The sequence below is a fragment of the Ctenopharyngodon idella genome, chromosome 24, assembly GCF_019924925.1.
Source record: "Ctenopharyngodon idella isolate HZGC_01 chromosome 24, HZGC01, whole genome shotgun sequence".
Taxonomy (NCBI): domain Eukaryota; kingdom Metazoa; phylum Chordata; class Actinopteri; order Cypriniformes; family Xenocyprididae; genus Ctenopharyngodon; species Ctenopharyngodon idella.
Genome location: NC_067243.1, coordinates 25,124,948 through 25,197,036, shown reverse-complemented (window position 1 = coordinate 25,197,036; position 72,089 = coordinate 25,124,948). Strand labels below are relative to the sequence as shown.

The window sequence follows — 72,089 nt, the reverse complement described above, 5'->3', positions numbered from 1 at the left end:
ACATCAGGACCAGCTGCTACGCACTCCCTTCCTCCGTCAGCCAGAGTCCATCAGCCCTCCACAACCAGTACCCAAACCCATGCAATTAGAAAATAATCGTCTGACTCCCACTGAACGGCAGAGGAGGCTGACCCGAGGGTTATGTTTGTACTGTGGTGTATCTGGACATGTGAAATCTACATGTCCCACTCGTCCTCCTCGTCCCATGGTGAGTGCTGTTATACCATCCATTAAGAAGATGAAACCGCTCACCACTGTTGTAACACTTACTGCTGTCAATGTTTCCATTCCAGTCTATGCACTCCTTGACTCCGTGTCAGCCGGCAACTTTATCTCTGGTGCCCTCTGCCGTCCGCTCAAACTCAAGACAATCCCCGCGCCGGCAGTCTACCAGATCCATTCGGTAACTGGCAAGCCACTTTGCCGCAAACCAGTCAACATGTGTGCCGGTCCTGTCAAACTCCAAGTTGGAATCCTTTACATGGAAGATCTTCATCTACTGGTTCTGGAGGATTCCAACGCTGATGTGATCCTAGGGCGCCCATGGTTGGAGCAGCACGACCCCATCTCATGGACCACCGGGGAAATCCTGAAGTGGGGCGACACCTGTTTTCCTGACTGCTTCCCACAACGACTTCAACCACCTGTTTCTCCTCCAGAGTGCCTTCCTGTGTTCTCCACCTCCATCGAAAGCCCTATAGAGAAGCAGTCAGTGGACATTGAGTCAGTGGACCCTTCAGTGATGTATTCTGCCCGAAGAGAGCCTCCAAGCTGCCCCCACACTGGCCATGGGACTGTGCCATCGATCTGCTTCCGGGTGAGTCAGTGCCCCGTGGGAAGATATATCCACTATCCATCCCCTGAGCAGAAGGCCATGGAGGAGTACATTTGAGGAGGCTTTGAACCAAGGCTACATCCGTCCATCCACTTCCCCTGCTGCTTCAAGCTTCTTCGTGGCCAAGAAGGACGGAGGCTTGTGACCTTGTATCGATTACCGGGCTCTCAATAAGATCACTGTTAAGTTCAGATATCCTCTTCCCCTCGTCCCAGCGGCTCTGGAACATCTCTGTATAATGAGTGACTCTGGAAGTCCCTTATTATACTAACTTGTTGTCTCCCGCTCCTCTGTCCGTAACACCGTATGAGTGGTGGGCGCACTGCCTGTGGTAGGGAAAACATTGGCTTAAGTGACAAACTTTTTATTCAATGCTTTACTCAAGTGTCTGTCAGGGAGTCAACACAGTCACCACTGTCACCCCTCACCACTGTCACCAGATCCCAATCACCAGAATACTAATGCCATTCACCTGTCAGCAATCAGCAGCCAGCTCCATATGTACTGCACTCCACCCGTTCACCCACTGTCTGGTCTCAACCTTACCTTGTTGTGTTCCTGGATCGACTTACCAGCGCTACACTTACCTGTTGTTCCTGCTGGCTGTCCTAGTTCTCCTCAGCTCCTGCTCTCCGTCGTTTCCATGCTCCTCAGTCCCACTGGATCTCCTGAGAAAGAAACACAAGATTGCATTACCCACAGATAAGCTACACCAAGACATTCTCTCTCCCAGCTGCTTACCTGGACTGCTATCACTGCTGTGTTTTCATCTCTGTTCAATAAACCTGCTGTTGATTATCACTTACCTCTGTGTTCCTCATCTATCCGCTGACAATGTCACAATCTTGTAATGTTATTGAATAGAAATTTGTATTTTGAGGCTTTTCCAAGCATAGATAAATGTGGTTTGTTTGTGGTTAACTTTATTAGTTAAAAAAAAAAAAAAAAGTGCATCCCTATTAAGTACAGATTTTAACAATTATTGGCTGATTCCTACATTTGTCACTTGTTCTCTTATTTGAAGATTTTTGTCATTAAAATAGACAGTGTTTTGATCCTTTTTTTTTTTTTTTATATTAGCAAAGTTCAAAAACACATTCATTAAGTTATACTAGCTAGTTTATTGCTGCTGCATCATAATTACACCATAATTTTAATGAACATGGTGTCATGATCCCAACCTGTGTGCCCCTGTCTTGAGTGTGGACTCTTGTTTTACTTCCTGTCCTAGTGCCATGTTTGTTGGTCATTGTAGTTTTTTTTTTTTTTTCATGTTGAATAGTTCTCTGATTGCTCCCCAGGTGTCTCTTTTTCCTCGTTACCTTGTTTAGCTTGTTTGTCCCTGTGTGTGTATATATAGCCCTTGTTTCTCCTGTTCTCTGTCAGTTGTTGTAATCCTTGTTCTCGGTTTTCATTTGTTCTTAGCTTTCTATGTTGGGGGTTGATACCAAGTTTAGCGGATCCATCTCGGAGAACAGTCAGAAAAGTGCTTTCAATGATGGCAGTGGCGCTATTGTGTGTTTGGTCAACATTTGTTGAAACTGCTTTGAATAAAATTGCTGCACATAATTCAGAGCATACTCCTGAGCCTAAGTCTGTTCCTGAGTCTGCTCCAGAGTCCACTCCAGAGCCCGCTTCAGCCCATGAGTCCACTCCAGAGCCCCCTCCTGCCCCATATTTTCCTATCTGCCCTGATGCCACCACAAAGGTTGTCCAAGTTTTCGGTATGCCCTAATATGACCACCGAGGTTGTTCCTGAACTGTGGGGGTATATAGTCCCATCTGATCTGCAGTGGTGGTCATCCATTCCACCGTGGGGATGTTCAGCCCGGTTTGCCCAGCTGTGGTGGTCATCTGCTCCGCCCTGGCCACTTGCCCAACCTGCGCTGCCCTGGCCACTTGCCCTTGCCCCGCCCTGGCCACTTGCCCTTGCCCCTGCCCCTGCCCCGCTGCCCCTGCCCCGCTGCCCCTGCCCCTGCCCCTGCCCCGCTGCCCCTGCCCCTGCCCCTGCCCCGCTGCCCCTGCCCCTGCCCCGCTGCCCCTGCCCCTGCCCCTGCCCCGCTGCCCCTGCCCCTGCCCCGCTGCCCCTGCCCCGCTGCCCCTGCCCCTGCCCCTGCCCCGCCCCGCCCCGCCCCGCCCTGGCCACTTGCCCAAGCCTGCTCTGCCCTGGCCCGCCTGTACAGCCTTCGCCGCCCTGGCCGCTTACCAAGCCTGCTCCGCCCTGGCCGTCTATAAAGCCTGCACTGACCCGACCACCTGCTCAGTCTGCTCCGCCCTGGCTTCCCTATCTGCCTCAGTCTTCAGTCGTTCTCCCATCACATGGACCTGGCCTGGCAAGCAGTGATGAAAGGGCCCTCACACTCGTGCCACCGCCACCTGGTGGCTTTGAAACAGAGCACGGTGGGCAATATGCAATTAAGTATATAAATATAGGAGGACTACGTCAGTCATTTGTATTTGCCACACTTTGTGCTACCAGCTGGTGGCGCTATGGATATAACAAAATTTTGGCATGTAGATGTCTCCAAGGGGGACTTTTTTGTATTGGTATTGGGCTGTTACATGTGTCTCCAGAATTTTATACTTGTACATGAAACGTAGCGCAAAGGGCGCTTAATTGAAATTTTGTACGTGGCCCTGTCAAGCCATTTTGCAACACCTAATTCTGAAACCCATATCAAACGTAAATTTTCACCACTTCTAACGTGTGTGCAAAGTTTCATGAGTTTTTGAGCATGTTTAGGCCCTCAAAAATGTGATTCATTTCAGAAAAAAAGAATAATTCACTGAGCAATTACAATAGGGTCCTCACACATTATCGGTGCTCGGGCCCTAATAATCAGTCCTTTTTAGGTAGGTTTAACAGTAGTTTTCATGTACAGGAATAAAGTAAACAAATTTAAAATAACACCATATTTTTCACTGTATAAATTAAATACATATTAATCCTTATTAAAATGAAAAAAGTTATTTTGTCAAAAGTAGTGAGCAATTTTTTTTTTTTTTTTTGTCTTTTGTTGTTTGATTAACATTAAAATGCAGACAGCAGCACAGCAGCAATATTAGGCTGCCGTTGTCACATCATCAGTCACCAGTTCAGTCACTTTACCATCACAGATCACCTTGGCACTACATTTCCCATGATCCCTCCTGGCTCACACCTGCACCCAATTCATGATCATCCACACCTGTTTAAGAAAAAATGATGCGGACGTTGAAGATCTTGATGAAGAAGTTTATTGCAGCATAGCAGTGACAAAGTACATGAAGCACCTTGGGTTCACTGGCGTTGGAATGAACCCAGAACATCCAAATCTCAAGCCTTTTGTCCTGTTTACAGTTTACCACTCGTCATGTAAATGTAGTTTCTCATGTTTTACCAGCTGTGGTCTGTATGTTAAAAAGTTGTGAGACCTCATTGTCTGAGATGGTTCCCACTGTCCCACACCCATTACAATTCTACAATTGATCACTATTTGTTCAGGATGTGATTATCCCAAATGATGCAGAAACAACATAACTGTTGACTTACTTCTTCTCTATGATAATTAAGCCATTTTTGGGGATGAACTCATTCTAAAATATACTTTGGAGTTGAATCTGGGTCGAGGCAGACTACAAATTCTTACAGTCCCCCCTTTGATGCTCTTGGCCCAAAAGAAGCATCATAACCACTCCATTTTCACAGATTACACCTCCCGTTCTCTATCGGGCAGGTGCCCAGTGGCGGTGAAGCCCTGCCTTAGGTTGTCCTCCGCTGGCCAAAGGAGAATCTTAACCGTCATTGGGTCGACACCTCATGCACACTGGTTACAGCTCCATCCAACTGGGCAGAATTATCAAAGAGACTTTATCTAAAATTTGGCAAAATGAAATACAAACATCTTGGGTTTGGGTGAGAAGACATTCAAGGACCATCACAGCCAGTGTGAGTGTCCTAAAGTAATCATTGAGTTATTTGCAATTTGACGTTTAAAACGTAGAACATCTAACACAATGCAATAGCAAATAATAAAAAAAGATACATACAGCCGTTTTATAGGTTACATACCCAAATTACACCAGATGGCCTTGTTGAGCCTTCACAATGTCTTTCCATTGCCTCAGTGATATTAGCATATTGTTTAGTTTTGATAACTCAAACAATCAACAATCAATAGACAATATAATGTGTGTGTGTGTGTGTGTGTGTGTGTGTGTGTGTCTGTGTGCATGCTTTTTCATTTTGTCATGTGTATCATGTCCATTTTCTCAGTGTGGACATCCTATATCCACATGTATGCATCCAATAGACAATAATATATCTAATGCAAATGAGTATGCATATATTTGTCTCTTCATGTGCAGTGAGTCTGTGTGCATTTCTTAGTGTGGGTATGTCCTTTTGCCCACTTGTTTTCTATCTAGGTGGAAAGACGTCTGTCCGTAGTATCTGAAATGGTTTGATCCCCTCTTGTTTCTTTTCTCATTGTCTATTCTTTTTCACCTGGACCATAAGTCCTTCTAGAAGAAGCAGTCACTGTTGTTGTTCGAGTCTGTGTCACTCCATCAGTTCCATCCATCCCATGGTGGGTCTCAGGGTTTCTAGATCTTTTAGGCCTAGAAATCTCTGGGTTTCTAGCTCATGGATCACTGTTCTTTTTCTTGAGAATGTCCCATGGATCCACTGGTTCAACTGGCCTTCTTGTTTCTCAAACGACCAGATCATCTTTCTCCAGGAGGTTACACATTTCAGACAAACATCTTGATGCTTATATCTGAAACAATAATCAGAAGAGGTTGCCCCCCTTTCCCCCACAAGAATCACATTTACACACTTACACATCAAAGAAGAATCACATTTACACATCAAAGTCACAGGCATTTCATCTCAAAACATCAAAAATCAGTAATGTCTTAAATTCATTTTAAAATTAATGCTATTAAAAATTTCTTATAAATACATTTACAAACCCGATTCCAAAAAAGTTGGGACCCTGTACAAATTGTGAATAAAAAAAGGAATGCAATAATTTACAAATCTCATAAACTTATATTTTATTCACAATAGAATATAGATAACATATATTCTATGTTGAAAGTGAGACACTTTGAAATGTCATGCCAAATATTGGCTCATTTTGGATTTCATGAGAGCTACACATTCCAAAAAAGTTGGGACAGGTAGCAATAAGAGGCCGAAAAAGTTAAATGTACATATAAGGAACAGCTGGAGGACCAATTTGCAACTAATTAGGTCAATTGGCAACATGATTGGGTATAAAAAGAGCCTCTCAGAGTGGCAGTGTCTCTCAGAAGTCAAGATGGGCAGAGGATCACCAATTCCCCCAATGCTGCGGTGAAAAATAGTGGAGCAATATCAGAAAGGAGTTTCTCTCAAGGCCAGAAAACCATACTGGATGCCCGTGATCTTCGTGCCCTTAGACGGCACTGCATCACATACAGGAATGCTACTGTAATGGAAATCACAACATGGGCTCAGGAATACTTCCAGAAAACATTGTCGGTGAACACAATCCACCGTGCCATTCGCCGTTGCCGGTTAAAACTCTATAGGTCAAAAAAGAAGCCATATCTAAACATGATCCAGAAGCAGACGAATCAAAATTTGAAGTTCTTTTTGGAAAACTGGGACGCCATGTCATCCGGACTAAAGAGGACAAGGACAACCCAAGTTGTTATCAGCGCTCAGTTCAGAAGCCTGCATCTCTGATGGTATGGGGTTGCATGAGTGCGTGTGGCATGGGCAGCTTACACATCTGGAAAGGCACCATCAATGCTGAAAGGTATATCCAAGTTCTAGAACAACATATGCTCCCGTCCAGACGTTGTCTCTTTCAGGGAAGACCTTGCATTTTCCAACATGACAATGCCAGACCACATACTGCATCAATTACAACATCATGGCTGCTTAGAAGGATTCGGGTACTGAAATGGCCAGCCTGCAGTCCAGATCTTTCACCCATAGAAAACATTTGGCGCATCATAAAGAGGAAGATGCGACAAAGAAGACCTAAGACAGTTGAGCAACTAGAAGCCTGTATTAGACAAGAATGGGACAACATTCCTATTCCTAAACTTGAGCAACTTGTCTCCTCAGTCCCCAGACGTTTGCAGACTGTTATAAAAAGAAGAGGGGATGCCACACAGTGGTAAACATGGCCTTGTCCCAACTTTTTTGAGATGTGTTGATGCCATGAAATTTAAAATCCAACTTATTTTTCCCTTAAAATGATACATTTTCTCAGTTTAAACATTTGATATGTCATCTATGTTGTATTCTGAATAAAATATTGAAATCTGAAACTTCCACATCATTGCATTCCTTTTTTATTCACAATTTGTACAGTGTCCCAACTGTTTTGGAATCGGGTTTGTACATATCAATGCCAATAAAACATTTTTCATAAATTATAAAGAATCACCCCCCTTTTGATAGTAAACATTCTTTTGAAAATGTGCTACTATCATAAAACAATTCTAATTAACATCAGCGTCTGCTTGTGACTGAGTTACAGTCATGTTGCTCGTGCAGTGATGTGTCTGGCAAAGTGTGAATGTCTTCTTCTTTGTTTCCTTTCAACAGTTCCAACTGGGTTTCTAAATTGCCTATTTTCTTAAGCAAATCGTGATAGCACACCTTTTTTTATGTGAAAAGTGACACTCTCTTGCCTTGTGTCCTGTCTTTCCACATGCAAAACAACTTCCTGATCTTTCCTTTTCTGCAAACAATGCCTTGCAATATGACCATCCCTTCCACATGCATGACAGACAAATCTTTGAAGAGATCTCTCATTGTCTTGACAATGTCTAGCGATGTGACCAGCTTTTCCACATGCAAAACAAACAACCTCCTGATCTTCCCTTCTTTTCTCCAAACAATGCCTTGCAACGTGACCATGCTTTCCACATGCATGACAGACAAAGCTTTGAAGAGGTCTCTCATTGTCTTGACAATGTCTAGCGATGTGACCAGCTTTTCCACATGCATAGCAAAGAATAACACCTTCTGAATTTACTCTTGCAAATCTCCTTGTTCTATGATGGAAATCATCAGATAATCCAGAGCATTTTCTTCTGCCAAAGGCAGCAACTGGATGTCTAGATTTGGCATCTTTCATTTGACTATTTGCATTAGCATTATTGTTGTAAAACTGTGTCATTTTAGCAATAATGTCATTATATTCAGAGAGAGGTGTCACAAACATTGACACAGCAGAATGAGTGAGTGAGACACATTTGTTAATCAAGGCAGACTTGAAACAGACATCATTCTTATGTCAGAATTGCCACTGAAAGTTTTAAACACCTCCAATAATCTTTCTGAAAACACTGCTGGGTGCTCCCCTTTCCTCATGTGCATCTCAGATATTTTATCCCAATTAACTGACATCACACCTAAAACTTCAAGTAGTGCCTGTTTCCTCTATGACTTATTTGCAGTTCTGTCTTTTACTTTCTGAGTTAAGGCTCCAGACAAAGTGTCAGGCAAGCACATTCTTAACAAAACACATGCATCACCATCTGAAAATTTGTAAATCTCAGCATATTCCTCCAAGTTTTTCAGAAAATCTAATGGATCTTGTTTAGGAGGATCAAATTTCCCAATATTCTTGATGACAGTGTCTAGTTCAGTTGGATTAAATCCTCTGACCATGGTAGTGGTCATTTGCTCTTCCCTTCCTTCAATGGCACGCACAGTTGATGAACTGGTGCCATGGGAAATCTAACTGTATTGTCAGAGTCTTGACTACTGAATGACCGAAAATCTCTTTCCCAACCTTTAGAGCTATTTTCCTGCAAATCTGGAATTTCTGGAACTGGGTTAGACAATGTAACACCTAACGATGTCTTACTGGTGATTTTCTCAGTTATGCCTTTCTTGATCATAAACTCACAAGCTGCCTTCGTTTCCTCCAAATTGTTGGCCAGTGTTTCCACAGATGATTTAAGCATGTCATTGTTAGTTCTAAGAAATGCAATCTCATTCTGCATTCTGATATTTTCTTCTTTCCATATCATTTCACTAGCCAGGTAATCTTTTTTCAGAAATTACCCCAACACTGAGTCGCTCATTTTCAGCTTATAATTCATCAGCTTTTTTTCTAGTTACTTTGTACGAAGCAAAAACAGCTTGAAGCGCATTAGCAACTTTTCCTTCTTTGTTCTTAGGCATTTTGGGGGAATTTTTGAATTGAGCCATAGCCCATTTGTAAGGGTCATCTGTCTTCTCTATCTCGTCAAACATTCCAGGTGAACCATGCTTAGCAATGTATTTAATGATAATTTCTTCCATTTTCAAAACCTTATTGAACTGTGATAATTCAACAACTATTCACACTGTCTTGTTTCAATAACTATACGTTATCTAGTTGCTTTAAGATAACCGTTAGTCTAATTCAGATGTAAATGAACTCCATCGGGCCTTAAATTTGACTACTCTGAACAGTTAAAATGTAACATTGTCACAGTACATTGGACAAAACCACATACCTAGCCACAGTAGTTCGGACTTAACAGTTTATCAAATTTAAAACAATGCCTCAGTACGTTGGGCAAAACCACACTGCTTTGGGTTATTGTTTTAAATTTCACAGAATCACTGTGCGTCAGACTCCCTACACTGCACTTCAGTTATTCTTTCAAATAACGGTTAGAAATGTGACCACACTGCATTGGGTCAATTCAGTTACTTTAGAATTTCATCAGGATTATAACAATTCTACACTCAGTTTCAGTTACGTTAGAAACTTATCACTTTGTTTCAACTACTTTAGAAACAACAATTCTAATACAACTCTGCCACCACACTGCGTTGAGTTGATTCAATTACTTTAGAATCTTAACAGAATTATAAAAGACCAACACCAAGTTTCACTTACTTTAAACTTAAGCACTTTGTTTCAGTTACTTTAAAAACAACAATTCCAATACAACTCTACCAAGACACTGCATTGGGCTGATTCAGTTCCGTTAGAATCTTAAACAAAATTGTACAGAATAGGCTTAAGAACTCCTACTGCTAATACTGAATAAACCAAATTCTCTTCTGTCCTTAAAATTTCCTTTCTAGATTTTTTTTAAACGAGGGGGTTCCCTGACAAATACCAGCATAAAAGAAAGAAAACAGCTTTTTCTTACCTTTCCCCACTTTTTTCGGAAATCCCTTGCTGGGTGGCTCGCCAATTTAAGAAAAAATGAAGATCTTGATGAAGAAGTTTATTGCAGCATAGCAGTGACAAAGTACATGAAGCACCTTGGGTTCACTGGCGTTGGAATGAACCCAGAACATCCAAATCTCAAGCCTTTTATCCTGTTTACAGTTTACCACTCGTCATGTAAATGTAGTTTTTCATGTTTTACCAGCTGTGGTCTGTATAAGTTGTGACACCTCATTGTCTGAGATGGTTCCCACTGTCCCACACCCATTACCATTCTACAATTGATCACCATTTGTTCAGGATGTGATTATCCCAAATGATGCAGAAACAACATAACTGTTGACTTTCTTCTTCTCTATGATAATTAAGCTATTTTGGGGATGAACTCATTTTAAAATATACTTTGGAGTGGAATCTGGGCAGACTACAAATTCTTACACCTGCCATCACTAACTTTCATCAGCTCCACTGCACTTAAGCAGTAACTCTTCCGTTCACCATTGTCTGGTCTTGTTGTTACATAATGATCATCTAACCTGGATACCTACCGGATCTGCTCACCTGTTGTGATTCTATTCTGTCTTCAGCCTTCATTATCTGTCATCTTCTCTTCAGATCCACCGACATCTCTTTAGCCTTGAGATCCTCAATACCTGCAAAGAGACAAAGACTATGACCATAGAAACTAAGTCTGCCTGACCTGCCGTTTGTTGAACACTCACCTGTTTCTCCTGCTTACTCTCTGCCACCTGCAAATAAACTACCAGTGCACTTGAGTTACCTGTGTTGTCTCCTTCTGTATGCTGACAGCTGTCACTTTAAGAGCTGCACGGATCCAAAATACTGTTACACAAGTTACACAAGTTTTATTTCTCAGCTGTTTAAATTCATTTAAGACATAACCAACTATGTTTACAAGGATACTCAACAAGACAGCCATTTTGATATAATTTTGTGTGAATTATAATAAGCGAAAGACAACTCCATTCATTTTAATTTTCAACCAAAATTTGACATCTGCGCAATGGAGTCCAACGTCTTTCTGACGTTACACTGACGTCATGTGTCTACTGGGTAGTTATTAGGCTATAGCACAATTCTTAAAGGATTAGTTCACTTTAAAATGAAAATTACCCCAAGATTTACTCAACCTCAAGCCATCCATGACTTTCTTCTTTCTGATGAACACAATCGAAGTTATATTAATAAATATTAATAAATATCCTGACGCGTCCAAGCTTTATAATGGCAGTGAACGGTACCAACAAGTAAGAAGCTGAAGAAAGTGCATCTATCCATAATAAACGTACTCCACACAGCCCGGGGGGTTAATAGAGGGGTTAATAAATGCCTTCTGAAGTGAATCAATTCATTTGCAGGGCTTGACAATAAGGACTGCCTGATGGCCTGAGGCCAGTGTGAACGACGCTCGGGACAGTTGATGGAACTGCCTAATCGGTCCAGTGCTGTAGGGTGTGCAATATATCAACTATGATATCGTAATTGTTGATTTAACGATCTGACATTATCGAGTATGTCCCTCACTTTACAGAAACCAAACAAAAACACATCAATTGAGTGCTCGCATACACTACGTGATGTAGTCTAGTAGGTTAGACTAGTGCACGGAGTGCACGATATCACTGCGTGATTTAGTCAATTAAAATACATTTAGAATGTCCCCAGAATTCAAGATAAGGGGCAAAAATGCCCCGGAATGTCTTTTATATAATTTAATATAGTTAACCAATATTACACGAAGAGCACCATTTTATCCAAATATAAGCGTGATTACAAATGTGATATTGATTTATACAAAGTACAGTTTAATAAACAAGCAGTTTATATTAAGTGACTTACATTTTAGACACCAAATTGCTTTTTTGCTCTATTTTGCCAATGAAAATAGTTCCAAACAAAGTCCGCAGAATTGTTTTGCATCTCTGAGCAACACTTCCTGAATGAATCAGCCGTTTGAATGAATCGGTTTAATCTCAATGACTCGCTCATTAACAGGGACTTGCTGCCACCTCATGGCGGGTTTAATTTCACATTTAAAGTATCTTTTCATTTTATAAATAATTTCAAATATCAGTATTTAACGTTTTATATTTTCAACATTTCAAAACATTATTTATGCATCTGTAACTGCTCTTAACTGATTAACTTTAATAAAGTTTAATCTATAGTTATATAGTTATACATTAGATTGCAATTTCTGTACCTGAAACAGGTTTAAGCCTACATAAAAACCTGAAAAGCACTGTTTATTTCATTTATGTTTATTCTGTTGTATTTGTGCTATTACTTGTAATTTGATTATTTGTTCCTATTTTATTACTAACTGTTTACTTGTCTAAAAAATATTTAAAATTTAAGTGAGATAATCTAATAGCTTTTGGTGTCACCTTATTTATTAAGGTTACATGGATAAAAAACAACGAAAACAATAACTAGGCTTATTTTATAGGCCCATTTTCTTTCTTTTTTTCTTTTACTTTATTATTTTTTTTTATTGTGGGCAGGTAAAAATTTGAACCACTGGCCCGACTGGGCCAGCAGAAAAAATCCTTAGCTTTAAGCCCTGATTTGTGTAAGAAAAATATCCATATTTAACAAGTTATGAAGTAAAATAGCTTCTGCCAGACCGCCTTCCGCATTCAACTTATGAAGAAAATATTGTAAAACTATGCCTATACAGTAGCATCTTTCATTCGCTGCCCCCAGCCTGATGACACTTCTTAGTCTTTCTGCATTTACATTTACATTAGGATAATTCATTTATCCAAATTGACTTGAGGAATACAAGCGATTTATCCTAAGGAGGCAATAACACAAGAAGTGCTAGCAATACAAAGTTTCAAACATCGTTCAGAATAGTACAAGTATTTATATTCCTGGCAAAATGAAGCTTTCTGAAACAAATTGCTCAAAACAAATTATAGTCAAATCTTTTCTGCCATCTGGTGGTTGAAGAGGATATGAAGCACGGTGTCTGGTTTCAGCAGCAGGTTTTGCATCTGATTCTTCAAGGTGTCTTTGACTGCATGGAAGCCATAACATTTATTAAAGCTAATATTTTAATATATTATTTTGGTGTTATTTATAAGCTTGTTTTTACGTTGTATTGTGTTTATGAACTGACAAATTGTTGTCCTGTTCAGAATTATTAAAGAAAATTGTTTAGGAAGAATAGTGTTTATCGAATTATTTTTCTTAATAATGGACATATGCTTTCTGTGGAAAATGCACAAGCTCAATGAATCATGTTGCAATTTAGTCATTAATAGTTTTTGTTGCATTCGGAAATATGTCAGAAGCTGCCTCTGTATGGGATTAAATTCCCGCCTAGAGTATTGTGGTCACAGATCAAAAAATAATAAGCATGAATCAAAAATTTAAAAACACATGTAAAAATATATTGCACAAACTGAAACAAATAATGCAAAATTATCAGAATAGCAAACAGCGTGGTCATGGATCAACATATAATATGCGTGAATAGAAAAATTAAAAGCGCATTTAAAAAAATAACAAGCATGATTAAAAATTATATTGCACAAATCTTAAACTTGTGTTTATGTGTTCTTAAAAGTTGTTTTCCTTGGTTTTATTACTCTGTACTTTGTGCTCTCTTACATTTTATGCTCATATTTTACTCTTTTGTATGCTTGTGCTGTTTTTCTCTTTGCTCTTCTTTCCACGTTCTGCTCTTGCTTTTCCAAATGTTGCTTAAGCGTCACCATTGGTCCACTACTTATAGATTGACAGCTCCTCCTCTAGCCAATCAATCGAAGAGAGGGAGATGACATCACTTCAATGTGACTCATGGCTGCTGATGTTCACACTCATACAGGGGAAGATAACCATCACAGCTGGCAATTTCCGAGCTGGGGTAAAAGCTTTCTGTGGCAGGACACCATTATACTTTATATGTGCCTGCAACTCGACCTGTCACCGGTATATATATGTCTACCTGGACAATCTTTTATTGTTAAATTCACCATCCTAATGACAACCTGTCACAGTTGTGCCTGTCTGACGATCCATCACTGTTATATTCACCTTTAATGCACCTACCACTGGACCTGGCACCGCGAAACGCAACCGCCACTATGCAGCGGCCTCACAACGTCACGTTTATGTGTGCCTGTCTCGTCTATACCTGTTATATTACTGTTACAGTATCTCACAGAAGTGAGTACACCCCTCACATATTTGTAAATATTTTATTATATCTTTTCATGTGACAACACTGAAGAAATGACACTTTGCTACAATGTAAATTAGTGAGTGTACAGCTTGTATAACAGTCTAAATTTGCTGTCCCTTCAAAATAACTCAACACACAGCCATTGATGTCTAAACCGCTCTCTACAAGAGTACACCCCTAAGTGAAAATGTCCAAATTGGGCCCAATTAGCCATTTTCTCTCCCTGGTGTCATGTGACTCATTAGTGTTACAAGGTCTCAGGTGTGAATGGGGAGCAGGTGTGTTAAATTTGGTGTTATCGCTCTCACTCTCTCATACTGGTCACTGGAAGTTCAACATGGCACCTCATGGCAAAGAACTCTGAGGATCTGAAAAAAAGAATTGTTGCTCTACATAAAGACGCCGTACGTTATAAGAAGATTGCCAAGACCCTGAAACTGAGCTGCAGCACGGTGGCCAAGACCATACAGCGGTTTAACAGGACAGGTTCCACTCAGAACAGGCCTCGCCATGGTCAACCAAAGAAGTTGAGTGCACATGCTCAGCGTCATATCCAGAGGTTGTGTTTGGGAAATAGACGTATGAGTGCTGCCAACATTGCTGCAGAGGTTGAAGGGGTGGGGGGTCAGCCTGTCAGTGCTCAGACCATACGCCGCACACTGCATCAGATTGGTCTGCATGGCTGTCGTCCCAGAAGGAAGCCTCTTCTAAAGATGATGCACAAGAAAGCCTGCAAACAGTTTGCTGAAGACAAGCAGACTAAGGACATGGAACCATGTCCTGTGGTCTGATGAGACCAAGATAAACTTATTTGGTTCAGATGGTGTCAAGCGTGTGTGGCGGCAACCAGGTGAGGAGTACAAAGACCAGTGTGTCTTGCCTACAGTCAAGCATGGTGGTGGGAGTGTCAGGGTCTGGGGCTTTTTTAGCCGAGTGCTGCCAGCACTGGGGAGCTACAGTTCATTGAGGGAACCATGAATGCCAACATGACATACTGTGACATACTGAAGCAGAGCATGATCCCCTCCCTTCGGAGACTGGGCCGCAGGGCAGTATTCCAACATGATAACGACCCCAAACACACCTCCAAGACGACCGCTGCCTTGCAAAAGAAGCTGAGGGTACCTAAACCCTATTGAGCATCTGTGGGGCATCCTCAAACGGAAGGTGGAGGAGCGCAAGGTCTCTAACATCCACCAGCTCCGTGATGTCGTCATGGAGGAGTGGAAGAGGGCTCCAGTGGCAACCTGTGAAGCTCTGGTGAACTCCATGCCCAAGAGGGTAAAGGCAGTGCTGGAAAATAATGGTGGCCACACAAAATATTGACACTTTGGGCCCAATTTGGACATTTTCACTTAGGGGTGTACTCACTTTTGTGGCCAGTGGTTTAGACATTAATGGCTGTGTGTTGAGTTTTTTTGAGGGGACAGCAAATTTACACTGTTATACAAGCTGTACACTGTGACACTGTCACATAAAATACATGTTTTACCGCTCTATTTATTACAATGATTTTATGTATAATAGAGTTTTAATTGGTTTACATGTTTTTTAGTCCATTTTATTCCTCTTACTTATTTTAATGTGTGTATGTCTTTAAATGTGTATGGGTCTGCCTGTCATGTGACTGATCACATGACAGGAACCAGGAAGTAAGCCAGCATAAAGGAGGAAGCATGGCAAACATTCATGCTGTGTTCAAAATCGCCCCCTATACCCTCATTCACTATTCCCTACATTAGTCCACTAATATAGTCCACTTGAAGGAGTGAATGAAACGAGTGAGTGAATTCGGACACTGAGTGCACCGGAAGGGCTGCCGATTTCACATAGTTTGTGCTGTTTAATAATCTTTTGAAATGTAACAAACTGGCAGCTCCAGTAGTAATGAATATTTATGTTGTACTAGCATGTTCAAACCTTTTAAACGATTTAATGATCAATTAAAAAGGAATTGATACCTGTATGATAATGCTGGACCAGCGCGGTTTGGAAAATGAATGGATGATTGATTCAGCTGCGGGCGCCATCTCCTGGCGAGACGCGGGAATTCATTCAGCGCATGACTCTCACAGTGCATTATGGGTATTCTCTGCACACTCAACGGCTAGAGAATACCCATAATGCACTGTGAGAGTCAAGTGCTGAATGAATTCCCGTGTCTCACCAGGAGATGGCGCCCGCAGCTGAATCAATCATCCATTCATTTTCCAGAATTATCATACAGCTATCAATTCCTTTTTAATTGATCATTAAATCAATTAAAAAGGAATTGACGGTTGTACACTCGTTATTGCAGTGCATTGTGGTATTGAATGAGTGCACTCAACATCGTCCACTATGGTTTCGGACACCACTACAAATGGCTGTCCCCTCAAATAGTGCCCTATTTAAGGGTATAGGGGGCGATTTTGGACACAGCCTCAGTCTCCCGCTAACAAAGACTGCTTACCTGGATTGTGGACTTACTCACCTGTGGACTTACCTTTCCAGAAAGTACTGCAAACTTGGGCATTTGTATATACACCGGTGGACATTTCTCACTTTCACATTGGGACTTTCAGCACGCTACTAGGACTCTTAAGGACTGTTTTAGGGTATGGTGCAAACGGACTCCACGCTTTTAACAGCCTAAGTTTTTCTAGTTTTATTGTGTTGTTTTAAGTTCCTTGTGAATATTGTAAATACACTTTATTTATTCATTTATGTTGTCTGTTTCATCTTTTTAAACACTCTTAACCTTTCACACAGTATAATCTGACCCCCATTTTAATTGATGTAAATTCATCCTTCTGGGCTGAACGTTACATATGGTGGCCCGTACGGGGAACATTTAAAGATGATGACAAACCAAGTTAATGCTGCTTCTTTTAATACATCTGCTGGTTTTAATGATGAACGGGTTTTACATCATTAAATGAATGTGTACAGCTTTGTGCTGAGGTGGCTGCTCTTAAAAACATTGTTTTAAAACTGGAGAAGGATTTTAATGACTCTGTTGAAAGTAATCTTAACCGTGAAGTGTATTTTAGAGAGGCTGTGGATTTTAAATTTGACAAAATGGAGGAATCAATAAAGGATGCCGTGCCGACACTGGAGAGAGAGGTCATCGACTGTTTTAAGAGGAGAGACAAGAAATGGGTGAAACAACTGGAGCCATTAAGGGATCCAGAAACCACCATCTCCCCTCCCACTGCGACGACCAGCCCAGTGCCTCCCACGTCGACCCCTGGCTTTCCTCCGGTCAATGATCCCACTGCCTCAACCACTTCACGAACAACCAACAGAGTGACCGATGGAAAATCCTGCGCCACCTCTACAACTGGGCCAGACTTCGACACCATCTTCTCCATCCTTCCCTTCTCCAGACAGCAACTCATCAGTGCACAGGGTGATGACGACACTCTCCAGAGACTTTCCATCTCTCCCTCCACTCCACCGACCAATGGGATTAAGTGCGGGACCACCAAGGCATGCTGTATCGGCGGATCCAGAAGGGGGACAACAATGTAAACGACTATGTGACACTGTCACATAAAATACATGTTTTACTGCTCTATTTATTACAATGATTTTATGTATAATAGAGTTTTAATTGGTTTACATGTTTTTTAGTCAATTTTATTCCTCTTACTTATTTTAAGTTTTTCTAGTTTTATTGTGGTGTTTTAAGTTCCTTGTGAATATTGTAAATACACAATATATTTATTCATTTATGCTGTCTCATCTTTTTAAACACTCTTAACCTCTCACACAGTATAATCTGACCCCCATTTTAACTGATGTAAATTCATCCTTCTGGGCTGAACATTACAACACTCACTACTTTACATTGTAGCAAAGTGTCATTTCTTCAGTGTTGTCGCATGAAAAGATATAATAAAATATTTACAAAAATGTGAGGGGTGTACTCACTTCTATGAGATACTGTAGATATTTTTAGTATTCATACAACAATAATAATATATGCTTTCTTGTTGTCTCTTCAATTCCTGTCTTTTGCACAAGAGAATATAACATATGAAGCCAACCTTAGCTATATTTGCTTGTGAATTACAGTTAAAGTAAGATATGCCATCGCAATTGTTTAGATCATTGTATATTGCTCGTAATTGTAAACTTTTATATAAATCAATATAGCAATAAGTTAATTTTGAGTGTGGTTTTGCACTATATTGATGAAAGGAGTATCAAACAAAGGCACAGCAGAACAGTGTCGCTCGTCTCTGAGCAACTCAGCATTGTTTCGTTAATGAATTCCCGATTTGAATGAGACGTTTGAATGAAAGACTCACTCATAAAGACAGTAACTGGCCATTTAAATTCATATATCTATAACATGGATGGGCAATGTCAGTCCTGGAGTGCAGAGTTTAGCTTCAACCCTAATCAAACACACCTTAACCAGCTAATCAGTGTCTTCAGGATCATTAATATTATAGATGGGTAAGTTTTTTTTATTTTTTATCAGGGTAGGAGCTAAACTCCAGGACAGCGGCACTCCAGAACTGATGTTGCCTATCCCTGATCTATAATTTTGTTTTTAAAGCTATATTTAAAACATTAATCTTATAGTATTATGCAATTATTTAGTTATGTAAATAAACACAATAAGTATGTGAATAAATCACTGCATATCAAATCCATCTGGTTTCTGTAACTATCTCCTCTGTAACACTATCGTAGTCAATGCAGAAATGATACATTCAGTCTTAGAATTAATTCACTAGGTTACCTATGATCGTTTAACAACAACAATTAAGAAGTATATTAGCTACAGTAGCCTTAGCATATTAGCATCATGAGCCAAGTAATATTTTAACACCAAATACCATATATTATGAACATAAAGATTAACAATCATAACAAGACTGCACATTAAAAAGAGTATCTCATGTATCTCAAAAAGAGGAATTATTTGTATATGTCCATAGTTCAGATAACTTTACAGCTTGAAAGTCCTTGTAAAGTTTCAAATTAAACTGTTATCTTCCCCTTTATTAGTGTGAGCATCAGTAGCCATGAGTCGCATTGGAGTGATGTCATCTCCCTCTCTTCGATTGATTGGCTAGAGGAGGAGCTGTCAATCTAGAACTAGTGGACCAATGGTGACGCTTAAGCTCGCTCTAATTTACATGAAACTCAAACTGCAAAGCACAAAGTACCAAGTAATAAAACCAAGGAAAACAACTTTTAAGAACACATAAACACAAGTTTAAGATTTGTGCAATATAATTTTTAATGTGTTTAAAGTTTTGTTTCATGATTGTTATTTTTTAAATGCGCTTTTAATTTTTCGATTCACGCTTATTATATGTTGATCCGTGACCATGTTAGTTTTCTATGCTGATCATTTTGCATTATTTGTTTCAGTTTGTGCAAAATATTTTTACATGTATTTTTACATTTTTGATTCACGCTTATTATTTTTTGATCTGTGACCACAATACTTTAGGCAGGAATTTAATCCCATACAGATGCAGCTTCTGACATATTTCCGAATGCAACAAAAACTATTAATGACTAAATTGCAACATGATTCATTGAGCTTGTGCATTTTCCACAGAAAGCATATGTCCATTATTGAGAAAAATAATTCGATAAACACTATTCTTCCTAAACAATTTGCTTTAATAATTCTGAACAGGACAACAATTTGTCAGTTCATAAACACAATACAACGTAAAAACAAGCTTATAAATAACACCAAAATAAAATATTAAAATAATAGCTTTAATAAATGTTATGGCTTCCATGCAGTCAAAGACACCTTGAAGAATCAGATGCAAAACCTGCTGCTGAAACAGGACACCGTGTTTCAAATCCTCTTTAACCACCAGATGGCAGAAAAGATTTGACTATAATTTGTTTCGAGCAATTTGTTTCAGAAAGCTTCATTTTGCCAGGAATATAAATACTTGTACTATTCTGAACAATGTTTGAAACTTTGTATTGCTAGCACTTCTTGTGTTATTGCCTCCTTAGGATAAATCGCTTGTATTCCTCAAGTCGATTTGGATTAATGAATTAGCCTAATGTAAATGTAAATGCAGAAAGACTAAGAAGTGTCATCAGGCTGGGGGCAGGGGCATGCACGGGGGGTCTGCCCCACCCTCAGCGAATGAAAAATGCTATAGGTGTCACGCTGGGTTGCAGGAAGGCAGACACAGACGAAGAGAATAAATCCAAAATACTGTTTTAATAAACAATCCAACAGGAAGGCAGGCTGTCAGGTGCAACACAATAGAGGTCTGCATTCCGATAAGATTTCTTGCTGCGCGGGATTAAATTTTGAATGAAAGGCGGATTGCGGTCTGTAACTATAGTGTACTTTAGGCGGGAGCGGGTGGTCTGACAATAATCCGGTCACTCCCGAGATGCTTTGACATCAGCGCATCTGTGCTTGAACTTGAAGTGAACAAAACTTTCTGTAGTGGTGGCGTTCCCACAGTCCCCAGTTCCCTGTCCTGAGAAACCTGGCAAGTTCTTTGCATTAGAGGTCTGCGGGAGTGCACCTTCAGAGAACATTCAATCTTTGTGATCGGATTTTAGAGGAGAGACGTTCTGAAACGGTCGTCAGTCAGCGTCATTCTGTTCTTGCGTGGATGTTAAAAAAGATTTAATTTTGCAGTTTAGCTAGTAAGCCAACAGTTTTCGTTTATATGTATTTTTGGCTTAGCCTATTTTGAGGGACATGTTGTAGGCTATTTAATTTAGCCTATTTTTTTCTCTGTGATATTTAGCCTAATATTCTTTGAGACATTTTTCCTCTGACATTTTTTTGGGTGTTGACAGCATCATAAGACAAATAACAAATAAAAATCTTGTATATGCTATGCAACATTTTATATTTGTTATCCCCAATCACTCTCTTTCATTTGGGGAAGTTTAAATGCGAGATTCTGGAAACAATCTAAATTTAGCGGGACCCGTTGGGTCTGGAAGAAAATCACTATATGCGGATAGCGGGTGAACACAGAGTGAATTTTAGGCGGGAGCGGGTGCGTGCGGAAGAGAACCTTGCGGGAGCAAGCCTTGCCCTGCCAATATTTTCACAGGCCCCACAATGAAAAAATAATAAAGTAAAAGAAAAAAAGAAAATGGGCTTATATAAAAAAAGCCTAGTTATTGTTTTCATTGTTTTTTTTATCCATGTAACCTTAATAAATAAGGTGACATCAAAAGCTATTAGATTATCTCACTTAAATTTTAAATATTTTTTAGACAAGTAAACAGTAAGTAATAAAATAGGAACAAATAATCAAATTACAAGTAATAGCACAAATACAACAGAATAAATGAAATAAACAGTGCTTTTCAGGTTTTTATGTAGGCTTAAACCTTTTTCAGGTACAGAAATTGCAAATTTATCAGAAATTGCAAGTTAATCAGTTAAGAGCGGTTACAGAGGCATAAATAATGTTTTGAAATGTTGAAAATATAAATCGTTAAATACTGATATTTGAAATTATTTATAAAATGAAAAGATACTTTAAATGTGAAATTAAAGCCGCCATGAGGTGGCAGCAAGTCCCTGGCGTGGTTTAACATAAATATTCATTACTACTGGAGCTGCCAGTTTGCTACATTTTAAATGATTATTAAACAGCAAGCACAAACTGCGAAATCGGCAGCTCTTTCGGCGCACTCAGTGTCCGAATTTACTCACTCGTTTCATTCACTCCTTCAATTGGACTATACTAGTGGACTAATGTAGGGAATAGTGACTGAGGGTATAGGGGGCGATTTCGAACACAGCACCTGTTAATGAGCGAGTTATTGAGATTCAACCGATTCATTCAAACGGCTGATTCATTCAGGAAGTGTTGCTCAGAGATGCAAAACAATTCTGCGGACTTTGTTTGGAACTATTTTCATTGGCAAAATAGAGCGAAACAAGCAATTTGGTGTCTAAAATGTAAGTCACTTAATATAAACTGCTTGTTTATTAAACTGCACGTTGTATAAAATCAATATAACATTTGTAATCATGCTTAAATTTGGATAAAATGGTGCTCTTCATGTAATATTGGTTAACTATATTAAATTATATAAATATAAAAGACATTCCAGGGCATTTTTGTCCCTTATCTTGAATTATGGGGGCATTCTAAATGTATTTTAATTGACTAATCACGCAGTGATATCGTGCACTCCGCGCACTAGTCTAACCTACTAGACTACATCACGTAGTGTATGCGTGCACTCAACTGGTGTGTGTTTGTTTGGTTTTTGTAAAGTGAGGGACATACTCGATAATGTCAGATCATTAAATCAACAATTACGATATCATAGATGATATATTGCACACCCTACAGCACTGGCCCAATCGGGCAAGTGACAGTTCCATCAACTGTCCTGAGCGTCGTTCACACTGGCCTCAGGCCATCGTGCAGTCCTTATTGTCGAGCCCTGCAAATGAATCGATTCACTTCAGAAGGCCTTTATTAACCCCTGTATTAACCCCCCGGAGCCGTGTGGAGTACGTTTATGATGGATGGATGCACTTTCTTCAGCTTCTTACTTGTTGGTACCGTTCACTGCCATTATAAAGCTTGGGCGTGTCAGGATATTTATTAATATAACTTCGATTGTGTTCATCAGAAAGAAGAAAGTCATGGATGGCTTGAGGTTGGGTAAATCTTGGGGTAATTTTCATTTTAAAGTGAACTAATCCTTTAAGAATTGTGCTATAGCCTAATAACTACCCAGCAGACACATGACGTCAGTATAACATCAGAAAGACGTTGGACTCCATTGTGCAGATGTCAAATTTTGGTTGTCTTTCGCTTATTCTAATTCACACAAAATTATATCAAAATGGCTGTCTTGTTGAGTATCCTTGTAAACATAGTTGGTTATGTCTTAAATGAATTTAAACAGCTGAGAAATAAAATGCTTGTGTAACAGTATTTTGGATCCGTGCAGCTCTTAAAGTGACAGCTGTCAGCATACAGAAGGAGACAACACAGGTAACTCAAGTGCACTGGTAGTTTATTTGCAGGTGGCAGAGAGTAAGCAGGAGAAACAGGTGAGGTCAGGCAGACTTAGTTTCTATGGTCATAGTCTTTGTCTCTTTGCAGGTATTAAGGATGTCAAGGCTAAAGAGATGTCGGTGGATCTGAAGAGAAGATGACAGATGATGAAGGCTGAAGACAGAATAGAATCACAACAGGTGAGCAGCCTAATATTCCTGCTGCACTGCTGTCTGCATTTTAATGTTAATCAAACAACAACAGACAAAAAAAAAAAAAAAAAATCGCTCACTACTTTTGAGAAAATAACTTTTTTCATTTTAATATGGATTAATATGTATTTAATTTATACAGTGAAAAATATGGTGTTATTTTAAATTTGTTTACTTTATTCCTGTACATGAAAACTACTGTTAAACCTACCTAAAAAGCACTGATTATTAGGGCCCGAGCACCGTGTGAGGACCCTATCGTAATTGCTCAGTCAATTATTCTTCTTCTCTGAAGTGAATCACATTTTTGAGGGCCTAAACATGCTCAAAAACTCATGAAACTTTGCACACGCGTCAGAAGTGGTGAAAATTTAGTGTGTGAGGGCCCTTTCATCACTGCTTACCAGGCCAGGTCCATGTGATGGGAGAACGACTGAAGACTGAGGCAGATCGGGAAGCCAGGGCGGAGCAGACTGAGCAGGTGGTCGGGTCAGTGCAGGCTTTATAGACGGCCAGGGCGGAGCAGGCTTGGTAAGCAGCCAGGGCAGCGAAGGCTGGACAGGCGGCCAGGGCAGAGCAGGCTTGACAGGCGGCCAGGGCGGAGTGACAAGGGCAAGTGACCAGGGCAGCGCAGGTTGGGAATGTGGCCAGGGCGGCGCAGTTGGAGACAAACTGGGCTGAACATCCCCACGGCAGCACGGATGACCACCACAGCAGATCAGATGGGACTATATACCCCCACAGTTCAGGAACAACCTTGGTGGTCATATTAGGGTATACTGAAAACTTGGACAACCTTTGTGGTGGCATCAGGGCAGACAGGAAAATATGGGGCAGGAGGACGCTATGGAGTGGACTCATGGGCTGAAGCGGGCTCTGGGGTGGACTCTAGAGCAGACTCAGGCAGAGGCTCAGGAACAGACTCAGGCTCAGGAGTATGCTCTGAATTATGTGCAGCAATTTTATTCAAAGCAGTTTCAACAAATATTGACCAAACACACCATAGCACCACTGCCATCATTGAAAGCACAGAGGAAGGCCAGATGAATTCAGGAACCAGAAAAAAGTCAGCAGAAATACTAGATGATGGTGGCTTAGAAAAGCCGGCTTTTCTGACTGTTCTCCGAGATGGATCCGCCAAACTTGATTTCAACCCCCAACATGGATAGGATGGCTTGGCATCCTCAATTGCAGCGTCGACGACACCCAGGAACACAGGGATGGTGTCCGTGATGGCATGGCAGCGCTGATGGCTGGCGGGTCTGGCGTGGCAGCCATGACGGCTAGAGACTCTGGCGTGGCAGCCATGACGGGACGAGACTCTGGGATGGCGGTCATGACAGCTGGGGTCCGCTGTGGACCAAGCTCTGTGGCCATCAGTCCTTGGGTAGTATGGCCCCTCCCCAAAAAGTATTTAGGCAATGAGTCCTCCTCCACTTCGCCCACAGTGAAGGAACATCCACACAGCAGCAGGGCTAAGTCCAAATAATGTGCCAAGGTCCAGCTGGGATCTCCCTCTGGCATCAGTTGGCCGATGTAATCTACAGCCTGCTCCAGAAACACTCTATTAGCATGACCTCATCCAAGGGAGCAAGGTGGCAGTAAATTAAAAACTTCTCCACATAGTTCTCAATGGGACGGCCATTTTGCCATTTTGCAGAGAATGCTCACCGGGTCCCGATAACCTCCCCCTAGATTAGAGTGACCACCCGTCCCGCTTTGCGTTGTACCACACAGCATTTTCACTCCTTGTCCTGCACGTCACATATTGAGAAAATGTCCCGCATTTTCATCAGTCTGTTGGTTTTTAATTATCATATTAGGAAAACAATCTGTATCACGTCAGTTCAATCTGTGTTGCAAACAATGTCACGTAACATTAAACCAGTGGTTGACCATAAACTTATAGTCAGCAAGAAAAATAACAAAAGGAACCATTTAAAACAAAACAAACTGGATTAGAAACTTAATTATGCAAGTATAAGTATTATAACTTTATTATTATAAAATGGACTTAAACTGGGTGCTCGCAAAGCCACTGGAAGGCAGGCCTGCAACCTTTAGCCAAAAAAAGCGTAACGGCTAATGCTAATGCTCCGCCTCTGGCAGCACGCAGGGAAGGAGACCAGAGGATGAGAGGCTTCACTATGCTGATTAAACAGCTTTTGTGGGGAAATAGCTAATCACTTAATTAATCGACAGCCTGTTACGCTTTCTCCAATGGTAAGAGATACAGACCCTCTCATCTCCCTATAATATACAATCTCTGGTGCTCGCCTGTGTGTATCGTTTTCATTTTATTCTGGAGACTGAACTTGCACTCTGCTGCCACACTGGAGTGCGCTCACCACCAACTGGACGGGGTGAGAAATACAGTTACAAGCAACATCAGCCTCAGTAATCTGTCAAAATAACAGACGGGCTGCAGATTTTTTCCGTCACTGCTAAAAAAAATTCTGTAAATGCTAATCCGACAGGTTTTTTTTTTTTTTTCCATTATTTACAAACACCATACACATTTTTGATTATAGACCAATATAAAAGATATACTGTAAAGAAATACATTTGAGCAAATTATTGTGTAGCATTCAGATTATTAATTAATGTAGTATATCTCTGACAGAAGGAAAGGAAGCAGGTCATTTTAGTTTGTCAGCGATAAAAAAGAAGTACAGCTGCTTCAGTAATCTCTTTAGAAGCACTGCATCCTGTATTAGTACCATAGCCATCCCAGTCGAAACCCGTAAAGTCCCCGCACTGTCTAGGGGCCCCTTCAGGAAAGTGTCCACCTCCACCAATACAGAACTGCAAAAATATGAGTACATTAATAACAACAAAACATACCTATTTCCTCATATAACATTGCAGTTGATTTACTTCTGTTTTAATTGTATTACTGTAAATGAATTTCCTCTTCATTTATACACTAAAGCATGAATTATTGCCTGTGGTGATCAGCAGCACTTCCCAAATGCTGTTCATGAACATTGTTGTAAATAATCCATATTTGTTTAGCTCACATGTTCAGTGTCACAACCGGTTGGTTTAATGCCTGAACAAATTGCCATGGCTGCCTTTTCATTATTGAAGACTCTGAATGTTATGAATCCAGGCTCAAATATTCCTGAAAAAAACACAGAATATATAATTGATGATGGTCTGTCATGATAGGTCCATGCACACAGAATGGCATTCATTCATTCATTAAAGTGATTGGATCTCAACATGATGATGCTTTGTAAATAATAGGCCTACATCACAATCACTGAATAATACACAAATTTTATGACAGTCAGTCGATGTAGCTACTTTCTTTAAAAAATATTTGAAAAATATTGGCCCAAGAGGAATTGCTGTTGTCAAGCTTATTTTGTGTGTGCACAATTTCCCCGCTTGAAAGGGAGAGTAACATCATCAACGGAGGCCTTAACTGGATTCCACTCTTCTTCTTTTTTTTTTTATTGGAAAGCATCAAACAAGCCAACAGAAGAAAGGTGAAAAACCTTTAACAGAAACAAAAATACAGAAAATGTAAATGAATTGTAAATAAAGCTTATTAAACATCTGTTTTTATCATTGAGTTCTTCGCATATATTTTTTAACATTAAGCACTCTCAAATGATATTATTAACAAGCTTAACAACTTAATTAGTATAATCTGCACCATACACAATCCAGAAAATTAACCTAAACACTTAAAATTACAATATGTGCATGTGAAATTAGAATTATATTATTTTAGCGATCCGTCTTAATCACGTTAACTGAATAATTAACATCCCATTGTCAATTTCTCTCGTGATTAAATCAAAGTACAAACACGGATATACAAATCAATGCACTAGTAACTTAATACCATTAAAATTTACAACATAGCACTACATTTAGCTTTAAACGGTCACATATTGAACAGCTAAAGTAGGTCACGAAACTTTCCGTGCCGAGCACAGACAGAGTTGCTGCGTCATCAACTTAATCGGCATCTGCCGCTACACCAGCATCATTCTGCTTCATTTACAGATGCAAAGTGAATTATTAAAGTGCTCACCGGCTTCCACTCCGGAATTTGACGATGTTAAATGTCTGTGCACTTTACTTTATCGTATTCAGCTCGGGAGTTTCAGCAGAGCTCGCCAGCCGCGTCTCATCACAGCACTGGATTTTTTTTCCTCTTCTCCGCCCCTTGCTCCGATTGGCTGAGACTACTATAGTTATTTATTTAGCTTTTATTTATATTTTTTCATATTATTTATTTATTTGTTTATGTTCTATTTGTAATTAATTTATATTTTCTTCAGTTTGACTTGACACCTCCCACTCGATTTTCCTTGGATACAAGAGGAAATCGCAATGCTTAGAAGGCAAACTGCTTGGCACCACTAATTGTAGACAAGTTAGAATGATCTGCTAAATTACTTGCTCATTTGCTCTTCAATTGGAAGAAGGACCACCAATCTTCTGACGTCTCTGTGAAGAACAGTACTTGGGATCTTCTCTTTGCGTCCTTTTGACACTGGATGGTTCTTAGTTGTTGCTTTTGAGGGCTTTGTGATAGGAACAGGGTAACTTGGGAAGGTTCGGACATTGACGTCTCTTACGACACCCTTGCCGTCTTGGTTGACACTGATTACTCTGCCAAGTTTAAATTGCCCTCTGAGTGCATTTTGATCCGCTATCCAGACAATGTCTCCAATTGTAACGTTCCTATGCATGGTATGCCATTTGGTCCTTAAGAATAAATTTGGACCTGCAAGCTGGCTCCAGTGTCTCCAGAATTTATCCACCATCGACTGCATAGCTTGGAGGCGTTTGAATGGATAACTGGAAAAGTCAAATGTTTTGACATCACCACTTTGGGATGCTCGCCCCAGCAGTAGTGCATTTGGAGTTACATACTGGATACAGTCTTCCTGGGCTTGCGCTCTGGCATCAATGGGCCGTTCGTTTGCAAGATTGGCGGCCATTTGAAGGACTGTTTGGAATTCACTGTAAGTGAGAGTAGACTCGACTCCACAGTTTTGGAGTGCCCTTTTTAGAATGCGCACCGCAGCCTCCGCAGCTCCATTCCTGTGTGGAGAATTGGCTGGATGGATTTTCCACATCCACTCCGTTCCATTTTGTGCGGCCGTTTCTTCTAGAGCGGTCTTGTCAATGCCCTCCAGGAATTTGTAAAGCTCTTGTAGAACTGATCTTGCGCCGATGAAATTGGTGCCTGGATCCGAATAGATCTTCTTAGGATAGCCCCTAACTGCAGCAAATCTTTGGAAGGCCATTAAGAAACTTTCAGTCGATTGGGTGTTAGCCAGCTCTGCGTGGATTGCTCTGCTTGACATACAGCAAAAGACAACACCCCAGACCTTCATAGAAGCTCTTTTCTTAACGTCATCTTTCACAAGGTAGGGTCCAAAGAGATCTACTGTTGTAAACTCGAAGGGTGCAGCAGGCTGCGATCTCTCTGGTGGTAAATCACCCATCACTTGCTGGCATTTCTTTGCTTTGGTCCTCCTACATTGAACACAGCTGTCAACAACCTTTTGTGCTATTCTTTTACCCCTGATGACCCAAGCCTTCCTCCTCATCCTAAGTAAAGTTTCAGCCAAACCTCCGTGGCTTTCTCTGTGAGATTCTCGGGCTAGCAGTGTGGACACCCATGCGTTGTAGGGAAGGATTGGAATGCTAACCAATAGTCCAGAGTCTGGATCCTTATAGACTACCAGCCTGTCTCTGGCGGTGTTCGGGAAGGTTATACCTTCTTGTGCAGCAAGGAAAATGTCTCGTAGAGCATCTTCTCTTTCTCTCACTGAGATGGTTCCTGTCGAAGAGACTGCCTCCCACTTTGGGTTGTTTAGGGTCCTATTCCTGCCAAGGAACTTTTTCACTGCTCTCCAAACCCACGCTACTGTTTTAACTAGTCTGGATAGATCACTGAACTGCTCCATAACGAATAAGTTTTGGACAGCTGATCCTGCAGGTGGTCTCCTGGGATGTATTTGGACTCGGATACGATCCTCACTTTGCCTTGATAATTCAGCTGGTTTCTGCTGTTTTGCTTTAGACCTTGTCAGTGCAGCCGTGAATGCCTTCTTTTGAAGCTTGCTGATGCTTTCTCGGGCAGTAGCTGCTAGATCCTTTGCTGACTTGATTGGCCATTCATTTACTGGTAAGCTCAGGAACTTTGGCCCATTTTGCCACTCTGAATTTTCATCAAGATTTTGAGGATTAGCCCCCCTAGTGATCATATCGGCAATGTTCTGCGGACCTGGTATCCACCACCATTCTTGCGCCTTCGTAATTCCTTGGATTTCTCCAATCCTGTTAGCGAAGAATGTTTTATAACCATAGCTCTCTCGCTGTATAGCGCCAAGGATTGTTTGGCTATCAACCAAGTGGTACCACTTTCCAACTTGAATTTGGCTATGCTGCTCAAAGTACTTCCTTAGCCGTGAAGCAAACACTGCTCCGCACATCTCTGCTTTGACAGCGTCTCCTTTGTGGTCTAACGGAGCCAGTTTGGCTTTGGACTCCACAAGCTTGGTGATTGAGCCCTGATCAGAGTTCCATCTGAGGTACATTACCGCACCATAAGCATTTTCGCTTCCATCTGAAAAGGTTATCGCCCAGGGCTCATGATTGGTATTTGGAGGAGTTAATGCTCTAGTGAATTTAATCTGGCCAAGCTGGACGTATTCCTCAAAGAGCTTAACCGCATCTTCTCTAAGACCATCCGAGAGGGCAGTGTCCCAACTTTCACTGACTGCAACCCTTCCATCCTTTGCCTCTTGGAAAGCTCTGCGGACTAGAATTGCCCCCTTCTGCTTGGCGGGAGTCACTAGGCCTACTGGATCATACACACCTGATATCTGACTCAACAACTCCCTTCGTGTCAGTGGATTTGGTGTTTGGGTTCTGACTTGCTCTTGTGAGAGATTCTGACCAAGTCTCATTTTCTTTTTTCTCTTTGAGAAATTGATTGATGTTATCACACGGAGCTGGTCATTTTTCATGTCATAGCCCAGGCCAAGTGCTTTATTGTCATCATCGTGCATTTGGTTTGGTAGAAACATGATCTTTTCTTTGGTTCCAGAGGGCTCATTTTCAGACTCACCCCTCCCACTTTGACCTGAGAAAACCCATGGCTTAAGAAGAAATCCTCCTGCTTTCAAGATCAGCTCTACATTTGCTACGATGGACTTCAGCTGGTGAAAGTCGTTGTGGGACGTGAGAATGTCGTCAACATAGCTGTCCTGATGGAGCACTCTGCGCTCTTCCTTAAGGTGAGCAAAGGATGGCAAATTAGCAGTTTCACGCATTGCCAGCTGCGCGATACACCCTGCTGGCTTGTCTCCAATGTTGACTCGTGTGACCGCATATTCCTCCAGCTCCTCATTTTCAGAGTTCCGCCAAAGGAATCTGTGTAGATGCATTTCACGGTCCTCTAACCAAACGGAATTGTACATCTTCTTGATGTCTCCTAATGCTGCGTACACTCCGCTCCTGAACCTAAGCAAGACAGCACGTATCTGATTAAGAAAGTCTGGGCCTTTCACTAACAAATCGTTCATGCTGACACCTCTGAATCTTTGGCTGCTGTTCCAAACAAGCCTCACTGGTGTTGTTACTGAGTGAGGGTTAGGAGCAATAAGATGGCTTACGTACCACACAGGCCCACTCCAATTAGCAATTGTGTCTTTGGATAACTTTACTGCAGCCCCTCTGTCAAGCATGTCCCGCACTTGAGCGCTATATGCATCCTTCCATTCAGGTTCTTTGGCTAGCTGTTTCTCCATCCTCAAGAATGTAGACTCAACTGCACTCCTGTTGTATGGCAAGGAAGCTGGGTCCTCCAACCAAGGATATTTTGCGTGCCAGTGATGCTCTTTGCTGTGGTTGTCTTCCGTGACGTAAGTGAGGCCTTCTCTTACAATTTCGAGTTCCCTCTCCTCAGCCAGACTCATTTCCTTTCCACCTGGTTGGCAATTTCCACATCGGCACCCACCACATTTAGGCTCACATGCTGCGCCGATGGAATCCCACTTCCACCACTCCAGAAAGTCTCGGGTGCTGGTTGGTGTGCTTGATTCATGAAATCTGGCTAATGGCTTGTTTGGTGGACGGTACTCCGTTACTTCCTCGTACTTCACAGCTGCCATTCTCATCGACCTTGCGAAGTGCGTTTTGGACCTGTGAGCCGATACAGCAACCTCTTCGAAAAGCTCGGGGTGAGTTCCTCCAACCGTCTTTCCCAATGGGCCATCCCATAGAACTAGGTCTCCAACCACTCGGACCCTCTGTGGGGCTAACTGGCCTTCTCTATGGCTTATAAGCAGTTCGACTACTTTAGGCCTCGCAAGTTCGATGAGGGGAACATCTGGAAAGAAATTTTGCAATCGCTCAGGTGCCACTGTTTTGTGAATCTCGGCAATGCTTTCTAATCCATAGCAAGCCAACTGATGCGACCTGAGAGTGCCCTGGAGAGTTCTTACTCTGATTTTTAGAAGATACCGCTTGGTCCTTACGCGAACTTTCATCCCTCCGACTCCATGGATGACAAGAGTGATTCTTTCACCTTTCAGGTTTAGACGATTTGCAGCACTGTGTGTTATGTCTGATGCTAAGTCAATTAATGCCCCAATTTTCTGTCCAGCATTAGCTGTCACATTGAGAAGCATCATAATTACTGGCAGTTCCAGCAACCCACATTCTGCTAGTAAACTTGGCTGTTCTTTCATCACATTGAATGCTCTTGCTGCAGTGTTTGAGAACACACTTCGGCATTGCTGTGCTAAGTCTGGTGGAAGTTTACTGAGGAAGTCCTCTTGATCTTTTGTGTAGTCTTTCCTGCCTTTGCCTCCTTCAGGACGTAGCTTGCTCTTTTCCTGAATAGCACTGCTTTCCTTTCTTTCAGCATTTGGGCATAAATAATAGTGATGATCAGGAACGCTCTCTTCTTCACAAGCTTGGTTTTTGCATAGAAAGGTGGGTTTGCAGAATGAATGGTCCTCGTGAACTTCGAGACACCTTTTTACAAGCTCCCAGTTTTCTTACTGCAGCCTTCTTGTCTGCTAGTTTTAGTGACCGGAACTGTTTGCAGAAGTAGAGCTTTCTTTTATGTTTAACGTCACCACAGACTACACACTACTGGTCGTTGCTTGATTTTGTGGACTTGGTTCTTGCCCACCTTGGTTCAGTTCTTGACTCCCTTCTGTTTGGTTCCTCATCCCTTAGCTGTTCGAGCTGCTCATAAATACTCTCTTGCTTTTTGAGGAATGCTAGCAGATTATCAAACCGGTTGTCTGGTGTGACAGAGCTTTGCTGGTCAGAAACGTGAACAAGCCATTCCTTCTTTAGAGACTCAGGTAGTTTCCCTTCAATTGACTTTGTCACTAAAGGATTTTTAATAGCGCCAGTGTTTCCAAGGTCACTCAAATCTCCAAGTGCCTTTTCTACTGCTTGGATTAATTCGACTATTTTCCGTGGCTGGTGACTTCTTATAGCAGGGATTTTTTGCAAGTCCTCCACTATTTCAATAGCAATAGCTGTCACGTTTCCGTAGCGGTTTTCCAAGACACGGAAAATGTCATCTGCTGTATTATAAGCGGTGAGGCGAAGATCTTTTACAATCCTCTCTTCGAGACTGTCAAGCACCTGAATCTTTTTAACCTCCTTAGAACCAGTAGGTTCACCCTGCTTCTGAAGCGCTTCCCAGTCTCTCTTCCACCTGTGAAAGTCACGTTTGTTACCAGTGAACTTTGGGAGGGATGTGGGCTTTAACTTAATTGCTGCCACTGGGTAGCTAGAGATCGTTGGTGGAGGTATTATCTTCTCTGCCTCCTCCTCTCGTCTCGCACGAATTAAATCAGCTTTCCTCGAAACTAATCTGGTAACGTTGAGTTCGAGACTCCTCAGGCCCTGGCAGAAGTTATTTTGATCACCTGATGGGATGCACCGCTGCCACCGGCTGTACAGGTCTTTTGCAGTCTTTACTAAATTTTGAAGGTGACTTAGCATGAAGTCATATGCTTCGTGATTGCCATCTGTAACTACTGCTGCGACTCGTTCACTTTCAGCTCCAGCAACCTGCAGTGCTGTGGACAGTTCAAGATCTCCATACTTGGCCCAGAGAGTTTCTTGAAGTAGACCTTTAATTTCTTTCAGTTTTAACTCACACTCGCTCGCAGTCTTTTCAAGGTCGGCTTTTTGCTGTTCTGTTAACACAGCTGACTTGTCTGCGTCCAGCTCCGCCTCTAATTCTGTGACGATGCCCGCTTCAAGATCATCATTTGCTTCCATGACTCTCTCTGCTTGCTTTGTGAGTTTATTTAAACTGTCCTGAAGATCCTCTTCTGTCATCTCTTGATAAGCTCTGGTTATGGTGTTGATTAGTCGTGTGAATGCTCTTTTCTCCACTGTCCTTTCTGCTTTCAGCTGCCTAAGTGACTTCCCGGTCGCTTGCTCGGCCATTTTTATTTCAGTTAATGTTGGGAAGGAATGTATAATTCTTCAATGTCTCTTGTCTCTTCAAGTTTCACAGGTTTCCAGCTGCTACTGGTTTCCCGGTTTTTCACTGTCAAGCTTATTTTGTGTGTGCACAATTTCCCCGCTTGAAAGGGAGAGTAACATCATCAACGGAGGCCTTAACTGGATTCCACTCTTCTTTTTTTTTTTTTTATTGGAAAGCATCAAACAAGCCAACAGAAGAAAGGTGAAAAACCTTTAACAGAAACAAAAATACAGAAAATGTAAATGAATTGTAAATAAAGCTTATTAAACATCTGTTTTTATCATTGAGTTCTTCGCATATATTTTTTAACATTAAGCACTCTCAAATGATATTATTAACAAGCTTAACAACTTAATTAGTATAATCTGCACCATACACAATCCAGAAAATTAACCTAAACACTTAAAATTACAATATGTGCATGTGAAATTAGAATTATATTATTTTAGCGATCCGTCTTAATCACGTTAACTGAATAATTAACATCCCATTGTCAATTTCTCTCGTGATTAAATCAAAGTACAAACACGGATATACAAATCAATGCACTAGTAACTTAATACCATTAAAATTTACAACATAGCACTACATTTAGCTTTAAACGGTCACATATTGAACAGCTAAAGTAGGTCACGAAACTTTCCGTGCCGAGCACAGACAGAGTTGCTGCGTCATCAACTTAATCGGCATCTGCCGCTACACCAGCATCATTCTGCTTCATTTACAGATGCAAAGTGAATTATTAAAGTGCTCACCGGCTTCCACTCCGGGATTTGACGATGTTAAATGTCTGTGCACTTTACTTTATCGTATTCAGCTCGGGAGTTTCAGCAGAGCTCGCCAGCCGCGTCTCATCACAGCACTGGATTTTTTTTCCTCTTCTCCGCCCCTTGCTCCGATTGGCTGAGACTACTATAGTTATTTATTTAGCTTTTATTTATATTTTTTCATATTATTTATTTATTTGTTTATGTTCTATTTGTAATTAATTTATATTTTCTTCAGTTTGACTTGACAGCTGTACCTCTTATAGTAGTTCCATACAGTTTTTTGGTAGAATCCACATTTCCAGTATCATACACTATTGGAATAGCAGGTCCATTATCAGTGTTGCAAGCCCCAATTCCAAACCTCACAGGGAATTTCTGGGAAAATGAAGATAAAAATTCAGTTTTTTTACAAAACTGTAGGCTTTTGCCTTTAGCCTATATTTAAAAAAAAAAAAAAAAGTTTTTAAAGTTATTTAAAGTTTGTCTGACCTTGAATAAATTGAGAAGGTTTCCTCCGTGTAGAGTTAAGAAGTGATTTTCAGTGTGGTATCTCAGGATGGAGGCAGTGCTCCAGTTTTCCAACTCCATATTATTAGGAACATGCCACACAGACACATCCTGTGCCGCAATTTCAAAGTATCCAGGATTCTAAGACAGAAAGGAAACAGACTGTCTATAGATATTGTAGATAAACATGTTTTAATTGTTGAATGTAATAAAAAAAATACCTTATAATCATCACTTGTAGCAGCATCTGCAGTTCCAAATGTGACTCTGTTTGCCCATGTTCCTTCACCATCAGGCGGTTTGCGTTGCTGCCCTGGTCACTAGACCAGCGATCACCAACAGTACACTTTCCATACATGTTGTTTTCATGAACGCTGACCACCAGCGTCCAGCCGCCGCCCGCAGTGGTCATATCACAAAACGTCTGGTAAAGGACCCCTCTTGGTGAGATCAGATAGTACAGGCCATCTGCATTAACAGAAGCATTGCATTGAGTCAACTAAATTGAGTTGTTGCTTGAGATAACAAAAAAATAAATAAATAAAACATACCCTCATGAACATGATATTTGTCAAGAATTTCTTTGCAGCTTCGAGCAACATATTTAATTCTGTACAGAAGTTTTTCAAGCTCATGGTTGCTGTTGGTATCACTGATATTAATACATGGTGCTTCTGTTTCTACATACATAGCTCCCACTGTAGAAAGATCATAAAAAGAGTAAAGTTTTGCAGTAATGTGAGTCAGGAAATATGTGAGTCACATAGTGAAATATATTGTGATTAAAAAAATATAATGACGTTCTTAAGAGAAATTAGTTTCAATCAAATCATTACACTTACTTGATTTAGTGTCACAGAACCATAAACTCAGTGAGAGACTGAGAAGGATCCCTGAAAACATTTTTGTAAGAAATAATAAATTTCTGTCCAGTGTTTCTTGGGAATATCCCTGGCGAGCCGCCAGATCTGTTAGATTAATTTTTAGGTAGACTATCTGAAGCCTCAAAGCTAATGCGTGGCAGCAGCAGCGAGATCTCGGGGGAATGATAAAGCAGACACAAAGACAATGTGGTACCATAACATTACAAGATCAAGCAATAACATTCAGGATATCCTGGTCATCCAATAGTACTCAGAGTTCAAACCATACCATATATGGCATACCCAGAAAGGTAAAACTTTACAATAAGGTTCATTAGTTAACATTAGTTATCTACATTAGTTAACATGAACTAATAATGAACTGCACTTACACAGCATTTATTAATCTTTGTTAATGTTAATTTCAGTGTTTACTAATACATTATTAAAATCTTGTTAACATTAGTTAATGCACTGTGAACTAACATGAACAAACAATGAACAACTGTATTTTCATTAACTAATGTTAAAGAAGATTAGTAAATACAGTAATAAATGTATTGCTCATGGTTAGTTCATGTTAGTTAATACATTAACTAATGTTTAATGAACCTTATTGTAAAGTGTTACCCTAAGAAATATAGTAACAAGTAATAAAAGAGTGTGAGCAGTATGTGCGCATCTGGAGTTTCAGTTTGCATACAAGTGTACCAGTGTGTGCAGAATCTAGTTCTTGTTTTGTCTAGACAAGGGAATAACAAACAAATAACAAGGGAAGTCTTACACAAGAACAGTCAAAAGTGGAACCTAAGAATATAAATAATAACAGACTGTCTGCAAACTAAAGAAGAAAAGTTATTATTATTATTATTCATAATAATAATAATAATAAAAACACTGAAAACTTGCAAACCTGAAATTGTTTGGTTCCATGTTTTGTGTGAAGAATGTTTACTGTATGTAAGTTGATTAAACTGTCATTTTTTTTCTATTATCTGAACAAGACAGCATATTAACTTACCATTTCTATGAGCCAGTAATAAAGTAACAGGTTTTGTGATCTTGGTGTCTAAAGTGGCTTAAGGAAATAATGCTTATTTACATCCTTTTCTTATTGATGATTTATAATTAACTAAAGTTAACAGACATTGCAGAACTTTAATGCCCTGATGCATGGTCACTTCAGGGTGTCTCTCCAAAAACTGCACAGACTCTTTATAACCAGCAGGATCTTTCTGAGTGACAAATGTGAGAGGGTTAGAGTGAAATTTATCTTTTGTCATTAGACAGTATCTACAGAAATACTCAGCACAGCTGAAGTTTTCTGTAAACCCACCAATCATGTGGGAGCCCAGGTTATCTCCCATTATGCATGCAACAGTCCCTGTATACATCTTTCCCTCAAAAGATATGCCCTTTGCCTCCAGCTCATACAGTCTGTCACAAGTTTACTGAAAACTCTATCCACTCCAAAATATTTACAGTCTTTCTCTAGACAGAGCAGAACCAATTGTATTTGATCATCAGTTGACCGGTTGTGTGGATAGAAATTTCAAAAGAGTCTTGAAAAAGCATCACCTTTAATGAGTCTGGGTCTGACACAAACATGGCATTAGATCTAATGGCATGGCCATCAGTGAAATCACAGAGTGTACCATCTTCATCATGTTGATGGTTTAAGCTCTGATGAGATGTACTGTAGTACTGTAGTACTGTAGCCGTCTGTGGTGGATAGTTACAGGACCATTTGCATGTAAGGCCTTGTGCATAGGACTTTTTAGATGACTTTTCCCAAGACATTTTAAAGTCTCGGCAGAAACACCATACTGTTCAAGATCTCGAGACAGCACATCCATTGTGTATTCCTGTTGAATATCCTGAAGAATTTTCATTTCATTTGCTATCTCTGTAATTGTGGAGGCTGGTACTAATTGTTTTGCCTGCAAACCCAAGTAAAACAGAGCTAGATTGTCTGTGTAGGCATCCTGCACTTCATTCTTACTTTGGCCTGCATTAACCACATCAATTTCTTCAGGTACACCATCATCAACATGTGGTCCCTCACCTGCAGAAGACTGTTCTACAACTTCACATAGATGAACCGGTGCTATCTGGGTAACATTCCAGCTTCTATGATATCTGGAAATATGAGATGAAAAGGATGTTTTTACATTGAAAGTCTTAGAACAAGGGACAAGTTACAGTCAGCTTTCTACCACAATCTTTATGGCCACACAAGAAAAACACATTGTTAACATGTCTGTGGGTTCTGCAGTGCTTCATATATTCAGACAATAAAAAAACGCATTTAATTTCACAAACACTGCAAGTCAACATAACGTCAAGATTGCCATACCTAATCGCGCACAACGCAAATAGCGCACTTCGTTTAAAAACGGAGTTAAGCTAACAGCTGTAAACCACATGCTCACCAATTCAGGACCGGTCAATATAAAAACATTTCATTAGTAGTGCGATGAAAGCACTAACTGTCCAATACACACAAATTGTTGTAATTCATTTGCCACAGCTGCTTAACGTTACTACATACTACATTTCATACTAAACTTATATACCTAGCTTGGAACAATACTACATAAACGGCACCAACAACAAATATAAGTTGATAATTCAATAAATAAAAAAAGTGTAAATCGGAATCATTTATAAATCATTGTGCGAGAACATAGGCCTACAAGACGGTTAACGCGACAGGTCTGACAAACGAGCCAGATAGCACCTAAAATACAATACTAAATTAACGCTCTAAAACAGGTTATGCGACAAAATTATAAAAAAGAACAAAAACAAAATACAATTCTTAATGTTTACCACAGAAGCGTGAGGTTTATCCTACTCCAAAATCTGACTGAAACGTGATGGTGATCCATGCGTGTAATGGCGATTTGTGTGTGTAATGGAGTTTGTCTCTCACGCGTTTCGCGCTGACTGAGGTTCTTGCTCCCACAATGAAATGCGTAATTCAAAATATCGATAAAGACCTGTAAAACACAAATACGGAAAATTCCTCCAAATTAATACGGTACATTATACTGTATTTTTTACTGACTTTTTTTTACAGTGTGAAGTTCCTGGGCATCGAGAGGATTCTACCTCATAGAAGAGGTGGAGATAGAGACAAGAAATTGTTGCAAGGGGAGGCCTTTTGGATTTTTGAACTTAAATCTTTATTTCCTGATGGCATGAATGAAGAACTTGAACTTTCTTGTTTTTTGTAACTATTTTCTGCAACATTATTATTGTTATTTTCATTACTTTGAATGTATATTTCATACAGTTTGAGCCATGTTTGTTACTGTGGCGAGGGGGGCGTGGTTCAGCGGAGTCAGCAGCGGGAGAGAGAGTCAGGAGACGAACGGTGAGTGAGTGGGTTAAATGCAAATGACGAACACCTGTCTCTTGTTTCAGTAATTGGTGTGGAGAGAGTATATAACGCCAGGAGAAACAGGAGTGGGAGAGAGAGAGAAGGACTACTGACTGCTGCCCCGCTGGAAATGTCTTTTGTTGAGAGAGAATTATGAATGATTTATGACCGCTTTGTGCCTGTCTGCACCCCTTTGTTTTTGTATATGGTGAATTGGTTAAAATAAAGCAGTCAGTAGTCAAGCCGACCCTGTCCTCTTCCTTCCTGAATCCTGAACCTTGCTACACTGGTGCCGAAACCCGGGAAGAAAGACGGAAGCTGCCGCCATGCAATCGTCCTCCAGATCGCCATTTGCAGAGATTATCACCTCCCTCGCGGTCATGCAACAAGAACAACACCAGGCCCTGCTGGACTTGAGACAGGATCAAGAGAGGTGCTTCCAAGTCGTTGTTCAAGCCCAGCAGGAGGACCGCGAGAGGTTCCGGAGCTGGATTGACCGGGAGGTTCGACCGGAAGCCCTGGAACCTCGAGCTGTGCCCGCCCACCTACCACTCAACAAAATGGGATCTGAGGACGACCCGGAGGTATTCATCGACCTCTTCCAGAAGACGGCCGAGCTGTCGGGCTGGCCGCGGGACCAGTGGCCGATGCGCCTGGTCCCGTTGCTCTCCGGGGAGTCCCAGATAGCGGCACAGCAGCTTCCGGTGCAGAATCTCCTGGTCTTCGACGACCTGAAAAGGGCCATCCTCCAGCGGGTCGGCCGGAGCCCTGAAGAACATCGCCAGCGGTTCCGTTCCCTGGAACTGGGCGAGTCTGGCCGACCGTTCGTGTTGGCAACCGCAATGGCTGTTGGCTGAGGGAAGCGACGTGGAGAAGATTGTCGATCGAGTGGTACTGGAGCAGTTCATTACTCGGCTCCCACGGAGGACAGCCGAGTGGGTCCAGTGCCACCGCCCCACGTCGCTGGACTCGGCCATCCACCTCGCGGAGGACCATATGGTGGCGTGCCCAGGGGTCGGCGAACCCCTCCCATCTGTCTCTCTCTCTCCTTCTTCCCCTTCTGTTCCTCTCTCTCGTCCTGTCCCTCTCCCCAGGTCCATCCTCGAGTCCGGGGGCGGGCGGGTTTGACCAGAGCCAGTTTGGGGGTCCCAGAGCCCCGCCCAGGAGGGCGGGACTGACTTCCGCTGGACAGGACCCCGCTCCTGTTTCTCCGCTTTCTCCACGCCAATCATTTACCCCACTCCCTGCCACTGGGGCGGCGGGGAGGTCTGGGCCAGCCTGTTGGCGTTGCGGGGACCCGGAGCATTTCGTGGACAGGTGCCCAGTGATGGAGGTTGGGACAATGGTCCGGGTCCCGGACGCCCCGCAGGCTGCCCCCGGTCAAGCTGGCTGGTATCAAATACCTGTGAGTATCAAGGGGGGTACCTATCAGGCCTTGGTGGATTCAGGCTGTAACCAAACCTCGATCCATCAAAGCATGATTTCATCCGGGGCATTGGATACAAGCCGCGTGGTTAAGGTGCGGTGTGTACATGGAGATGTGGTGGTATATCCAGTAGTGCCGGTCATTATCCAATTCAGGGGCCAAAAGCATAGCGTTGAGGTGGCAGTTAATCCGCACCTCCGGCATCTGTTAATTTTGGGGACAAATTGGCCAGCATTTTCTGAATTATTGGGTTATTTATGCACGGATGCCTCTTGGGGGAAAAAGGCAATGGTTGGGGATGCGCAAGTACAAGCGGGAGAGACTGAACAGGGACCACTGAGTGCTGCTTCAGGGGAACAGAGTGAAATTGAGAGAATAATTCTCTCGGATCGCGATGACTTTCCCCTGGAGCAGTCTCAGGATGAGACACTAAAACGTGCATTTGAGCAGGTCCAAACCATCGACGGTCAGCCTCTCCAGCCTGGACGGGTGCTTACCTATCCATATTTTGCAGTTATAAAAAATCGGTTGTATCAGGTGACCCAAGACACCCAGACAAAAGAAGATACAACCCAGTTGTTAGTTCCAAGGAGCCGCAGGGAAATGCTTTTCCAAGCGGCTCATTCTAATCCAATGGCTGGACACTTAGGGCAGGCAACGACACTAAATCGCATCATGACCCGATTCTTTTGGCCGGGCATTCACGAGAATGTGCGCAGGTGGTGCGCGTCTTGTCGTGAATGTCAGTTGGTAAATCCACCGGCCACCCCAAAAGCGCCTTTGCGCCCCCTCCCATTAATGCAGGTCCCCTTCGAGAGAATTGGTATGGACCTCATCGGGCCATTAGAGCGATCAGCCAGGGGACATCGCTTTGCATTAGTCATTGTGGATTATGCAACTCGATATCCTGAAGCAGTGGCCCTCCGCAGCATTTCCACGAAGAGTGTTGCGGACGCACTGTTTACTTTAATCTCCCGGGTGGGGATTCCAAAAGAAATCCTCACCGATCAAGGCACGGCGTTTATGTCAAGTACTTTACGCGAACTTTACGAATTATTGGGCATTAAAACGGTCCGTACCAGCGTCTTTCACCCACAAACTGACGGGCTGGTCGAACGTTTTAATCGCACGCTTAAAACCATGATTCGTAAATTCATGCAAGAAGACGCCAAAAATTGGGATAAATGGTTAGAACCCCTGTTGTTCGCTGTGCGAGAAGTCCCGCAAGCCTCCACGGGGTTTTCCCCCTTCGAGCTTCTTTACGGACGCCAGCCCCGCGGGGTACTGGATGTCCTGAGAGAAACTTGGGAGGACGGACCATCTCAGAGTAAAAACGAAATTCAGTATGTAATGGACTTGAGAACAAAACTCCACACTTTGGGGCGGCTATCAACGGAGAATTTGTTACAAGCCCAGGACAGACAGAGCCGGCTGTACAACAGGGGAACTAACTTACGTAAATTCGCACCGGGAGAGAAAGTGCTTGTATTGCTTCCAACGTCAAGCTCTAAATTATTAGCAAAGTGGCAAGGACCATTTGAGGTCACACGGCAGATTGGAGATCTCTATTATGAGGTTATACGGTCTGATAGGAGAGGGGCACGTCAGATTTATCACCTCAATCTCCTTAAAAAATGGAATGAGGCAGAGGCAGTGATGTTGGCGACGGTAATTGGTGGAGAGGATGATCTCGGGCCAGAGGCGAATACCAAACACCAATCTCTCGCACTGGCCCCCGGAGGAGATCATCTCTCGCCCTCCCAGCTCACTGACCTAACGAAATTACAAACAGAGTTTGCGGACGTGTTCTCACCCCTACCGGGCCGTACTAATTTGATTCAGCACCATATCGAGACAGAGCCGGGCGTGGTAGTTCGCAGCCGGCCGTACCGTTTGCCTGAACATAAGAAAAAAGTGGTTCAGGCAGAATTAGGGGCAATGCTTGACATGGGCGTAATAGAAGAATCCAACAGTAACTGGGCGAGCCCGATAGTTTTAGTTCCGAAAACGGACGGCTCGGTTCGGTTCTGTGTGGATTATCGCAAGGTGAATGCTGTGTCGAAATTCGACGCGTATCCAATGCCACGGGTGGACGAACTGCTTGATCGGCTCGGTACGGCTCGGTTTTATTCGACACTGGACTTAACAAAGGGATATTGGCAGATCCCCTTGTCTCCATTATCTAAAGAAAAGACAGCTTTCACCACGCCGTTTGGATTACACCGGCTACCTTTCAGCGTCTCATGGACAGGATTTTACGGCCCCATGCTGCGTATGCTGCTGCCTATTTAGATGACATAATTATATTTATTAATATTAATTATAATTAATAATATGCCTCTGGCAGCGGCATATGCAGCATTTGAGGGCTGTCTTGAGGTCGCTGAGAGGGGCTGGGCTCACGGCCACCCCGAAGAAGTATGCAATTGGGCGGGTGGAAGTAAGATATCTGGGCTTCCACTTGGGACATGGGCAGGTGCGTCCCCAAATTGATAAGACGGCAGCAGTTGCGACCTGTCCGCGTCCCAAGACCAAAAAGGAGGTGAGACAGTTCCTAGGGCTGGCGGGATATTATAGAAGGTTTGTACCTAATTATTCGGACCTCACCAGCCCTTTGACTGATCTCACTAAAAAGGAGGCACCAGATACGGTCCAGTGGACGGAGCCGTGCCAGCAGGCCTTTACCCAAGTGAAGGCTCCTTTATGTGGCGGGCCGTTGTTACACTCTCCTGATTTTTCTCTCCCTTTTCTGTTGCAGACAGACGCGTCGGACAGGGGGCTGGGTGCCGTCCTGTCCCAGGAGATAGAGGGGGAGGAACGGCCGGTGCTGTACATTAGTCGGAAGCTCTCGAAGAGAGAGACTAAGTACAGCACCATAGAAAAGGAGTGTCTTGCCATCAGGTGGCCCGTCCTCACCCTCCGCTATTATCTCCTGGGACGGGAATTCACCCTCTGTTCGGACCATGCCCCCCTGCAGTGGCTCCACCGCATGAAGGATACCAACGCGCGGATCACTCGTTGGTATCTAGCTTTACAGCCTTTTAAGTTCAAAGTGGTCCACAGGCCGGGTGCTCAGATGGCTGTGGCCGACTTCCTCTCCAGAAATGGGGGGGGCTGCAGGCCGGATGGCTCCCCGGCCTGAGTCGGGCGGTGGGGGTATGTGGCGAGGGGGGCGTGGTTCAGCGGAGTCAGCAGCGGGAGAGAGAGTCAGGAGACGAACGGTGAGTGAGTGGGTTAAATGCAAATGACGAACACCTGTCTCTTGTTTCAGTAATTGGTGTGGAGAGAGTATATAACGCCAGGAGAAACAGGAGTGGGAGAGAGAGAGAAGGACTACTGACTGCTGCCCCGCTGGATATGTCTTTTGTTGAGAGAGAATTGTGAATGATTTATGACCGCTTTGTGCCTGTCTGCACCCCTTTGTTTTTGTATATGGTGAATTGGTTAAAATAAAGCAGTCAGTAGTCAAGCCGACCCTGTCCTCTTCCTTCCTGAATCCTGAACCTTGCTACAGTTACTTTTTAGACTCTCTTGACAGTTGTCACTGCTATCAGGCTGCTGGCCTTAGCAGCTAGTTTCGGGCAGCAGGCCTTACCAGGCCTCTCTGAGAGCCAGCCACTAATAAGTAGGTGTATGGCAGCTAGCCTTAGTAGGCCCCTTTCTAGGCGAATTTCATACAGTATGGTTACTTCTCTGCCAGTCTAGACTCGATACCAGGTGGTTGGCCACAGTAGGCCTCCCTGATGCGAGTTCCCAGCAGCAGGGTCTTGTTATCAGGTGGTTGGCCTTCCGGCCTCCCTGAGACCGCACGCTTCTCTGCGTGTTGCTGGCTTGGCTAACCTTTTTCACCTTTGTTTCTAGTTTATAGCCTTGTCGACCTGATAGGTCGAGCTGGTACTCTCTTCACTCTGAGAGTGGGCTTGAGTACTTAGCTTCCTAAGTCTGGTCAGTGGTTGAAGGCTTCCCTTGAAGCCTCCCAGTTAGATCAGCTCTTAGGCTGTGAGCATTCCCCTCGCGAGGGTTCCTTTTTAGAGTGCACGGCCTCCTTAGCGCCCTGAAACATAGGTGCTTTGTGGATCCTAGGATCGAGCAGAGTAACTCCCCTCGCGTGCAAGGGTTGATAGCACTTCACTGAGTCCTGCTCTCCAGGATGTCCATCTCTAAGATCCATTCTGAATTGGTCTACTGCCCTTTCTGCAGTCCCTCTTTCTGGATGTTTCTTCATGAGACTTCTGTGTCTAGAGACTCTGTTTCTGAGGAAACAGACAGGTTGTTGGCAGACTAGGTTACTAGTTCAGCTAGAAGCCAGGTCAGCCTCCTTGGTGGCAATCGGGGTTGACTGCGTTCCCCTGAGAAGTGACTGGCTGGGGTTCCTTCTGGCACCCTAGCCACGCTCCCTTAAAGGGACGCCTTTCCTTTGAAGTGGTTGGTTCCAGGCCTTTGTGCAGCCTTGGCAGGCCTTCATGTGTGAGATATGGAGACCACTTTGAGGCTTGTAGCTCAGGCTTTGACCGCTGGGAGCAGGCTTTGACCGCTGCACATTTGTGACCCATAGGGTGAGTGGGTCTGGCATTTCATTTGAATTTGCCAGATCCTGACAGTTGTCACTGTCATGCGTGGCATGCACTCCCCTCAGCGTGGCGACGTGGGTATATCGTTCCCCTAGCGTGTTTACGCAGCGTTGAGTTCCCTTTTGAAAGGGAACGTCTCAGGTTACGCATGTAACCATGGTTCCCTGAGAACAGGGAACGAGACACTGCGTCTCTTAGCCACGCCTCAGGGCCCGCCTGCTTACAGTCCCTTCAGACGATAAGCGGATGACGTTATTTGGGTGCCCCTTATATACGTGCGGGTCGCATAGTTTAAATGTCATGGGCTGTCGCCGGTCAATATAATATTGCCAAGATTGGATAAGTGTTTGAGACACTGGTTCACGCGGAGGCGTTTCCCTAGCGTGTTTACGCAGCGTCTCGTTCCCTGTTCTCAGGGAGAGAGATTGTTCTCCAGCGGTAGAAATAGCATTCTGGGGGGGGCACTTTCACTTTTGAAATCAAAGGGGCAGGGGCTTTTCCAGAACAAAATCTGGGAACATGTACACGTCAGAACACGTCTATAACAGACCAGGGCTGCATTTCCCAAAAGCATTGTTTCTGATGGTAAAGTCATGTCGTAAAGATCGTATTTACGAGTTGAGCGCACACGAACGCCACCACAATGTCGTAAATACCAGTGGGAAGTTCGGTATTTTCTTTAAACCCTGATCTGTACAAGTTGTGGGCGTGTCAGTGAGAAACATGGTGGAATACCACAATACTTAAAGGTATTTACCAGTGATATTGTCAGGCTTTTCTATTTACAGAGAAGTAAGCTAATTCCCTGCACAAAACATATAGCATTATAATATAACAATATAATATGTAGGCTAACGATAAAGTTTACAGTGGCTTCATAAATTAATTAAAAATATAAAAAAGCAAAACACACCTGATGCACATTTGTTGCTTTTCATTTTCTGGAAGTTGAGTTTAAGAACCTTAGTGTATTTTTGTGTAATTAATTAGGAGAAAGTACTCCTTCATCTTACTGCCGACGAAAGTAACTTGAACGCCCCTGACATCGTAAACACGGCTTCCCACCTCGTAAATACAAACTTCCCAGGAGGACTTAAACGCACCATGAAACGCAGTGGAAACACCAGTATAAACAAGGATCGTTTTCATTTTAAAACGCTGTTTTAAAATGAAAACACACTAGTGTAAACAGGGCCTAAAACACAATGAAATTATGCCAAAACAGAACATATATATTACATGTGGATTGCAAAATATTTTTTTCTTTAAATAATGATAACTTGTCAAACTCTTTGGTAAATGTCTACAAATAAAGCTTGGGAGATACATTCAGACCTTGATAAATCTTCAGATAAATGGACAAATCTCTCTGCAACCAAGAGTTAAACTCTCTTTTTGTGCTGTTGAGAATGGGATGAAAGTTAAGAGAAGCACAATAAGATTAATCTTTACAAAGTTTTACTCTAAGGTATGTGACGACCTCATTAACAGGGATTCCTTCAATTTCCTTGTAGTTAACACTCTTAAGTGGAAATATCTCACATTTGCTTATTTTAAGATTGAGACCAGATATCTTAGAGAGATTATTTATGGTACCAATTATTTTGCTAACCTCTGCAGCATTTTTTTTTTTTTTTTTTTTTAAATAGTGTAGTTGTTACCGAGCGGCTGTATTAGTAAGCACACAAAGCAAACAGTTCACTCAAAACAGTCTTTAATCCAATAATCCACAGAGTACATAGAAGAATTATGGGAGAAACATCCACATAAACAAGACGAGACTGGACAAAAAAACTGAACAAAACGGGGTATACTGTATATGCACAGGCTAAATGAGTTAATGAAATTGAACGACAGGTGAACAGAATCATTAATCAAGGGAACACACTAAAAAACGAGGTCACACAGGCAAACAGATTTAAAACACAATGAAAATAAACCAAAACAGATCACAAAACAGAGATGGCTTGAATTTTAGGCCGAATCATTTTATGTTTTTAAATAAATTAGTATTATAGTTCATATTTTCTGATTTTCATAGTATGTGTATTAATTCTGGTACTTTTACCATAAAGTGACATATCAACCATTTGGTAGAGGCCGATATTTAAAAATTATGGGATGTGTTGAAAAAAAAAAAAAATTGAGTGTAGTAACTAGTGACATAAGGAGATAAGAAATGCAAACAAAAATTTTTTAAAATGCCTTTTTCTTGGTGGGGCAGCTAATGGGTTAATGGCTAAACTCACCACTTTATATTTCATAAGATCCCAATGCAGCCCATAATGGTAATTAATCCCGGCTTAAAGTATTTTTCAATTATTCTTAAGATTTCACACTTAAAATCCTCATTTAGTAATCAAGAAATGTTTAAAATCCAGTGCATTTCTGTTCATGTTCTTTCTATTGTTAGATCTTACATTAATGTTATAAAAACTGCAGGACCAATATGTTGTACTACAAATGATGTCAACTCCTCTGATAATTACCATAAATCTATACGAGATTGTGATGACAAATCAAATTTGGGGGGTGCATTTTTTGCCAGACATCAAGTCCTTTAATTATTACATAACCCAGAAATTATCTTGTTACTAACATCATCTTTGACTCCTTTGGGAGGCCGTCTACATGTATCTAAGTTACTACCTAGGACCACATTAAAATCATCCCCAAGTATAATTTTGGTATTCAGGCAGGCTATTTAGTTGATAAGTCTGCAACTCATTCTCTAATTCATGAAGTAACAGCAGATTTGTAGATTTGCAATTAGTACCATAAATATTAGATAAAATATATTGCATGTATGAGTCCCCTCTAATATGAGTATTAGCCACCTTCCATTATTATTACTCTTATTGTGAACAATTTCCCCCCTGAAATTTCCTTTGATAATAGCGACCTCTGCTGACCAATTTGTGCCATGACTACACTGGTTCTGCCAACGAACTACACTACCGGTCAAAAGTTTGGAAACATTACTATTTTTAATGTTTTTGAACGAAGTCTCTTATGCTCATTAAGGCTGCATTTATTTCATAATAAATATAGAAAAAACAATAATATTGTGAAATATTATTACAATTTAAAGTTATGGTTTTCTATTTTAATATACTTTAAAATAGAATTTATTTCATCATTACTCCAGTCTTCAGTGTCACATGATCCTTCAGCAATCATTCTAATATGCTGATTTAATACTCAGTTATTATCAACTGAAAACAGCTGTGTTGCCTAATATTTTTTTGATACTTTTTTCAGGCTTCTTTGATGAATAAAAGGTTAAAAAGAACAACATTTATTCAAAATATAAATCTTTTCTAACAATATAAATCTTTACTATCACTTTTTATCAATTTAACACATCCATGCTAAATAAAAGTATTAATTTCTTTCAAAAAAAAAAAAAGAAAGAAAAAAATCCTGAAAAAGTATCACAGGTTATAAAATAATATTAAGCAGCACAACTGTTTCCAACATTGATAATAAATCAGCATATTAGAATGATTTCTGAAGGATCATGTGACACTGAAGACTGGAGTAATGATGCTGACAATTCAGCTTTGCATCACAGAAATAAATTATATTTTGAAGTATATTAAAATAGAAAACCATAATTTTAAATTGTAATAATATTTCACAGTATTATTGTTTTTTCTGTATTTATTATGAAATAAATGCAGCCTTAATTAGCATAAGAGACTTCGTTCAAAAACATTAAAAATAGTAATGTTTCCAAACTTTTGACTGGTAGTGTATGCATTTCTTGTAATATTTAAAAACAGCCTCTTTATCTTTTTTAAGAAGAAAAAAAAAAAATAATAATAAAAAAAAAACAGCCTTTCTTTTATTTATATTGCGGATGCCCCGAACATTAAGAGAAACTAATGAAAAAGTCAGGGGAAAAAAATAACTTAATAGATAAAAAATAACTAATTAGAACATCAATTCCCGGTCAACCAATGTTTATGAACTTATTCAAAAATAACAAAAACACTGGGAAAATAACGGTCCATGGACCTGTATTAATGGTCCAGCACAACCCAGGGTTTATAACAGTATATAGACAAATGACAGTTTTCTTTTCTTTTTTTAACCTGAATGCAGAAATTTCAATAGGTCAAATTTATTTCAATTTCTAAAAGGTCACGTCAACTGTCAAAGTTCAATGGAGAAATCTGCCTTCATTCCTTTTCCTCTCTTCTTTGGTCTCAAAAACAGTAAATTAATCAGTTCTCTGTTTTGTCATCTTTTAGTTGAATCTGGATCCCATCCACATAAGCTTTTGCTCCAACAAAAAATGCAGTCTTTCCATCTTTTCTGGCACGCATGACCTCTGGCCACAACCGCAGTCTTGCTGCTGTCAGCGGACATCAAATCTTCCTTGAATTCCAACTTGTTAGTCTTCAAGTACTCACTGTTTTTTGTACTCGCAAGTTAAGATCGGGACTTGGTATCGGCAGATACTCAGTATTCCACGCCTGAGCCTCTTCATGTCATGGCCGGCACTCCAGAGCCACGTCACATTATGGCCGCCACGCCAGAGTCTCCTCACCTTAGGGCCATTTAAGTCTCCCATGAAGATTTAGGGAGCTTGGTTCTACATTAAATTTATCAACCATGACTCTGGTGTTTTCTAGTCCGGGGGCCCCAAGTCTCTGGTCCTGGAGGTCATCCCACTATCCCTGGTGCTTCCGTTAATGGCTATCACCATCATGTGTGTGTAGGCTGCATACACTTCCTCAGAGGCGGCGTGGCGACCGCTACAGCTTCTCCAAATCCAAATTTATTTATAAAGCACATAATAAAACAACAAAGTTGACCACAGTGCTGTACATATCATCAAATAAAATAAAAAGAATTACAAAAACTCAATAACCACAGATTTAAAACATCAACACACACCATTCAAAAAGACTAGCTACAGCAACAATACCTCAACGCTTATATCTGATCAAATGCTAATGTAAAAAAGTATGTTTTTAAATGTTTCTTAAATTCATTCAACAACGATGATTGTCTCAAATACTCTAGGAAAGTGTTCCATAGCCTTGGGGCAGTTACCGCAAATGTGTGATCACCTCTGGACCAGTGTTAATTTTGACAGCAAATTTTGATTTAGTTTTAGTCATAGTCTTTTGACTAAAATGCCATTTAGTTTTAGTCATATTTTAGTAATCGGAAATTGTTTTAGTTTTAGTCTAGTTTTAGTCGACTAAATATCATAAGATTTTAGTCGACTAAATCTACAGTAGATTTAGTGGACTAAAATCTAATTTAGTTAAATTGTAATGCATTAAGCATTTCTCTAACAATACACAGATCCTATACACTGATATAGGTACATCTGATATTCCCCAAACTGTTTATGTTCTACTTTGCTCACCAAAGCGGATGGTTTTTGACCGTTCAAGTGCAAAAAGACATGAAAGAGCTGGGTGTGGCAATCAGCGCCAAGGCACGGGGCTTGTGGGAAATGTAGTGCATGTGTGAGAATGTGTGTGTCAGTATTCTGGCGAAGGCTCCCTCTGATGGCCAGAGGAGGGAATCACGGAGTTCGTCTCTGTGACAATGTCTTTTAGTTTTTGCTTTTAAATGTCTATAAGTTTTTATTTCTGTTTGTTATTTTAATACCTCAGGTTTAGCTAAAGCTTAGAAACTAGATGAAATAAAATGAGTTTACATTTTTTATATATTTATTTTTTATTTCAGTTAACGTTTATTTCAAGTAATGAAGATTTCTTTGGTTTTAGGTTTAGTTAACTATAATAACACTTTTACCTGTAAAATATATAGAATAATGTGTCAAATAATGTTCTTAGATACAGTAGTTTACTATGAATTAAATAGAAATTAAATTAAATACAGTTTGATTGTGTAAACAAAATAACAATAATGACCAGGAAAAAATAATAAATATAAACCATCCCGAAATACACCGTGCCTCTTATTCTGAAATGTCTGCAGTCTGCACTGTAGCAGGCTGCTCATGAGGGTGATAAAATTTGCATTCTTACAACCGTCTAAGACATACTACCATATAAACATCATGTAGTAAACATTGTGTAGTAAACATTGTCATAATTCATCAACATTAGCTTTTAAGCAATCGCTTGGCATAAATGTGCACTATTCATTAATTGCGAAGCAGTCTGAAGTGCTGCTGCACGAGCCTGTAGAGTTTTTGTATTATCAATTCAATAAGCAGATAGACTAATTATAACCATAATCAAGTTGTTTTGAATCGATATACAATCATCATGATACATTTTTTTAAATGTTAAATGTTATTGCCTCCTTAGGATAAATCGCTGGTTGTATTCATCAAGTCGATTTAGATAAATGAATTAATGTAAATGTAAATGCAGACAAATAAGAAGTGTCGTCAGGCTGGGGGCATAGGCATGAATGGGGGGCCTGCCCCACCCCCAGTGAATGAAAGATACTACAGTATAGGCTGAGTTTTACAATATTTTCAACTCGAAAGTAAATATGCATATAAAGTAGGTGTGGTCGTAACCAGGTTTTGAAAATTAGTGAGGCCTAGGGTGGCGTTAAGAATTGTGCTATAGCTAATAACTACCCAGCAGGCACAGGACGTCAGTGTAACGTCAGGAAGATGTTGGACTCCAACATTGTGCAGAAATCAAATTTTGGTTGAAAATTAAAATCGGGTTGATGTGTTATGTTGAAGTAGTTCAGTTAGCTATTTAACATGAAGCACACACGGCTGAACGGATAACCATTTTACTAGTTCTGTGCCACTCACTCCACACCGCATGCACACACAGCAGACAAAAACGTAAAAAACATCAGACATAAACTGTGCTCTCTGAAACTATAGCTAGAGAAAAATGACTAAACACCTAAGCATGAAAGTCAGTGATAAAGTCCTTTAGGTATGCGGGACGAGCCCTTGTTCGAATCGGCCGACCCTCAGTTACTGTCAACTGCGGCACCTCCTGGCCCTCCTGATTCTCATCAAGCAGTGGCTGAAGAGGTTGAGGGCCCACAGCTGGTGAAGATTGTTACAGGACCACCCTGACAGGGGAACCTTGAAGCACTCGGCCTGTTCATGAACCCAGTCTAGAACTGTTATCTTACTAGGTTTGGCCTTGTGTCTTCTGTCAAAGTTGTCTTCTGTTCGCCTCTGGTTTGAAGTTACGGCAGCTTTGGCTGCTGCCCAGGTGCCACCTGCCGCTGCAGCTGACAATTCTTGTGGTCTGAGTCTGTCCAACGGCAATTCCATCTCTCGGCCAAGCATGAGCAGAGCAGGAGAGGCCTGGGTGGTGGTGTGCTGGCTAGCTCTGTAATGCATCAGCGTTAAGTTGAGTGTTGTTTGGAATGTATACCCCTGGGCCTGGTGTGCACGAATGCCATTCTTAAGGCTTTGATTGAATTTTTTGACCCCACCATTTGCCTGGGGATGGTAGAGTGCGGCACAGAAATGCTTAATTCCTTTACTGCACAGGAATGTGGAGAAGTCTGCAGAGGTAAACTGCGGCCCATTGTCAGTAGTGATGGCACGGGGCATGCCCCAGTGAGCAAACAGACTTTCCAGTATCTGAGTGATGGTCTGTGTTGTCACTGTCCCGGCTGGTATTACCTCGGGCCATTTAGAATGGAGATCATACACGACCACCAGAAAGCACTGATGGTGGGGAACGCCATGGCCATGAATTTCCCCACAAATGTCCAGTTGAAGGTGCTCCCATGGATGAGATGGCCATGGAACAGGCTGCAAAGGGGGTGAGACCGGTTGTCCAGTCTTTCCACTGAGTAGACACGGTTCACAGTCTCTGACCAGTCCTTCAAGGTCACGATCAATGCCTGGCCACCAGACCAAGTCCCGGCATCTTTGCTTGAGCTTTACAATACCCAAGTGCCCCTCATGCGATTCTTGCAGAGGTGTGTGGAGCATCTGAATGAGTTCTGGCTTCATGTCATCATTGCCTGGCGAGGCTGCTGGTGTGGGCGCATTAATTGATCGAGATAAGAGATCAGCAACCACGTTGTCCCTCCCTGGTGTGAACTTGAGCTGGTAGTCATACTGCCTTAGACGCTCACCCCATCTGTGCAGACGCAGGGGTTTATGACCTGAGCCAGAGGCTGACAAAAGCGTGGTCAGAGCCTGATGGTCTGTGCGGAGGGTGAAATGCCGACTATAGAGGAAGAGATGCCATCTTTCAGTTGCCCAGACTCAAGCAAGGGCCTCTCGTTTACCTACAGAGTAGCGCTGTTCCGTGGGGGTCAAAGCTCTGGAGGCAAATGCTACAGGTCTTTTCACTCCGTCCTGCATCTGCGACAGCACTGCTCCCAGTGCCTGTGTGGAGGCATCGCAGGTGACGATAGGCTGACTCTCGGGATCGAATTGAGCTAGGACAGGAGGTGTGGTAAGCTGGGACTTTAGTGTTCGAACGGCCTCGGAGCATGCACTAGTCTAGTTCCATGGCTCTTCTTTCTTTAGTAACTGGCAAAGGGGTGCCGTGGTTTGGGAGTACTGAGGCAGGAAACGAAGGTAATAGGCTGTCATGCCCAGAAACGAGGCCACCTGGGAGGTGGAGGTGGGCTCTGGGATTCTGTGTATCGCCTCAATATTTGACTGAAGAGGGGCAATGCCCCTAGACGTGAGGTGGTACCCCACAAAGTCTATGGCTGAGGCTGCAAAAGTGCATTTCTCTCCATTCAACATAAGGCTATGTGCCATGAGAGCACTGGCCACTCTGCTGAGAAGGTCCTTATGGATCTGGACATCTGGCGCATAGACTACTATATCATCCAGAAATACTGCAACTCTGGGAATTCCAGCCAAAATGGTGGTCATTAGCTTTTGAAAGCAACTGGGGGCAGAGCTTTGGCCAAACGGCATGAGAGTATATCGAAATACCCCAGCGTATATGATGAATGCTGTGAGGTCTCTGCTAGAAGCGTGAAGCAGCACCTGCAGATAACCTTGGCGCAGGTCCTGTTTTGAGAAGACCGTCGAACCATAGAAGTAAGCGGTCAGCTCCTCCGCTGTGGGTAAGGGGTACTTGTCTGGGATAACCGTCTTATTTACAGAGCGCTGGTCAACACAGACTCGTATTCCTCCCGATTTTTTTTTGCCGATGACCAGCTTAGAAATCCAGGGGGATGCATTGACTGGCTCAATAACTCCCATGTCCAATATCATTTGAAGCTCCGCAGTAACTTCCTCCCGCAGGGCTAGGGTAATTCTGCACAGGGGCTGTATGACCATCTTCGTTGCCAATGTTATGTTGGAGTAGTTCGGTTAGCTACTTAACATGAAGCACACACGGCTGAACGGATAACCACTTAACTAGTTCTGTGCCACTCACTCCACACCGCATGCGCACACAGCAGACAAAAACGTAACCCCGAAAAACCTAGTGGTAGAACACAACAGATGTCTAAATCCAACATTTGTTTGAAGTCAAGCTCCAACGTTGGACAGATGTCAAAAACTAATATTGATTTAATATCAAAACTTAATGTTGTCTTTACATCAAACTCCTTTACATCAAACTCCTGTTGGGCAGAGGTTGCATATAAATAAACTAGAGAAACATTAGAGATCTCTCAAAAATAAACGCTAGAGATCTCTCAAACCCCAACCTTAGCAGTCAATTCCAACTTTAAAGAAAGATATTTACATATAGTTAGTATGGATTTTGTTGGCACCAAACTTTTAACCAAACCAGATTTTTGTTGTAAATGAAAAGGCAACAAACTGAGAAACTGAGAAGCACGGTTGGACAAATGTCAAGATCATTCATTCATGTATCATTCATGTATTCATTTTAAGACATCAGCGGAGAAAGTTAACAAACTTTAAAATCTTAGTCAAACTGAAATTCACAAATGTTTGATGGTTTATTTGGATTTCCCGTCTGTGTCTGACACACGGATGACAGGCGCACAAATAAGCATAATAAAAACATAACATAAATCCAAGCCTGGTTCTCTCTGGTCCTTCACTGTCGTCGCTCCCCCTTTTATGCTTCTCCGTGAGAGATACGAGACCGGTGCAGTGCACAGTTTTCTCTGGGTAAAATAATTAAATACTTGCCAAAACACAATGAAATCTGTACAAAACACAGCAGGGCTCGACAATAAGGACCGCCTGGGGTCAGCGTGAATAATTAAAGCGGGGATAATTGAACTGTGCAACACTGTCACAGTCCCGATCGGGCCAGTGCTGCATCTTTGCGAAAGTTCAATAAGAAAATTGTAACTTTAATAAGGATTAATATGCATTTAATTTGATTGACTTTTTAATTTATTTGTATCTTTGTTCTGTTGTATTTATGTATTTATGTTGGCCTGCTGAATGTTAAATGGATCCAAGCCATGTTCATTAGAAATTATTTGATGATACAGCAATAAACTAGTATAACTTAATGCATGCATTTTTGAACTTTGCTAATTTAAAACATGATCAAAACACTGTATTGAAATCGGCCGATAATTGTTTGTTAAAATTGGCATCGCCTGAAAAAATCCCATCAGTGCATCCCTATTAATTGATAAAATTAACCACAGACACCCACATTTATCCATATTTGCTTGGAAAAGCCTCAAAATAAAAATATTTATTCAACAACATTACAAGACTGTGACACTTGAGTAAAGCAGTGAATAAAAATATACATGTTTATCACTTAAGCCAGTATTTTCCCTACCACAGGCAGTGCACCCACCACTCTGACGGAGCAAACCGCCACAAATTCTGGCCATTTTGTACCATAAAACAGAGAACCTAAAATTCTTTTAATAAAAAGTTCACATATGGAAATATATCACTGATTAATTAGCAAATGAGTATTTTAGCATAAAGCAAAGGTAAAAAGCAAGGTTAAATGCAGCCTCTCTGTTAATTAACTCTGTTAATAAGGCGATGACACTGGGGTTTTGCTCCGGTTAGTCGAGAGTTGAAAAACCAGGTGCGCTGCAGCAATTTTTTTCCCCATCATTGATTTACTAGCTATATTTAACTCAATTTTATATTTGTAGACAAAACTCTACGTACATCTACAGTCTTGCGATGCAGCTAAGTGAAACTTAGGTAGGCATGAAAAACGATTAATCGTCTTCAGCTAATTCATGCCTACACAAGATGGCGTTGACTGAGAATATATTTTTCCTCATGTATGTATCTCGTAGGTTTTCCAATTTGGCTTTAACCTCGTCTGCTGCACAACATACAACAGTAGGCTATATTAAGATAAATAAAGTGTGGTACTTATTTAAAAGATGTTCTACAGTATGTAACTTGCGTTACAGTATGTAACGCAAGTAACATTTTTTATAAATATTTATGAGAGAGGTGCCCTTAATTGACAGTATGTTAGTCATTCAGACTGATGATGATTTATTAATTTCAAATATTAGGATCATTATTCAAATGTTCCCTAACATCAGGGATGTTGTTGCGAAATCATTGTTGTTGCGACTCAGAACGTAACCAAACCAAATATGTTCATGGAATATTTCAGTGTAACTTATAAACTATGAAACCTAAAGTAGGTTTTGAATCTATTGTTTTAACAGCATTGGCAACCCATTGGTTTTATTTGAACATTATACATTTATGTCCATTTGTGAACAGTTGGGGGAAAAAAACATGAACACTGAGAGGTTAAAACTAAGTTAGATATGCACTAAAAGAAGCCTCCCAATAAACGGCTAATCCGACAGGTTTTTTTTTTTTTTTTCATCAGTTACAAACACCATACACATTCTTAGATTATAGACCAATATAAAATATGCAGTATATATTGTAAAGAAATATGTTTGAGCAAATTGTTGTGTATTCAGGTATTAATCAATGTGGTATATCTCTGACAGAAGGAAAGGAAGCAGGTCATTTTAGTTTGTCAGCGATAAAAAAGAAGTACAGCTGCTTCAGTAATCTCTTTGGAAGCACTCCATTCTGTATTAGTACCATAGCCAGTCCAGTCGAAACTCGTAAAGTCCCCGCACTGTCTAGGGACCCCTTCAGGAAAGTGTCCACCTCCACCAATACAGAACTGCAAAAATATGAGTACATTAATAACAACAAAACACACCTATTTCCTCATATAACATTGCAGTTGATTTACTTCTGTTGTAATTGTATGACTGTAAATTGATTTCCTCTTCATTTATACACTAAAGCATGAATTATTGCCTGTGGTGATCAGCAGCACTTCACAAAGGCTGTTCATAAACATTGTTGTAAATAATCCATAATATTTGTTTAGCTCACATGTTCAGTGTGACAACCGGTTGGTTTAACGCCCGAACAAAGTGCCATGGCTGCCTTTTCAGTATTGAAGACTCTGAAGGTGATGAATCCAGGCTCAAATATTCCTGAAAAAAACACACAGAATATATAATTGATGATGATCTATCATAATAGGTCCATGCACACAGAATGGCATTCATTCATTCATTAAAGTGATTGGATCTCAACATGATGATGCTTTGTAAATAATAGGCCTACACAACATGATCTCACAGCAGTTCATACATATTTTACGAGGTGGCTAATTCGTATGAATTTGTACGAATGACCTAACCCTAATCCTGCCCCTAAACCTACCCATCACTGGGGTTTAGACAAATCGTATGAATTCGTACGAGTGACATCATACAAATTTGTGTGAATTAGCCACCTCATAAAATACGTACAAATTGGTTGTGAGATAGAGCTGGCCTACACCATCACTGAATAATACACAGATTTTATTTCAGTCAATGTAACTACTTTCTTTAAAAATATTTGAAAAATATTGTCCCAAGAGGAATTGCTGTACCTCTTGAATTAGGTCCATACAGTTTTTTGGTAGAATCCACATTTCCAGTATCATACACTATTGGAATAGCAGGTCCATTATCAATGTTGCAAGTTCCGATTCCAAACCTCACAGGGAATTTCTGGGAAAATTATCATAAAAAATTAAGTTTTATTTTATTTATTTATTTTTTACAAAATTGTAGTCTTTTGCCTTCAGCCTATATTTCTTTGAATATTTCAAACTCAAAACTGCTGTCAAAGTTTGTCTGACCTTGAATAAATTGAGAAGGTTTCCTCCGTGTAGAGTTAAGAAGCGATTTTCAGTGTGGTATCTCAGGATGGAGGCAGTGCTCCAGTGTTCCAACTCCATATTATTAGGAACATGCCACACAGACACATCCTGTGCCGCAATTTCAAAGTATCCAGGATTCTATGACAAAAAGGAAACAGACTGTCAATAGATATTGTAGATAAACATGTTTTAATTGTTGAATGTAATAAAAAAAATACCTTATAATCATCACTTGTTGCGGCCTCTGCAGTTCCAAATGTGACTCTGTTTGCCCATGTTCCTTCACCATCAGGCCGGTTTGCGTTGCTGCCCTGCTCACTAGACCAGCGATCACCAACAGTACACTTTCCATACATGTTGTTTTCATGAACGCTGGCCACCAGCGTCCAGCCGCCGCCCGCAGTGGTCATATCACAAAACGTCTGGTAAAGGACCCCTCTTGGTGAGATCAGATAGTACAGGCCATCTGCATTAACAGAAGCACTGAGTCACCTAAATTGAGTAGTTGCTTAAGATAACAAAAATAAGATCAAAAATACCATACCCTCATAAACATGATATTTGTCAAGAATTTCTTTGCAGCTTCGAGCAACATATTTAATTCTGTCCAGAAGTTTTTCAAGCTCATGGTTGCTGTTGGTATCACTGATATTAATACATGGTGCTTCTGTTTCTTGTATTACATACATAGCTCCCACTGTAGAAAGATCATAAAAAGAGTAAATGCTGGTTTTGCAGTAATGTGAGTCAGAAAATGTGAGTCACATAGTGAAATATATTGTGATGTTGTGATAAAAAAATATGATGACTTTCTTAACCCTCTGGTCCCCTTCGGTCAAAAATGACTGAAAAATTTTATGTTTTGAAATTTTACATCTTTTTTTGCTTCATTGGAATGGGATGACTCTTGGTGACTTTTGTCACATTAGCTATGTGAACAAAAAAATCATGGACATAATTCGGAAAGGGCTGAAAAAAAGCCACACTTGGCTCCTTCGCAGTCAAAAATGACTGACATAGGAAATGAATGGGAAATGTGTATAAAATCAATAAAATCAAATCAATAACAGCCACAAAGCAGTAAAAAAAATGAATAGCAAAGAAGAGGTTACATAAGAGTACAAAACAGACACACCCACTCAAACACACACACACACACACACACACACACACACTATTATACACACAAATGAACTGGTGTGGCTGTAACAATATGGTACAACTGAGCCAAATTACTCAAATAAGAGTTTGAAATCAGATCAGACCCAGATTTATTAAGCTGTGATACCTGTTCATTTTTTGTTACGTTTTTATTGAATTTTGATGTTATGTGTAACAAAATGTCCTCCTCTGTGTTCAGGTTTGACTGTAGTAAAATGAATGCAAAAACTAACGCTTTAAATAAAAAAAATCTAAACCTTGACAAAAAGTAGTCTTTGAAAATGTCTAAGTATAAATCCAAGTATAAATAAGTGTTTATGTCTAAAAACAATTAGAGAATTTATAAGCCACTTTATATAGAACTTTATAGGAATCTAGTGGTTACGGCGCCCCGCACATGACATGCAAGAAAAAAAATTAAATCGTGCGCACGATTTAATTCTCTAATTCGTTCCCTCGATTTATAAATCATTTAGTAAAGCGAGGGAATGAATTAGTAAATCGTGCGCACGATTTAGCCTACTATTTTTTTCCTGCATGTCATGTCCGGGGCTCCGTAAGTGGTTACACCATGGCATTACACAAGTTTTTCATTTTTTACTCCCACCAGATGGCACTAATCTACCTTCAAAAAATTGGATTTTAAATGCCTTGTCTCTATTTTAACATGTAATACTGATTTAATTGAAAAATAATTTAAAAAATATATTAGAAAAAATTTGTGAATTATTTTCAATGGGGAAAAATAGATAATAAAAATTGTATAAATATTGCATAGTATCATAAAATACCCTCAAAATTTTAAGTAATAATCGAAAAATATTATTGAACAAAAATATATTACAGTGGTTTTCCTGAAGAAAAAAAAAAAAGAAGTTACATTTTAAGTGTGACACCTAAATGAAGAGGGTTAAGAGAAATTAGTTTAAATTAAATCAGAGAATTACACTTACTTGATTTAGCATCACAGAACCATAAACTCAGTGTGAGACTGAGAAGGATCCCAAAAAACATTTTTGTAAGAAAGGATGATTTTCTGTCCAGTGTTTCTTTGGGAAATCCCAGACGAGCCCCCAGATCTGTTAAATTGTTTTTTTAGGTACTGTAGAGTTTCTGAAGCCTTGAGGCTATCAGTCATCAGTTGGAAACAGGTGCCTCAATCCCTGTGATGTGTGGCAGCAGCAGCAGCGCAAGATATCTCAGGAGAATGATCAAGCAGACACAAAACCAATATGGTACCATAACATTCTCAAGTTTAGTAAGGAAGATGGGTCATATTTATACTCACAAGATCAAGTAATAACCTCCAGGATATCCTGGGCATCCAATAATAGTACAGAGGTAAAACCGTACCATATATGGCATATGAAGAAATATATTAACAAGTAAGATGTTATTGATGTGTGTGTCTATAAAACAAGGGCAGTCTTACACAAGAATAGTTCAAAGTGGAGCCTAAAAAATAAGAGCAGTCTGCAAACTAAAGGAGAACAGTTCTTCATGATTAAAAACACTCTGAAAACTTGCAAACCTGAAATGGTGAGGTGTTTGGTTCCATGTTTTATGTGAAGAATGTTTACTAAAAGCAAACATTGTGATTAAACTGTCTTTTTTTTCTATTATCTGAACAAGACAGCATATTAACTTACCATTTCCATGAGCCAGTAATAAAGTAACAGGTTTTGTGTTCTTGGTGTCTAAAGTGGCTTAAGGAAATTATGCTTATTTACATCCTTTTCTTGTCAACTGATGATTTATAAGTAACTAAAGTAAATAGACATTACAGAACTTTAACTGTAAACAAGAACATAAAGAACAAAGACTTCCTTGTGCACTTTACTGGCAAATATGACAAGAAAGAGATTGCCTTTCTTGGGAATCTGATAGACCAGGATCCGGAATCCTATTCTTATCAAGGGACAACCTGCTGAACAATAAACAAATAATGTCAAATTTGTCATAAATCACTCCCCATCATGTTGTTTTGTACTGTATGAACAGTTATATAAATGTACAACTGATTCATTGGTATCTATGTTGCAAGATAATGGGTTTTGTACCCTTGATGTCTAAAGTGTATTAAGCGGCTGATTTATGAAAAAACCCATGAGAGGTTAAAAAGTAAGTTAGATATGCACTAAAAGAAGCCTTCCAATAAATGGCTTATCTGAGAGGTTGTTTTTTTCATCAGTTACAAACACCATACACATTCTTAGATTATAGACCAATATAAAAGATATCAGTGTGGTATATCTCTGACAGAAGCAAACTAAGCAGCTGCTTCAGTTATCTCTTTGGAAGCAATAAATCCTGCATTAGTACCATAGCCATTACAGTCAAAACTTGTAAAGTCCCTGGTTTATGATTCAAGTCTACTGATTTATGAGAACAACACATCCAGATATGCTTCACACCTCAACAAGTAACCTTTGAGAAAGGGTATGCATTCTGTAGAGCAGGGGTTCTCAAACTTTTTATGAGCCAGGGACCCCGTAGAGGGGAGAGGGGAGAAAATGTTCTTAGGACCCCCTCATAATTATAACAGGATTAAGCATATGCTTGCTACAGTTTGTACGCTTGTAATCAAAAAGCATGACTAATTAATTGAAATTATACACAATTTATCAACAATTTGTTAAAAGTTACATTTTTAGGGCCATATGGAAACAGTTTTATTTTTTCTCTCTCTTTTTTTCCAATTTAATGGTTGAATTAAATTTTAATAACACACAAGAGATTTTTAAGATTCTGTCACACAGGTTTAGGTTTTAATACAAATTATTATCAAAAAGGTGGTTATGAAATGAAGGCATAAAACATTTATTTTTTACAACATTTTATCTTTTATCTATTTTTGGCAAACAAAGTGCTGCACAACAGAGGTTTACTGTTAAAATTAAAACATGGAAGGAAAATTGTGTGATTAATCGTTAAAAAGAGAAGTATGTTCTACTGTACAATAGTACTGATATTTTGTATAAAGAACATGTGAGAATAAATCTGTTCTCAGACACCAATGATTAAAAGAACATTCTCTGTAAAGTATCTTTTCTTGTTTGTTCTCGCGCGTTCATGTTAAGTGCATTTTGGGGAAACACGTGGAATTGCGGCAAGCGTAGAGACTGCTCTTAAGAGCTAAGATACATCGTTATTGGGAAACCCGGCCCTGGGGGCCCGTGCATGTGGACTTAATAAATCGTTATCTTGAGCAAAATAAGCAAGCTGACATTAAGTACAATGTATATCTTTTATTTTGAATATATACAAATGTCATTTACATATTTTAGTTTGTCAAGAGATTTTAAGCACCATTTTTGAAGAGTGCACATGTGCGTACGTGCTCTAGTACGTAAGAACAAGCCTATGATTGAATCTGGAAATAAAGTAAAATAACTGAGAAAAATGAGAATTAGTCCTCTGATGCCATGTCCGTAATTTATAGCAAAAAAATCTAGCATTAATTCTATCTCAAATGGATTCATTTAAAGAAGTTTTTACTCACCACCTGCGTGACGTCATTCACCAACATGGCTGAAGGACAGGTTTGCGACAATACGGTTTCGGGAAACAGTCGTGACTAGCTAGTTGATTTTTTCAACGATGCATCGTACTGTGGTAGTGAAGTAGCGAGTTACATCGTTGTACGGGAAACGCACTCCTGGTTATGAATTAAACCCTGTTTAAAGTATTTTTCAATTATTCTTAAGACTTCACACTAATCAAGAAATGTTTAAAATCCAGTATCCATTTCTGCTCATGTTCTTTCTATTGTTAGATCTTAGATTAATGTTTCGTAAAAACTGCAGGATCAATAGTAACGTTAGTCTACAAAGCAGATAGGAGTTTTACTTACTCAAACATATTCTAAGGGCAGAAAGGAAAATGATTGGTTTACAGATTCAACCAATGAAATTGAAGCAGAGGCGGGGCGGGGTCAAGCCGTTTGAAATTTTAGAGGGAACACTTCAAACTGATGTTACTGGGAGAGCGCATCTAATGTAAGTTAAGTGAATTTTGCTATATAAAATTCAGATAATTGATAAACATTAAAATGCAAAACATACTATAAGATGAGAAACACCCATCTTATAATATGAATTTTGATTCGGCTCCATTATCAGTCGACTGCACCAATGCTGCTTTTGTGAAAATGGGGTAAATAGGCTTCATTGCTAGCATTAAAAAAGGCATGATCTATGAAGCCAATATGCTACGACAGAACTGGCTTAGATTTCCGTGACATTATACATCACCCGCTGCAGTACTCAATAGATTCATTTTACTGTGTTATTTTTAGTTACTATATGCTGCTCTCAGGGCTGCGGTACTCAATAGATTCATTTTACTGTGTTATTTTTAGTTACTATATGCTGCTCTCAGGGCTGCGGTACTCAATAGATTCATTTTACTGTGTTATTTTAGTGTACTATATACTGCTCTCAGGGCTGCAGTACTCAATAGATTCATTTTACTGTGTTATTTTAGTGTACTATATGCTGCTCTCAGGGCTGCAGTACTCAAAAGATTCATTTTACTGTTATTTTTAGTTACTATATGCTTCTCTCAGGGCTGCGGTACTCAATAGATTCATTTTACTGTGTTATTTTAGTGTACTATATGCTGCTCTCAGGGCTGCAGTACTCAATAGATTCATATCGCTGTTATTTTAGTGTACTATATGCTGCTTTCAGGGCTGCGGTACTCAATAGATTCATATCGCTGTTATTTTAGTGTACTATATGCTGCTCTCAGGGCTGCGGTACTCAATAGATTCATATCGCTGTTATTTTAGTGTACTATATGCTGCTCTCAGGGCTGCAGTTCTCAATAGATTCATTTTACTGTGTTATTTTAGTGTACTATATGCTGCTCTCAGGGCTGCGGTACTCAATAGATTCATATCGCTGTTATTTTTAGTGTACTATATGCTGCTCTCAGGGCTGCAGTACTCAATAGACTCATATTACTGTGTTATTTTTAGTGTACTATATGCTGCTCTCAGGGCTGCAGTACTCAATAGACTCATATTACTGTGTTATTTTTAGTGTACTATATGCTGCTCTCAGGGCTGCAGTACTCAATAGACTCATATTACTGTGTTATTTTTAGTGTACTATATGCTGCTCTCAGGGCTTTTTTTTTTTTTTATAATTTTATTTGTTCTTTTCCAGGCTAATGGAGAATATTTGGCTTGAAGGGATAAGGCGAAAGTTAAAGAAAGTAAGGGATGCCAGAGTCATTCAAGAGGTCATACCTTTTTCTGGGGAGGAGACTGATTTCATGCAGGGTTACATTAAGAAACTGGAGGAGGAAACCAAAAGCACCTTCAAGTCCCCTGAGTCTACTCATAAAGACTACTTTTACTTTGCATGTGAAAGATCGACCAAAGCAAGTGGGAAAAGCAAAGGAGAACCTACAAAGACAAGAGCTAATTCTTGCAAAGCTTATGTGTCATTTAAAATAATCAAAGATGGTAGTTTTACAGGTGCTGTGTTCAACAAAATGCTTCAACACAACGGACATGATGTGTGCATGAAAGAAGAGGGCGTAAGTTATTGACCTTCATTGAAATGTGGCTTGATCAAGGACTGTCAATTTCAGAAACACTTTTAAAATGCGTGGACTGGGCAGAACGTCATGGACATTTGGACAAATATAATCGGCGATATTATGTTACACCTGAAGATATACGATTGATCAAGAAGACCAGTAATGCTCTTAGTTTTCCTGATGCGAAAGACTGCATTAGTGTGGACAAGCTGATCACATCGGAGCTGCAGGAACACATTTGTTACTACCAGCCTTTGAGTGAAAATCAACCACTAATAATTGTAGTGCAGACACTCTGGCAAAAGGATATACTTAGAGAACATCCCCATACCATGGTATTCATGGACGCTGCTTACAAAGCCATGACATCATATGGTTATGCATTTTATGCACTTCTTTTGACCAACAGTATTGGAAGAGCAGTCCCATTTGCTTACTTTATTATTAGTGAGGAATCAGTGGACATACTTGCTCTCTGCTTGGAAAAGCTTGCAAATCACAACCCTGGATTTCTTCCCAGGTAAGAAGTTAAAAACGTAGCAGAGTTAGTAGTAAAGTTTTGGCAGCAAAGTGTGCTGATGTATTGAGGTATTTCTATGTACAAACATTACTATTGGATGGAACACTTGCTTAAAGACCACAAATTGTAAACTAGCTTTTTACAAAAGCTGTTCATTTTTACAAACTCTACAGATGTTGACGTATCTTCATTCATTCTCAATTCCGTATCATGTAGGTCGATAATGATTGACCGTGACCTTAAGGAACTCAATGCCATAAGAAGAGTTTTTCCAACAGCCAAGGTTCTTGTTTGCTGGTTTCATGTACTCCAGGTAGGTTTATTAAATCTTTTGTACTGGAAAAAATCTCGGGCCTTTAATTGGCAGTATTGAGTTAAAATAAAGTCACAGACCTATTCATTTTAAAAATAAAATTTTAATTCAAATGTCATTATATGACTATAGCTTTTGAATGTTTTTGTAGGCCGTACATAGGTGGATGGTTAAAAGAGATGGAGGGAACTTGCCTGTGAATCAGCGGAATCTTGTGATTCAAGCAATGGTGGCAATGAAATCCTGTTTAACGGTAATATTTTTATATCATAAATCACTTTATTCGTTAGAAATCATTTCAGTACATGGAAATAAATCTCAAGTTGTTTACTATGGATTTCAATGGGATTGGTTTATCAAGTTTATGTGTATTATGATTTTTAATGAATTGTCTTTTCCGCAATATTTAAAAGTTTCTTAACTTTTATACACAAATTTTTTCTTACAATGAAGTACCAGTTCCTTAAGGGAAGAATAAATAGCAGGATTGATCAGCTTCTTCGCTTGCTGTGTGGTGATGTCCAAAAATATTACAGGTAAATATATTTACCTGTATATATAGTTCAATGTATTACTTTTATTATGGTGCTAAATTGTAATCATTTACAGAAATCATGTGACATACAGAATCATGTGATAATATTGCTTAGAGATTACCTCTGGCCACTACCTGTTGCCATTATCAACTTGTTTGGATACAGGAAGCTCTTGAATAAACATTCACTATTGTTTATGACCATTTCCTAACTTGTTCTTTTAGTTCATTGTTGACCTCACAGAAACTGGACGAATCAAAGGAGCAAACACTGAAGAGACCACTAATGCCGCCCATTCTATAATTGCAAAAGACCTGGGTGCAAAAGTGGTGATAAAAAATGGAGTGTGTTTGGTTCCACCCGACACAAGCACACAATGTCACAGTGTGGACTTGGTCATGCACAAATGCGATTGCAAAAGATTCCAATGTGGATGTGTGTGCAAACACTTAATTTTTTCACAGAACATTGCAGAGAAACAAGGACTTATAATTCAAGATCTTAGGGCAGAAGTAGCAAAAAAAATTGTTGACAGTGAATCCTACCTCAGGGTCAATGAAAACCTTACCAATTTTTCTCTAGAGCAGCCTTTACATCTTTCAAAGTCTTCCTGCAATAAAAAATACAAAAAGCTATTTAGTTTTCCAGTTCAACTGATCATTGAATCATTAAGTTAAAGAATTAGTTCACCCAAAAATGAAAATCGACATTTATTACTCGCCCTAATGTTGTTCCACACCCGTAAGATCTTCGTTCATCTTCAGAACACAAATTAAGATATTTTTGATAAAATCTGATGGCTCAGTGAGGCCTGCATTGACAGCAAGACAATCAACACTTTCAATGCCCAGAAAGCTACTAACAACATATTTAAAACAGTTCATGTGACTACAGTGGTTGAACCTTAATGTTATGAAGTGACGAGAATACTTTTTGTGTGCCAAAAATGACAAAATAATGACTTTATTAAACAATATCTAGTGATGGTCATTTCAAAACACTGCTTCATGAAGCTTCAAATCTTTACAAATCTTTTGTTTCGAATAAGAGATTTCATCGAAAATATCTTAATTTGTGTTCTGAGGATGAACGAAGTTCTTAGGTTTGGAATGACATGAGGGTGAATAATTAATGACAGAATTTTCATTTTTCGGTGAACTATCCCTTTAAGGTCAAGTGTAGTAGTAAATTGTTATTAAATTACCTGCAGTCTTCGGTTTTGGCCATGGCTGCATGGACATTCCCCTCTTCTATCAAGGCTTCACCCACCCTTTTCTGGGGGATGAATTTTGTTGCTAGGAACATTATGTCCCCAGCCAGATCCTTGCATTCATCTAAAATACAAATAAACACAACAGCATAATTATTTGTAATAATGGCCAACTTACAAGCAGTACAAAAAAATAACAAAAGATGATGTGGATACACTCACCGTCCACCTTATTAAGACCACCTGTATATTCATGCAGTTATCTAATTAGCCAATCATATGGCAGCAGCATAATGTTAACAAAACAACAACATGCAGATACATTTCAAGAGCTCTGGTTTAATGATGTTCACATCAACTATCAGAATCAACAAAACAATAACCGTGGCATGGTTGTTGGTGCCATATTTCAGATCCTGCTGATATAATGGGATGTTTCTCACACAAAAGTCTCTGAGTTTGCACAGAATGGTACAAAAAACATTAAGTAAGCAATAATTATGGGGGTGGAAATGCCTAATCTGAGGCACAGAAACTGTACAGTTGAAAAAAAAAATCACCTTTTTCAGTCTTCAACCGTCCAGTGAGTCTGACCATGAAATCTGCAGATTCTTATTCTTGGCTGCTGTTATAGCCCATCCACTTTAAGGTTCAATGTCTTATGCAAGCTAAGATAATTTTCTGCTCACCACAGTCATAAAGAGTGATCATGAGTTGCTGCCCCCCAAACCCCACCCAACTATTCTGTGTTGTGTGAGAAATTCTCAGGAGATCCAGTTTCTGAAATACTGAAATTCAAATCAGCCCTTCTGGAACCAAAAATCATGTCACAGTTAAAGTCACAGATCACATTTTCCCCTATTCTGATCATTGATGTGCTTTTGACCTGTATCTGTATGATTTTATGCAGGGTGCAGTTGCCATATAATTGGCTGATTGTATGACTCTATGAAGGACATTGTGTACAGGGGTTCCTATTCAAGTAGACAGTGAGTGTATATTCCAAAACTGGTTGTAAAACATAGCAAATCAGGCTATTAACATAATATATTGAACTATTTTGGTACAACTGAACACCCCATAGTGGCAAGACAACTTGTCTACGATTATATTTACTTTTTATTTATATAACTGTATAACAATACAGTTATAAGTAATGTGGAATTTCAGTGGAAGTTATATTGTTATAAAATTTTACTATTATAAAGAAACTTATGATTCAATGATTCAGAATCACAAAACAAGGATACTGGTCTCAGAATTCCCTTTAAAGTTATTACTACTACTGTATTTTTACTTTCACAAAGTTTGGAGCACTGTGAAGTTAACTTTGTGCGCTTTGAGGGGTTCACCTCCAACTCTGCCAACTTCTCTGTAATTTTCTTTTTTTGTCCCTTGGCCTTCCATAGATAAGCCACTACAGTGTTTGCAGAGTAACTCTCTGAGGGAGAGCACCTCCTCTGTAGTTCATCTGATGTGACCAGGTATCTGAAATATCAATGTGTTATGTACATTATAATAATCCTTGAAAAGGCAGAGGTGCTTTATCTTTTAAAAAAAATCTCTTTAGAGAATCAAATACAAAAGAAAGAAGGATTTGAACCATGGCAATAAGATAATTAACTTGATTTTTAAAATAACTGATGTACAGCATAATTTGCTATAATTAATAACCCATTTATAGAAATATGTATGTATGTATATATATAATTTACCTTTTTGCTTGGTGAGAGTCTGAAACTTTTAAAACACTTTCCACCAGGAATCCCCCTGGAAGGGTGAATAAAAAGAAAAAGAAAAGTAACAGTATCAGTATGGGAGAGGCATAGCATGCTTTCATTTAAATTAAAAGTTAAAAGTAATTACTATGTCTATTGATTAATAAATGCATTGTGGTTTTCTTTGTTTATATCAGTGTCAATATAAACACTGGTTCTTTACTACACAAATCAACACACAAATCACATTGTTCACTGCTGTAACATTAAAACCACTGATTGTCTTTTTTACAACAGCTAAAACCTTCCAGAGGTTAAAGCAGTTACAGAGCAGCTGCAAATGGCATAATATCTCAATATTAACAACCTTAATTTCACATGAAAATTCATGTAGGACAAAGTGTCCACAAATTTTTAAGCAAGTTTGTGTTTGTCCAAGATCTTACTTAAAACTTTACCTGTCTGAACTTGGTTGAGTCCCGAGCTGCTTTCTTCCTGAATTCCTTCATTTTGGTTACTTTCTTCTGAGCTGTCTTGTCCCTCAGGTTCTTTGTCTCTTTCTCCTGAGCTGTCTTGTCCCTCAGGTTCTTTGTCTCGTTCTTCTGAGCTGTCTTGTCCCTCAGGTTCTTTGTCTCTTTCTTGTGAGCTGTCTTGTCCCTCAGGTTCTTTGTTTCTTTCACCTGAGCTGTCTTGTCCCTCAGGTTCTTTGTTTCTTTCTTCTGTGCTGTCTTCTAACATAATTCATGTATTTAGAAATAATATTAAATGAATAGAGAACAGACTATCTATTAGTGAATTTTAATAATAGTTTATCAGCCTCTAAAAATGTAAAATGCCATATAGGGTTAGTTTGCCCTGAAAAGAAATTTCTGTCATTAAGTAGATCCACACCCGTAAGACCTTCGTTCATCTTCGGAACACAAATTAAGATATTTTTGATCAAATCCGATGACTTAGTGAGGCCTCCATTGCCAGCAAGATAATTAACACTTTCAGATGCCCAGAAAGATACTAAAAACATGTTTGAAACAGTTCATGTGACTTCAGTGGTTCAACCTTAACGTTATGAAGCGATGAGAAATACAAAATAATGAGTTTATTCAACAATACCTAGTAATGGGTGATTTCAAAACACTGCTTCATGAAGCTTTGAAGCTTTACAAATCTTTTGTTTTGAATCAGTGGTTCAGAGCACATATCAAACTGCCAAAGTCACGTGAACCATTGACATTTCAAAACACTTATGCTGTAACGAAGCCTCGATTACGGAAATCATGTGACTTCGGCTATCCGAACCACTGATTTGAAACAAAAGATTTGTAAAGGTTCAAAGCTTCATGAAGCAGTGTTTTGAAATTGCCCATTACTGAAGATGATGAAGGTTTTACAGGTGTGGAACGACATGAGGGTGAGGAATTAATGACTGAATTTTCATTTTTGGGTGAACTAACCCTAAACTTTGCAGGGTTAGAAGGATTATTTTATAATGTAGTCACAAGGGTCATTTAATCCAAAATTTAATACCTTTGCAAAAAAGACACTTTGCATCCTCTTGTTTCCCCAGGTAGACACCTTTTATGAATATTTACAAAACATGTTGAGCATTTTTCCTAGAAAGATCATTTGCATGAAAAAAGGTTAGATCAAGGTTATCCAATTCCTGAGGAACGTTTATTTATTGTATTTATTTTTTATTCCCCAACTAATTAGACAATTTGATCTGGTGTACTAGTTCAAAACACCACTGGAGAAACACCAGTTTAATCTTAGAATCTAACTTTAATTTTTAATCTCTTTCAATCTTATTTTCTAATATTTAAATTGTCATTTGCATCACTTGCCTTGTTCTTCCTGGGTACCTTGTGGTGACAGATACCACAAATACCTGACTTATCTAAAACACATAGGAAACATATTTGCTGCATTGTTAATCTTTCAACAGGAAACAACCAATAGGAACTCTAAATTCATACATGGGCATGGTTGTTACGACCGTCTAGGGGTCAGCCGCAACAGGAAGAGGAAGAAATGAGTCTCACTACCAGAGAGATTTCGAAAAGAAAAGGTTTATTTCTTAAAGAGGGTTTAGCGTCAGGGGCAGACAAGGCCAAAATAACAAACAGAAGAATCCTTTTTTTAACCTCTACAATTCCTAATTTTAAAAATAAAGAAAACAAAATACAGTTTAAACTTACCTATCTCCCTAACCAAAAACAATATGAAAATATGTACAAAATAAAATGGCGTCAAACCCCCTACATCCCTTGATTTGGCAAAGATATATACAAAAGTATTTACAGGTAATATTTACAGAAGTCTGTAGCAAACAAAGCAAAATCAGAATCCAGAATCGATAGTCAAACAGGCGTGGGTCAAGTAAACAGGAAATATCAACGGTCAAAATATTACAGTCACACTCTTCACAGATACAAACTCCGAATAATCACTCACAATCAATCTCTCTGGCACGACACTCTAGACTAACAAACGATACGAAGTAATGATGAGATACGATCAAAGACACGATGGCACAATGATGACCCCTTCAGTGTGTTTGGGGCGGTCTTTATATCTGGATCAGGTGAGGAGGAG

General features: G+C 40.2%; 1 protein-coding gene and 1 pseudogene across 1 annotated transcript; both read right to left on the bottom strand.

Moving 5' to 3' along the window:
• Positions 1-24,761: 24,761 nt before the first annotated feature.
• On the bottom strand, positions 24,762-40,654 carry LOC127507741 (intelectin-like; annotated as a pseudogene).
• Positions 40,655-55,985: 15,331 nt separating this feature from the next.
• On the bottom strand, positions 55,986-61,329 carry LOC127507625 (intelectin-like). The gene is made up of 7 exons (XM_051884889.1): positions 60,604-61,329; positions 59,034-59,186; positions 58,708-58,955; positions 58,469-58,627; positions 58,217-58,337; positions 57,667-57,770; positions 55,986-57,448 (listed from the first exon to the last, which is right to left on the bottom strand). Exons 1-7 carry the CDS (start codon positions 60,662-60,664, stop codon positions 57,296-57,298), a joined length of 999 nt encoding a protein of 332 aa, XP_051740849.1. The 5' UTR covers positions 60,665-61,329; the 3' UTR covers positions 55,986-57,295.
• Between the last annotated feature and the right edge of the window lie 10,760 nt (positions 61,330-72,089).

Excerpts from the sequence above, each read along its gene's own strand:
- LOC127507625 (XM_051884889.1), bottom strand. The coding sequence starts at position 60,664 with ATGTTTTTTGGGATCCTTCTCAGTCTCACACTGAGTTTATGGTTCTGT. Across the intron at positions 59,187-60,603 it reads GTTCTGTGATGCTAAATCAA|TGGGAGCTATGTATGTAATA; the intron begins GTAAGTGTAATT and ends ATCTTTCTACAG. Across the intron at positions 58,338-58,468 it reads ACCTTCTCAATTTATTCAAG|AAATTCCCTGTGAGGTTTGG; the intron begins GTCAGACAAACT and ends TAATTTTCCCAG.